Source organism: Garra rufa, chromosome 6, assembly GCF_049309525.1.
Source record: "Garra rufa chromosome 6, GarRuf1.0, whole genome shotgun sequence".
NCBI classification, from domain to species: Eukaryota; Metazoa; Chordata; class Actinopteri; order Cypriniformes; family Cyprinidae; genus Garra; species Garra rufa.
Genome location: NC_133366.1, coordinates 48,231,834 through 48,303,922, shown reverse-complemented (window position 1 = coordinate 48,303,922; position 72,089 = coordinate 48,231,834). Strand labels below are relative to the sequence as shown.

General features: G+C 35.2%; 3 protein-coding genes and 1 pseudogene across 3 annotated transcripts in view; all 4 read left to right on the top strand.

The window, feature by feature from the left end:
- Positions 1-25,970: 25,970 nt before the first annotated feature.
- Positions 25,971-29,020, top strand: LOC141336966 (zinc-binding protein A33-like; annotated as a pseudogene).
- Positions 29,021-30,070: 1,050 nt separating this feature from the next.
- LOC141337194 (putative methyltransferase DDB_G0268948) lies at positions 30,071-33,715 on the top strand. The gene is made up of 6 exons (XM_073842969.1): positions 30,071-30,227; positions 31,120-31,280; positions 32,351-32,564; positions 32,724-32,827; positions 33,097-33,234; positions 33,514-33,715. The coding sequence occupies exons 1-6, from the start codon at positions 30,117-30,119 to the stop codon at positions 33,608-33,610; spliced, it is 825 nt and encodes a 274-aa protein (XP_073699070.1). The 5' UTR covers positions 30,071-30,116; the 3' UTR covers positions 33,611-33,715.
- A 137-nt stretch (positions 33,716-33,852) lies between these two features.
- Positions 33,853-46,470, top strand: ube2f (ubiquitin-conjugating enzyme E2F (putative)). Its single transcript, XM_073842970.1, has 10 exons — positions 33,853-34,076; positions 36,033-36,182; positions 36,955-36,984; positions 40,459-40,524; positions 40,941-41,008; positions 41,557-41,627; positions 42,770-42,827; positions 43,325-43,357; positions 43,448-43,510; positions 44,533-46,470. The coding sequence occupies exons 2-10, from the start codon at positions 36,065-36,067 to the stop codon at positions 44,581-44,583; spliced, it is 558 nt and encodes a 185-aa protein (XP_073699071.1). The 5' UTR covers positions 33,853-34,076; positions 36,033-36,064; the 3' UTR covers positions 44,584-46,470.
- A 1,693-nt stretch (positions 46,471-48,163) lies between these two features.
- erbb4a (erb-b2 receptor tyrosine kinase 4a) overlaps positions 48,164-72,089 on the top strand; it is a 188,636-nt gene continuing 164,710 nt past the window's right edge. Inside the window, exon 1 of the mRNA XM_073843370.1 lies at positions 48,164-48,448. Within this exon, the coding sequence (XP_073699471.1) occupies positions 48,349-48,448 (100 nt within the window). The 5' untranslated portion in view covers positions 48,164-48,348. The remainder of the gene's footprint in view (positions 48,449-72,089) is intronic.

Below are 72,089 nucleotides of genomic sequence, written 5' to 3'. Positions count from 1 at the left end.
CAGCCTGTGGTCGTCGGACGCTCCTTTGTCTCCTCCAATTCCCATTACGCTTTGCTGGCACTGACCTAATTTCATCGCCACCCGCTCGGCTTCCAACTCGGAGCCCACCGCTGTCACCGGCTGAACTGCCCCACAGGGACCCATTCGCAAACTGATGGGCAGTTTTATAGCCCGCCGTTTTATAGCTATTTTTTTATTCCGAATTGTTTCAGTCAGCTAGCTCGGCTCATCTTTCGCTTCTAACCCCCAGGGGTGCGGCAGTGCAGGGAGTTCGAGAATCAAACGAATCTCGCCGTATTTACCGCCTCCATAAAAAATACGCCGCAACAGTTTGTCAACTTTGCACCCGCAGAGGCATTTGCGGCGCACCGACCGAGGCCATAATCTCCTAAAGATGTGAGGTGATTAGTTTGGAAATAACACTGCTGCTTCAGGGACCCTAGTTTTATGGGCCGAAGCTCGAACAGACGTATGGAAATACAACTTCTGAGACGATTTTCTTGAGGTGGTCTCTCCGCTCCCATTTCCAATCTGATAAATGTCTGTTCCTGCCAAGCATATTCCAGTCGCGAGTCACTTGTGTGTTGTTGCGCTGCTAGCGTTGCCATCCTCGTCCAAGCATAACTTTCCTGGCGGTGCTTCCGAGAAGGCTCTGAAAAGCTTCTTTCAGCCCTTGTTTCAATAGATCCATTCGGGTTCGACTCGTTCGCGGATTATCTGCCCTGCTCTCTGTTTCTTTTCACTCCATCACCTATCTGCGGACTTAATGGAAAATCTGTCCGGCCTCTATTAGCATGAAACATGCCCATTCAGCTTTCGCTTTTGACCCGGGCCGCGATGCTAATAGGTCCGCAGGAGTAGCCGGGGAACCTCGTGGTGGGGGGATCCCGAGGGTGCGGCCTCTATCGCCTCGACGTATCTTAATGCACGTCTTCCAGAACAAATTGGCCTGTTTACTTAAGAATTGGCAGTTGCCCATGAATATTTGATAGCGAGCGACTGTTGACGGCCGCGTACAATGACTCCCTTATCTTATTTAGCCAGCCTGGCAGGCTCACGCCTCCCAACACTTCCCCTGAGAGACGGACGCCGCTGAAAGGGTTTGCAATCCAATACGGCAGCTGCACACCAAAGCCAGCGGTTATCATTGAGAGCGCAGGGCCGTCTAAGCCTTTCCCCCCTTTCCCCAACCGTCAGGAATACAGGATATTAGCTCGAACCTCTCATATCACCTTTGCCGCAACTGCTAATAATACAGCAGGCTGGGAATCAATGAAGCTGCCCTATATTTCGGCTCGCCGCTCTCCATAAAGGGATCTAGAGGGCAGCGAGGTTTTCGTTTTCTCCCCGTTTCTCTCTTTTCTCTTATTATAGGGGAAGAAAAATGGGTGACCGGGACTCGGAGATCATTTCTCCCGCTCTGAAAGTGCTAGCTGCTCTCTCCAGGGAGGTGAGTGTTTCACTGGGGTTTATACTTTGCTATGACAGTGGCTGTCTCTCTTCATTAGAACACAGGCCTTTGCTCCCTCAGATGGTAATTCAGCAGCCCGGGATTGTGCTGAGTGCGCAGAGGAGGATTCTGGGTGGGCTGATAGAGACGAGAACGGAGCGAGAGAGATGCGATGAGATCGGGTTTCGCTCTCCAGGCCAGTGGTGGGCAACCTCATTCGCAAAAGACCCCTGAGGTTTTGTGTTTTTGCTCTAAACGCACCTGCCTCAACAAATGGAAAGCTCAGTTTAATGACAGCGGATGAGCTAAATATTAGCTAAAAATACAGTATGTCTTGAAGTTAATTAAGTGGCATGCAGAATATTCAAATGTTTGTATTGCATTTTAATTGATTGCATTTTATTTTTTAAATAGTGTTTCATCTGAATCAAAGCTTAGTGTAGCTTAGTTTTCTTTTGCATTGTCACATATCAAAAAGAAAATCTGTTGGTTGTTGATTGGATTGGAGATGTGGGCATGCACTCAAAAATGAATGCATGTGGGGTTTAAGCGGACTAAATGATTGGGGAAAACAGGAGAGAAGTCTGTCGTTTCACCAGAAAAACAAGATATGCACAGATTAATAATTTAAAATGAGATCAATAATATGTATTTTAATCATCAAGGTTTGCAGGATCTGTTCATTGTTATTTATTAATCAGATCAACTTACCAACATGCTTCTAGTCATTCAGAGCTAAATAGAGAGTCACAAGTAAGTAGCAAGTCATTTAGCCATGGTTTTGTCCAAATATTCAAAATGTTTGTATTGCATTTTAATTGATTGCGTTTTATTTTTTTAAAGAGTGTTTCACCTGAATCAAAGCTTAGTGTAGTCAAACTCAAGGATGTGATAACTATGACAAATACTGTAACTATAAAATTTTAATAATAGTTCTAATTCTAACTAGGAAGAGCACACTACAAATATAATGATAATGACACAGAGAAACAATATTGTTCGGAACGCTTTTTTAAATATTTTATTCCAGCTAATGAATGATAAAAACATTAACAGCCAATCGGAATCCACCAGCCCCAAAGTGATTGCGCATTTGAAGTGGCAGACAACAAAACAGTAGCACACATTTATAATTAACAGAATGTTATCATTTGTTCATGTGGAATAGTTATTGTTATAGTCATAATGTAGTTATTGTTTCTGGTGTGAATGGGTCTTCTGAGAAATGTGTAGTTTTTCCACAAAACTCTTTTATTTTTTGTTGATAATGAAAGTAGTTATTTTTAGTTATGTCTTTTCTTTTTTTCATACAGTGAAAGCACATGATGGTGAGGAAATGATGACAGAATTTTCATTTTAAAGATAGTTCACTCAAAAAAGAAAATTTTGTCATTAGTTACTCGCCCTAATCAAACATGTAAGACCTTCGTTCATCTTCGTAGCACAAATTCAGATATTTTGGATTGAATACGAGAGTGAATACTTTTTGTGCACAAAGAAAACAAAAATAATGCATGTAGTGGTTCTCTCATGAATGCATATTAAAGACAGAAGAGAAGAAATTTTGAATAAAGTTGTTGTTTTTGTTTTGGTTCAAAATTTAGGTAGAACCACTAATGTCACATGGATTTTAACGATGTCCTTACTCCCTTTCTGGGTCTCGAACGTAGTAGTTACATTGCTGTCTATGCAGGGTCAGAAAGCTCTCGGATTTCATCAAAAATATCTTAAGTTGTGTTCCGAAGATAAACAAAGGTCTTATGGGCTTGAAACAACATCAGGGTGAGTAATTAATGACAGAATTTGCTGCAATTTGCAAAAAAAAGCTGCAATTAAATGGAAGTAGTAATAGATCTTTTGTTTTGTATTGTCACATATCAAAAAGAAAATTAAAAATACATTTGTTGGTTGTTAATTGGATTTTGAGATGTGGGCATGTACTCAAAAATTAAGGCAGACTTGCAGTCAATTGTAGAGAGACGGGGTTTGAGCAGACTAAACAATTGGAGAAAACCAGAGAGAAGTCTGTTGTTTCACCAGAAAAACAAGATATGCACAGATGAATAATTTAAAATAAGATCAATAATTTGTATTTTAATCATCAAGGTTTGCAGGATCTGTTCATTGTTATTTATTGATCAGATCTTTTATCAACTTACCAACACGCTTCTAGTCATTCAGAGCTAAATAGAGAGTCACAAGTAAGTAGCAAGTCATTTAGCCATGGTTTTGTCCAAAGCTGCTTAAAGTGCTCATGTTACATGGACAATCCCCTCGGAACAACCTGGGGTTAAGCGACTTACTTAAGGCCACAATGGTGATGGGTCATGGTTTACTCCTTACAGGGCTTGAACCTGCAACCTTCTGATTGCCAGCCCTAAACTATATTGTGATGTAGTGGGGAAACATTATAGGCCATCCAATAGACCTTTTTCCTGAGTAAACGATGAGCGCCGCCCTTACGAATTCTAACGTCAGATTGAATGCTTTTCTGTTCCGGTTTCCATAGGAACCCATTCAAATAGCGTCCATCTGTTTTTAATGTATCTACCTTCCGCTGCTTCGTGTCATCTACACACTCATTAAAGTGAGGCACTGACAAATGACGCTCATTGCGACATTGCCAAGTGATGGCGCTATGGAGCCATGTGCTTTTTAAAAACATTTTAGTAGGTTTAACATTAGTTTATTAGCTCGGAATATACCCTAATTTGACTAGAAACAATCCAGACCGGAAATGCAAAGCATTCTTTCAGTTAAGAGTCGGACTTACTTCCGTGTTCAGGAAAAAGGTCTATAACAACATCAAAAATGCTTGAATAGTCACCCTGTGCCTTTAAGCTAAACACACGCAAAAGATTATTTACACAGTTTTTGAACATTTTGCCACAACATATAAAAAGTTATCTTTTTTTAACTGAACAGTGGAAATCCCAGCCTGTTTTGAAATTTTTGAAAAAATATTTTGAAATTATATATATATATTACACACACATATGTGTGTATGTGTGTCTCTAGTCATATTACGTGCAATATGATAATATAAGAATCTGTCATAACATTTCATAACTCAGATTAATAATCATCAGCCTACTATAAATGCCCACTATAAAGGGTTAAATAGAAGATAAAATGAAAAGACAAATCAAAACTTAGTGAATAATAAAAATACTAAAATTTATTTAAAATACATTTATTTCATGCTAAGTATACTACTAATATTACATATTATGCACTTAATAAAACTACCCTGCAATTGTACTTTTAGTATACTAAACTAATATACTTAAAGTCTGCTAAATTGGAACAACTGGATCTATTGAAAGTACACTTCAGGTACACTTTAAATATTTTGCATTTAAAGACCGATATTATCAAGATCATACAATCCTCCTCAATAGTGACATTAAAACATATTTTAAGCTTATTATTTGGAAATGTGCATTGCGCACAAGTAGTATTCCAAATAAAGTTTAAATGCAATTTAAATCGATTACTTTTTTACTGGGGAATTCAGTGTGAAAATATTACAATGGCATCATTCCAGCATTTTGAATGCAGAACACACTCAACTTAATGTATATTTCTCTTAGAGAGGTAATGGCTAACTTTAGCTCATTATTTCCACCCTGTTCGTTTTCTTGCCATTGTGCCAATAATCCAATTAATAATTAATACACTTTAAGTGTCTAAGCTTGGCATGCCTTTCTTTAAAAAATACACCCTTAAATGAAACCACAAGCAAGTTACAGAGTCCACAAAGGTACTTTTGACTCTACGCTGTTTTTAAAATGCAGACTCATACTAGAATGTAAATGGATGTAGTTAGTGAAAAGAATAGCACACTTAAACTGCTTTCCCTCATTTCTGAAAAATCTACTCGCGCTGAATACTGAAGAGCTGTGTTTTGTCAGTGAACATTAGGTCATCAGGTTAAAGTGACAACGGTGCCGTCATTCCCCCATCAACAGTCTCTTTCATCTGCTTATTGTGAATCTAAATCTACGTTATTGGCTTACGACATAAGAGCGGCCAAGGCCAAAACTGAATATAAGGGCTGATTAAAGTGGAATCAACTATTTTCCCTCCCTTTTTCTAACACTTTTCCAAGCACTTCAGATAGACTGCATGACGACTGCTGAAATATTTAGACACATGCTCTTCAGATCTCACTGTTCTACTCATTGAATAGAAGCTCATCTGATGCCAGAATCGATCTACATGCTTTCTTTACACAGTCATCTGGTTTTCATCTCCATGCTTATGTGCTTAGAGGAACCTTCCTTTTTAAACTCTCAGTTATACAAGGTTATTTAATCAGATAATGGCAGTTTGTTTTACAAAGCCTTCTGGTCTTTTTTTATAGACCCCTTCTGCGTATTTTATTTGCTGTGATGTAAGATTTGGCATTTGCTGATATAAATCAGACTACTGCTTCCTAACTGTCTTTGAAAGGACACACAGCATCAATGCTAAACCGGAATTGAGGTTTGTACTGGATTGTATACTGGTTCATACTGGATTTAGCATTAGTCATCTACACAAATAGACTTTTTTTTCTCAAAAAAAAAAAAAAAATCTTTAATAAATAAACAAATACTCCCAATTATTCCAAAGTTTTGACTGGTTCTGTAAGACCAGGCCTCTTTTTGATTTCATGTTTACTTTAAATGGAAAAATGTTTTAGTGCCCCTTTAAACTTTGTCAGCAGCTCAACTGAACAGGATGGATAATGAGTGGTTTTCAAGGCAATATTTGCATGCAATAGCAAAAGTCACACTTGGCCTTGATTACAAAAGCATTGATTAAACTGGAGCAGAGAGAGCTACTCATGGTCCGTCCACACGGCTCCTCTGAAGCATGCAGTGCAGGAGTTAAACAGAGAACACGTGTCTCAGGAACCCTGTGGCCTTCGTCAGCGGCTAATTAAATCCCAGCCTATTCATTCTGTTTAATGTGGTTTTAATTCAATTACAGGCAGGGTCAGGGAAGGGTTCTCTGAAGCAGTGGAAAGAGAGAGATAGAGGGACGTTGTTGACACTGGACATAGATGACGTGAGCAATAACTGCATTAGACTCCTGGATGAGGAGAGGGCCAGAAGCAGATAGGAACGAGTGATGTATTACGGTTTCCTTTAAATGACATTGCATGTTTTAGTTTGCATTGAATCATATCAGGCTACTTTCTTTGGCATGTTCATGGGAGTTCAAGAAAGAAGTAGTGATGTCTGATTCATGGATCTTTCTAATTACATCTTTTTAGATGGATCTTTCAGTTAAGCGAATGATTAAAATCACAGTCTGAGTCTCATTCTCTTGAGTTGGATCTTTTCAATGAATTAAATGATTCAGATCCCTGTCTGATCCTAAAACCAGTCTTCTTTTTAATTCTGTCTCTTGAGTTTAATCTTTCCAATGAATCAAATGATTCAAAATCAGCCCCATTCTCTTGAGGTGAATCTTTTTAATGAATCAAATTATTAAGATCCCAGTCTGATTCCAAACTAGCCTTCTTTTTAATTCATTGTCTTGACTTGAGTGTTTTCAGTGAATCAAATAATTCAGGTCCCAGTCTGATCCCAAAACAAGACCTATTCTTTTGAGTTGGATCTTTTCAAGGAATCAAATGATTCAGATCCCAGTCTGATTCCAAAACTGGCCTTCTTTTCAATTTATTCTCTTGAGTTGGATCTTTTCAACGAACCAAATAATTCAGATCCCAGTCTGATTCCCAAACCAACCCCATTCTCTTGAGCTGGATCTTTTCAATGAATCAAATGATTAAAATCCCAGTCTGATCCCTAAACCAGCCTTCTTTTTTTTTTTTTTTACATTTGTTATCTTGAGTTGAATCTTTTCAATGAATCACATGATTCAAATTCCAGTTTGAGCCCCAAACCAGCCTCCTTTCTAATTCATTCGCTTGAGTTGAATCTTTTCAATAAATCAAATGATTCAGACCCCAATCTGATCCCAAAACCAGCCTTCTTTCTTATTATTTCTCTTTTTTTTTTTTTAGATCTTTTCAATAAATCAAACGATTCAGATACCAGTCAGATCCCAAAACCAGTCTTCTTTCCGAATCAATTCTCCTTTGTTGGATCTTTTCAATGAATCAAATGATTCAAATCCCAATTTGAGCCCCAAATCAGCCTTTTTTTCTAATTCATTCTCTTGAGTTGGATCTTTTCAATGAATCAAATGATTCAGATCCCAATCTGATCCCAAAACCAGCCTTCTTTCTAATTCATTTTCTTGATTTAAATCTTTTTAATGAATCAAATGGTGCAGATCCCAGTTTGAATGATTTGTTCAAAAACCAAACTCATCTGGATCTCAACTCTAGTTGCAGTGGCATTTAGTGAATAATAACTAATAATAAATTTCAGCCTGTTCTCCACATAGATTTGTCATATAAGTTCAGTACACTTGGATATAGCAAATGATTTATACTGACTACCTTTATGAAGCTATATATATATCACTTAGTGACTGTCTGGCTTTGTGAGACTAACATTTTTAAAACAGCCAATGATTGCAGTCAACCAGTCTTTCACTGTAGATTGAAATCTGGCATTGGAAATCTGTAGACCTTCAGTATTATGTGTGCTTAAGGACTAATGCATCATGAAGGACTGTCAGTGTGGAGAAGAATCCACCTGTCTGACCTATTGAATGCAGATCATCTTCAGATCAATAGCCAATGTCAGGAAGAAATCCACTGATAGGTGATAAATACTAATATAGTAATACATTATATTACAGTTATATATAGAATTACTGTATTATCTGTCTTTCAATCTGTTTAATTAGGTATAATGCTAAAAATAATGTGACATAAATAAATTTTTAATTCATTATTTGGTCTAAGCTAGTCATTGGCTGACCGACTAGCAACTAGCTTGAAAACTTTTTTGTTGCGGGTCCAGGTTGGTATATCAGCTTATAACCAGCGTTACCAGTTCCCCAAACAGCTTCCGGCATGCACTGAATTTTCCTTGAGGGTTTTGTATATTTAGTAGCTATAAAATCATGCATAATCATAATGCTTTGTTGTTATTCTGCCATGTTTTCTTGTGCGGCAAATAAATTCTCTGCTGTCACTCTCAGAGTTTATACGCAAGTGTTGACATTTTATATCAGTACTGAATGTTGATATTGCTATCTGTGCGTCCCGTGTGAACGTGTTTGATGGAGATCATAAACTCTATTTAGAGAGAGTCAGTTTGGCTTTGTTGTTGTTTGCTTTTAAGCGTGATGTCTCGGGGAAAAAACTCCCACAAATCCTGGCGAGAGCTAAGTACAAAGCAAATAATGAAAAGAGAAGCAACAGACCATTAACTTTTTTGCCTTGTTGTGACATAGTGCACAGAAATATTGGGCTATAAGAAAGCAAACAAGGATATAAAGCTATTACTGGACGAGATTAATTGATCTCAAATCCTATAATGGTTTAATTGACTGGAAAATAGCAGATGGTTTGATAGCAGCGTCGTAAAAGAAGCTTGTCAGCAGAGCCTTAATAGCCTCTCTGTCCAATTTCAAATATTTCGCCACACATTTTATTTCCGCCGTCCTGCTCTACCGTTCTCTTCCTTTTAAAGAGAAAAGAAAACACTGCTATAATTTCCCTACACAGAACTATAGAGGGTTCATATGTTTTATTTTTCCCTTCTGTTCATCATATCTGTCAGTTCAGCTGGAAAATGTTTCTCTTTCTTTGGCTGCATTTTGAAGGTGGAAAGCAACATAAAAGTGACAAATAGGATGTTTTCAAAAATGTACCATATTAGCTGTTGTTATTTTTATTGAATTCAAAATAAATGAACAATTATAAATTTTTTTTCATTTTCTGAGAGTGCTTGATTGCCAGGGCTTGCTATGCAGTTGCTAAAATGTTCTAAGTTGTAGTGAAATGTGGATATTAGGGCATTCTGTGTGGTTGCTAGGGCGTTGCTAAGTAGTTCCCTAGGAATTCTGAATGTATTTAGCATGTTATTATGTGGCTTCTATGATGTTCTCTACAATGTGTGGTTGCTAGGGTCTTGCTTGGTAATTGTTTGACAAATCCAAATGTTTTCAGCATGTTGCTATGCAGCTTCTAGGGTGTTCCTGCTTTTAGGATGTTTCTAGGGTGTTGCTACTGTAGGTGGTTGTTTGACAATTCTCAATGTTTTCAGCATGTTCCTATGTGGCTTCTACTGTGTTCGTAGTTTCTAGGATGTTGCTAGGTTGCCGTTTTAAAATTCTAAATGTTTTCAGCATGTTGCTATGCAGCTTCTTGGATGTTCTTTGTGGTTTCTAGGGTGTTGCTATGTAATTCTTCGACAATTCCGAATGTTTTCAGCATGTTGCTATGTGGTGTGGCTTCTAGTGTGTTTGTGGTTTCTAGGGTGTTGCTAGGTGGTTTTTAGCATGTTTCTATGCAGCTTCTAGGGTGTTTGCGGTTTTGTAGGTTGTTGCTAGGTGGTTGTTTGAGAATTCTAAGTGTTTTCAGAATGTTGCAATGCAACTTCTAAGGTATTTGTGGTTTCTAGGGTGTTGCTAGGTGATTCTTCGACAATTCCGAATGTTTTCAGCATGTTTCTATACAGCTTCTAGGGTGTTGCTAGGTGGTTGTTTGACAATTCCAAATGTTTTCAGCATGTTGCTATGCAGCTTGTTGGGTGTTCTGTGTGGTTTCTATGGTGTTGCTTGGTAGTTTTTAGCATGTTTCTATGCAGCTTCTAGGGTGTTTGCGGTTTGTAGGTTGTTGCTAGGTGGTTGTTTGAGAATTCTAAGTGTTTTCAGAATGTTGCAATGCAACTTCTAAGGTATTTGTGGTTTCTAGGGTGTTGCTAGGTGATTCTTCGACAATTCCGAATGTTTTCAGCATGTTTCTATACAGCTTCTAGGGTGTTGCTAGGTGGTTGTTTGACAATTCCAAATGTTTTCAGCATGTTGCTATGCAGCTTGTTGGGTGTTCTGTGTGGTTTCTACGGTGTTGCTTGGTAGTTTTTAGCATGTTTCTATGCAGCTTCTAGGGTGTTTGCGGTTTGTAGGTTGTTGATAGGTGGTTGTTTGAGAATTCTAAGTGTTTTCAGAATGTTGCAATGCAACTTCTAAGGTATTTGTGGTTTCTAGGGTGTTGCTAGGTGTTTGTTTGAGAATTCTGAATGTTTTTAGCCTGTTGCTATGCTGCTTCTAGGGTGTTTGTGGTTTCTGGAGTGTTCCTAGGTGGTTGTTTGAGACTTTTGAATGTTTTCAGCATGTTTCTAATCTGGCTTCTGAAGTGTTCGTGGTTTCTAGGGTGTTGCTAGGTGGTTGCTTGAGAGTTCTGAACGTTTTCAGCATGTTGCTATGCAGCTTCTAGTGTGTTTTGCAGCATTTTTCTAATGTGGCTTCTAGGGTGTTTGTGGCTTCTAGGGTGTTGCTAGGTGGTTGTTTGAGAGTTCAAATTTTTTAAAGCATGTTTCTAATCTGGCTTCTGGGGTGTTTGTGGTTTCTAGGGTGTTGCTAGGTGGTTGTTTGAGAATTGTACATTTTTTCAGCATGTTTCTAATCTGGCTTCTGGGTGTTTGTGGTTTCTAGGGTGTTGCTAGGTGGCTGTTTGAGAATTGTAAATGTTTTCAGCATATTTTTAATGATGCTTCTGGGGTGTTCATGGTTTCTAGGGTGTTGCTAGGTGGATGTTTGAGAATTGTAAATTATTTCAGCATGTTTCCAATCTAGCTTCTGAAGTGTTCATGTGATGCTCTAGGTTGTTCTATTGCATTTCTAGGGTAATTTGTGTGATTGTTAGATGGTTGCTTTGTTTTTAAATATTATAAACAATAATATGTCGTATATATGTAGTATATGTTTTGTAGGATGTGTACTTACTAGGTTGTCTGTGATTTTTAGGGTGTTGCTTGGTAGTTAAAGTGTTCTGAGTGAACATACTATGCTGTTTATTTACTAGGGCATTGTAGGTGAAAATGATGGTTTTAAACAATATGCAGTGTTCTGAGTGGTTACTAAAATGTAGCTAGGCAGTTTCTACCAGAATACCATAATTACATCATCAGTTAACACTATAAAATCATTATAGTTTAATATAATGTCTATCAGGAAGTGTAAGAAGCTGTCAGAAGAGTTAGGTTAGTCGTTAGTAATTTAGGTTAGTAATTAATCTATTTTTAATTATAAGCATTGCCATTTTTTGTTAAGGGGCTGGTTATAGTAGTCATCTTAGTATCTTTTTTTTCAGTCAAATGCAAATCTAATCAATATATAATAAATCCTAGACTATGCAACCATATTGAATAGGGTAGAATGGGGGAAGAGTTTAAACAAAGGAAAAACGTCTTCCACAAAGGCAAAAGTGCCCTAGCAAATAAGCAAACACCCACTCATCAACACGTGCTAAGCACCTGCAGCATCCTGGCCTCTGTTGCACTGAAAAAAAAGGGCTGAGCCATCGTTTTTTGTTTTTAAGTGCTGGTGGGTGTGTGCAAAGGAGGAAGGAGGGTGGATGCAATGTGGCAGCCATTAAAAATTAATTCAGGCCCCTGAGGTCCCAGACCACCCATCAATCTCCCAATGACCATGGCTGCATCTTACTCCGTGACAGATGCCCTGGAAATGGACAGGTTGCGTGTGACTTGAATAATCTCCAGGAAAACTGGAGCACGGTCAGAATGTGGAAGAGAGGAGAGGCGGCCAACGGGCCCTTGTCTCGGTTAATCCTGAAGAATGGCCGGTAAGGAACGTGTCTCGAGTGAGTCTAGACTGGATGTAGCAAATGCTGAGCGGGCAGAGCTTTAATTGATGAGTGTGCATCTGTCACAGTTTTCTGAAAGGCTTTTGTATTGCCAATGCGAATAAAGAGAGTGCTCGTAAGCAGATCTCATGGCAACAGTTACTTGAACAGAATGCCTTTGCCAAAGTGCAAAAGCATGTGTGGATGTCTTACAACACAAGCTTTAAGAGATGCTTCACCAGAAAATGACAAATTTTGCCATTGCCAGCTGACAATCTTTTACAAGTGTTTTTGTATAGGATTTAGTATTTAGTCTATACCTTTTATTTGAGTGGCATTAAAGAGTATGACAAGAGTCATAAATTAAATCATTAATGACATGGAAACTTTTTATTCCATTGGAATCAGAAATGATTAATTTCCATCCCTAGAAAAGACAGAAATTTTCAATCATTATTCTCTCAAATATTTGTCTTCCTTCCTACCTGAGTATCATTCATTTTTGAGTGAACTATCCTTTCAAAATCAAATTTTCAAGTGTGTGTGTTTTAGTTATGCTTAGTCAAATTAGATTTGACTAAACTAACTTTATGAAGGCAGACCTGCTTTTGGATTTGACTCTATTTATCCTCTCACATTCAGTGTCTTTTGTGCATAGGAGTCATCACACCTCTCACCGCACAGCAATAACTCCCTCAGGCAAACTCTATCCACACTGTAAGCCTGAAAGCTCCATTCACTCTGGGTCTCCATTTTCCTCCAGTTGCAGGTTATGTAACGGAGGAGCGGTCGTCATGGCAACCCCTCCACTTCGGTGCCCCGGCGGATGGTTTGATGAGCTGCCAGCAGTAGGGTCACAACTAATGGCATTCCAGCTGTCTGCCATCAGCGATATGCACCCAGCATGTTCCGTCAGCACTGATCCAGGACCAGACGGCAAATTCCAAACCCCTTAACAAGATCATACTCCTAGATGGAGCAGAATTCTGCTCTCAGATCAACATGCTCTCCTGATTTGACCAAAATAAGAAGCTGTTAGAGATTCGACTGGAGGAAGCCCCCACCTCCACCGGGGATTTACCCAGATGCTTATTAAAGAGTTTGAAGAAAGCAAAGGCAGGAAATACCCATAGGAAATCAAAAAGGAGGTATTTTGTAATGTTCTACACCAGTGGTTCTCAACTCAGCACTGCACAATTTTTATCTCTCCCTTTTCTGACAGGCTGGAGTTCGAGTCTTACATTTATTTGATAATGAGTTGCTGATTCAAACCGGGTGTTTAAAGATGGGAACCATACGAAATGTGCAGATGAGATAGTGTGGAGACTTTTACTGATATCTTCAGCTTTTCAGTTGTTTTATCCTATGAAAAAACCCTTATAATCTCACATGTGTCTCCTTACTGAGATTTTCTTTTCTTTTTTTGCATTTTGCTGATAGGACAGTGGAGCTCTGACAGAGGAAGCAAGTGAGAGAAGAGGGACAGGATCGGGAAGGGTCCACGAGATGGGATTCGAACTTGGGACATCTGCTTCTCAGATGTTTCTCCTAGTCTCACATTTCTCCTTAATGAGATTTTCTGCTTCTCAGATGTTTCTCCTATGCAAAAGACCTCCATAATGTTATGTGTGTCACCGTACTGAGATGTTCTGCTTCTCAAATGTTTCTCCTACGAAAAGACCCTCATAATCTCACACACGTCTCCTTACTGAGATTTTCTGCTTTTTAGATATTTTAACTAGTCTTACGTTTCTCCTTACTGAGATTTTCTGCTTCTCAAATGTCTCTCCTCTTCAAAATTCCTCCATAATCTCATGTGTTTCTCCTATACGACAGACCATCATAATCTCACACGTCTCCTTACTAAGATCTTCTGTATCTCAGATGTTTTATACTATAAAAAAGACACCCATAATCTCACATGTGTCTCCTTATTGAGATTTTCTGCTTCTCAGATGTTTCTCCTATTCAAAAGACCTCCATAATGTTACGTGTGTCACCATACTGAGATCTTGTTTCTCAGATGTTTCTCTTATGAAAAAGACCCACATAATCTCATGTGTGTCACTTTACTGAGATCTTCTGCTTCTCAGATGTTTCTCCTACTCAAAAGACCTCCATAATCTCACACATGTCCCCTAACTGTGATCTTCTGTTTCTCAGATGTTTTATCATATAAAAAGGCCCTCATAATCTCACTTGTGTCTGTTTACTGGGATCTGCTTCTCACCTCCATAATGTTACATGTGTCACCTTACTGAGATCTTCTGCTTCTAAGATGTTTCTCTTATGAAAAAGGCCCTCATAATCTCATGTGTGACACCTTACTGAGATCTTTTACTTATCAGATGTTTTATGCTATGAAAAAGACCCCAATAATCTTACTTGTGACTCCTTACTGAGATTTTCTGCTTCTCAGATGTTTTACATTATGAAAAAGACCTTCATAATCTCATTTGTGTTTCCTTACTGAGATCTTCTGCTTTTCTGATGTTTCTCCTACAAAAAAGACCCTCATAATCTCACACGTGACTCTTACTGACATTTTCTGCTTCTCAGATATTTCTCCTAGTCTTCTTTTCTCTTAACAGAGATTTTTTGCTTCTAAAAAGTTTCTCCTACACAAAAGACCTCCATAATGTTACATGTGTCACCTAACTGAGATCTTCTACTTCTCAGATGTTTTATCATATAAAAAAGTTTCTCATAATCTCACTTGTGTCTGCTGACTGAGATTTACTGCTTCTCAGATGTTTTGTGCTAAGAAAAAGACCCCAATAATCTTACGTCTCCTTACTAAGATGATGAGAAGATGCCTGTCTGCAACTAAAAGTCAGATCTCAATATAAACTGAAACATTTCAAGCTCTCCATAATCAGATAATCACAGCTTAAATTGCAGTCGGTAACCTCTTGTAGGAAAGAAATCTTAAATATCTAATTTTATTTCCTATGAATCAGTGGACAACAAATAGAGACTTATGTTTCTCAAATATTTCTCTTGACACAAGATTTCCTTTTTAGAGTTTCAGATTCTCTTTTAGAGTCTCAGCAACATCTCAAACTATGCTTCAATTTTCCAATCAAAATCAAAAGTCAGAAATTTCCATACGAACTCTAAGGTTCTTGTAAGGAATATTAGGAAAAACATCTGCGACAAAGCTCATGTTAAAATTAAACAAATCTTCTGGGTTGGGAAACCTTAGCATAATTAATGACAATCTTTTGAAAGGCGACAGATGTAAGATTACTGGTGTCTTTTTCTCTGGTTAGGAGCTCATTAAATATTGATGATCGCCTAAACTTTGAGGTGGCGATACATCAATAGGAGTGACGTATGTTGGAAGAGTGGAAAAAAAAAATCAATGAAATTAGTATGCTATTTTGATTGAATTCCAAAAGCAAGCATTTTAAAGGAATTCAACCATGTCACTTAAAGAGGCATGTCAAGGACATCATGTCTGCATCTACAGTCATTGATAATGCAGAGCAAGGAGATATGAGAGTTATTCTATGTTTCAAAACTAACCAAAAATGTATCCCTTGCTCAACACATCCTTTTGCTTTTCTCTTTGCAGCACAACAGCAGTGATCAAAGGTTTTCATTAAGGAAGTGATGACAAAGGAGCACAGGCACAGGTCAGTGCTTTTGAAAAATATATGTTTAACCTCGTTACCATCACCGTGGTTGTGAATGCATTAAACATTAGGGCTGATTTATTAGGCACCTGCTTCTGCTGAAGGGAAAGATCCGCCTCCTCCACACACGACCAGAATGAACTAAAAAGAATGAGTTCAAATCAATGCAAAATCAATTTATCTTATTTCACACACGGCTGCCTCTTACGGATTAGACGCCAGAAACTAAATAGATCAACATTAGCAAAAGGAAACTATTTTTTTTTATGACACAATGCTTGCAAATAATGAGACCTGAAAAAGATGACACTGAAAATGTATCCATAATGCAGCTGGTGCATGTTTAAGAATGCCATTGCAAGATTATGATGTTACAGATGAGCAACATTCACAATCGAAGAATAGGCTTTCTTGCAGAGGGTGAATTTGAATGGAATTGGCCACGCTCCACAAAATGTGAAGAATTGAAAAGAATTTGAACTAAATCTGAGTGACAGAAGCGGGGAATTATTCAAAGATACTGTGATTCAAAGAAATTCAACATAATCACAGAACCGTTTAAGGTTTCCTTCTTGTAAACTCTGCTTGATTTTGCTAGGCAGACGATGTGGTGCTAAATATATAATTTATTCAAGTTATACAAGTAATTTCACTCTAACACCATGCTGTTTTGTAATATGTACTTCTGTTGTTAGCTATGCACATTAGGGTGTCGAATGTTACATTCTATGTTCATTTAATATTTATTTTGTCTTCTGTTTGTACATGTTCATTATTGTTAATGGCCATACAGTTAAAGTCCAAAGTTTACATACACTTTGCAGAATCTGCAAAATTATTTTACCAAAATACAAGGGATCATACAAAATGCATGTTATTTTTTATTAAGTACCGACCTGAATAAGATATTTCACATAAAAGACATATAGTCCACAAAAGAAAATAGTTGAATTTATAAAAATTACTCTGTTTAAAAGTTAACATATGCTTGATTCTTAATACTGTGTTGTTACCTGAATGATCCACAGCTGTTTTTCTTTTTCTTTTTTACTGATAGTTCATGAGTCCCTTGTTTGTCCTGAACAGTTTTGATATCTATCTTTTCACACTGAGGACAACTGATACTTCAGAAGAAAACAAAATACATTTAGAGCCAGGGACTCTTGAACTTATTTTGGTCTTCTGGGAAACATGTAAGTATCTTCTGTAGCTTCTGAAGGGCAGTACAAAATGAAAAAAAAAAAAAAAAAAAATGATATTTAGGCCAAAATAAGAAAAATTAATATATCTTCATTCTGTTCAAAAGTTTTCACCCCCGGCTTTTAATGCATCATGTTTTCTTCTGAAGCATCAGTGAGAGTTTGAACCTTCTGTAATAGTTGCATATGAGTCCCTCAGTTGTCCTCATTGTGAAAAGATGGATCTCAAAATCATACAGTCATTATTGGAAAGGGTTCAAATACACAAAAATGCTGAAAAACCAAGAACAGCAGGCAGTTTAACTGTTCAGGACAAACAAGGGACTCATGAATAATTATCAAAAAAACAAACAAACAAAAAAACACAGCTGTGGATCATTTAGGTAACATAAGGCATTATTTTCTCTTGTAGATTATGTGTAAACGTTGTTTATATTAAATTTCTTCAAAAAATAACATTTTTTGAATCTCTCTTTGATCTCTCTTATTTTGCTAAATTTAATATTTTGCAGATACTGCAAGGTTTACACAATCTTTTGACTTCAACTGTATATTCAATATTGATGAACTTTAATCCATCAAGTGGAATGCTAGTTTACCACTTGTATTTTCTTATCAGTATATTTTGATGTTACAAAGCAGATTTCAGTAGCTCAACATGAACTGAATTTTCTTTGCATTTAATTGCTCTTTCATGCCATTGTCCTTGGTAGTGCTCATCAGTTTAAAAATGTCCAAAATTTGTTTGGATTCTGTCAATCAAAATCTCAATATGATTGAATGAACATTCAGGCTTTTCAATCAAAGAACGACTCACAAAGATCTCTCTTTCCCCCATTCCTCAATGACTTTGATATATGCCTTTGCCACTGAATCTCATCTAATTGTCATTATGGGGTGTTGGGCAGTAATTAAAAGGGGGCTTAAATGTTGCAGCACACTATTTTCTTTCGCCAGACACGCGCACACGTACGTCTCTAGAGTAGGTCATGCTAACAAGGTCAGATTTAGGGGTCGGTCAGACGCTGGGCTTTGAGGTGACGGTAAATGAGAATCAGGAGGAATTTGCAGCAACGCTTAAATCAGAACATAATGGTTTGGATGACAGCAGAGAGACGGGCATTGACAAACCCACATTAATCAAAGCAACCACATCTGCACTCTAATCGTTATCCTCATTTACCTGCAAATGGCTGGTTCAGGATTTATATTTTTAACCCAAACAAATTTTAATCGCATTTCGCTTTAATCAATTGCATTTAAAGACATGATGAGTAATTTGTTTAATAATCTAGCACCCGTAATTATTGTTGGTTATTACAAAGTTAAACTGCCCAACATTAACACACAACACAGAATGCCCTTCTTTGAGTTTCTTTATTCTGTAGAACACAATGAAGATATTTTGAAGAATGTTGGTAACCAAATAATATCTGGTCACCACTGACATACACAGTTTTACAGTTAAGGTCAAAAGTTTACATACACCTTGCAGAATCTGCAAAATGTTAAAAAACATTTTGCAGATTCTGCGAGGTGTATGTAAACTTTTGACCTTAACTGTAAAACTGTGTATGTCAGTGGTGACCAGATATTATTTGGTTACAAAATAAGAGGGATCATACAAAATGCATGTTATTTTGTATTGAGTACTGACCTGAATAAGATACTTCACATAAAAGATGTTTACATATAGTCCACAAGTCAAAATAATAGTTGAATTTATGAAAAATTACCCCTTTCAAAAGTTTACATACGCATTGTTACGATTTTGAGGGATTCATTTGCAACTAGTACAGAAGGTTCAAATCCTCACTGATGCTCCAGAAGGAAAAACAATGCATTAAGAGCCAGGGGGTGAAAACTTTTGAACATAATGAAGATGTGTAAATTTTTCTTATTTTGCCTGAATATCATATTTTCATTTAGTACTGCCCTTCAGCAGAAGACAAAATAAGTTAAATCTACCCTGATCTTCAAATCCAAAAAAGTTTTACCCCACCAGCTCTTAATGCATTATTTTTCCTTCTGAAGCATCAGTGAGTCCCTCAGTTTTCTTCAGTGTGAAAAGATGGTTCTCAGAATCATACAGTCGTTGGAAAGGGTTCAAATACACAAAAATGCTGAAAAACCAAAGAATTTGTAGGACCTGAAGGACTTTTCTGAAAAACTGTGGGCAGTTTAGGTGTTCAGGACAAACAAGGGACTCATGAACAACTATCGCTAAACAAAAAACACAGCTGTGGATCAATCAGGTAACAACACAGTATTAAGAATCAAGTGTATGAATGAACGGGGTCATTTTTATAAATTCAACTATTATTTTCAGTTGTGGGCTATATGTAAACCTTTTTTATGTGAAATGTCCTATTCTAAATAAAAATAACATGCATTTTGTATAATCCCTCTTATTTTGCTAAAATAAGTAGCATTTAGCAGATTCTGCAATGTGTATGTAAACTTTTGACCTCAACTGTGTACTAAAGTAGCATAGTATCCATCCTATAGAAGTCAGTGAGAACCAGAGAGTTTTTTACGCATGTAATTCATACACATTTGGAAAAACTTATGGGTGTGCATTCAGGGTCAATGAAATACATCTATAGTTTAGTATTTTACCTGTTTTAATGTGTGCCAGATGAAAATCATAATTCACTGATTCTTGAAAATTTGGCAAAAACATGTCCCAACAAGAAAAGTGCTCATTCTGTTGGAAATGAAGAACATTTTCATAAATCAAAAGAATCAAGATTATAATCAGAGGGTCAGTTGCACATATGTAAGGTTCTTTTATAGTTTTCTTTTAATTTTGTATTAATTTAATTATCAAATCTGGCCCATTGCCTACAAAATCACTTGTCCTCAGATAGGAGATAATCATTTCAACTTGATTAAAAAAGCAAAAAGTAATCATTTAATTGAATAATAATTTTACTATATGAAAGAGTACATTGTAATATGTATCACAAATTACAAACACTGTGTTTGAATAATATTTACAATTATTTTTGGTTGCACAAAATGTGTCCCACATATGCGTCACCACCGTCAGATATTTATAAAAAAGCAATAAAATCAGGCAACTACAAGGTCAACTGCATTCCTGAGGACCACATTATCAAATCTTCAGCTCTACTGTATGCTTCAAGATCAGCCAAGCTCCTGTAAATTTGCTATTTTCTCTTAAAATTGTTCATATTTTTGGACACTGCTACTGTGGCAACCATAACATGTCAACACCGTCTCTTTTGTATAAATAATATTAGATTTGATTATGACATAAATGTATACTTTTTAAAAACAAGTCTGAAGTAGCTAGCAACAGAGTGAAAACAAGATGGCTATTGTGAACAACTAATGCATATCATGGGAAATAGTAGGTTTTTGTCACCACCGTCAGATGTCACCACCGTCAGGTTTTCTGTTTGACGATGTTGAAATATTTGAAAAATGTTTTATCAGAGTGCTCAGGATTGTTATTTGTTGGACCAAATAGTTAAATAAAGATGTTAAACAAGAAGCCATTGACTTTAGTGGTATACATTTTGGAATTTTATGTTGTAATGAGGCCACTGTCACCACCGTCAGATTAGTGTCACCACCGTCAGAGGGAGTTTTAATTTTTTTTAAATAAATATGCATAGGGGCCTACAATATATTTTGTCAGTGCTGCTGAGTTAATAAAGTAATAGTCTCTTTTAATACAAAAATACATTTGTTAAATAAAAAACATTTTTTGTTTGATTTAAGCAAAAAGTAAATGTTGTAAAACACTAAAAAGTAAAACGCCTATTTTATGAAAAAAATACAAAATGGGGAGGTGACACCAGTACATTGCTGAAAAGCTAAGACCTTGGTCTATAATAATATACATTCAGATGGTGTAATTAAACACTTTTTTTTTTTGAAAATTAAAACCTGTTTTATCCAAATTCTCAAGAATCACTGAATTCTGATCCCAAAGCATCTAGTGAGAGCATGTTCATTAGAAAGACGTTTTCCTCTTCCCGCTCTATTGCCTTTTTAGAGCGTGTATGTACAGATATGAATGTTGCAGTAGTAATAACCAGAGGAACATCAGGATATTGGCCATTAGTTTTGATGTTAATGTATTCATAAAACTGGCCGTTGAGAAAGTTATTAGGAAAATAGCTCTTTATGTGCGTAAGACTGAATTTTTTTGTTGTAAAAGTTATCGTTCTGTTTCGATGCTCTAAAAAGTGGCATCATTCAAGAATACATAAAAAAGCCTAAGCGAAAATGACCTTTTTCTCTGTACAGAGTTTATTAGTGAAACTGTTTTGTGTGGTGATGCTAAAATCATTGTCTAACCTCTTTTGGATTTCATTGTGAAAGAATCTGGCATCTTTACACGAGGTCTGATGATTCATGCATTTCTAAATCTTACAAAGCAAAAGAACGCTTTGTTATTTGAAGGTCTGTGAGCCTACGTTTATAAGTAAAAGGGTTTATTAAAGTATATAACAAAGTGTGCGAGTGTGTTTGAAACGTCACACCGCTCGCTTACAACGGAACATAGCCTACGCATCAAATGCAAAAAGCCTTACAGATACAAAGGCACCACATTCTTCTGATTTCTCTGGCAAACAACATTAATGGACAAGTTAGTTAAAGCTAGTTTAAATGTTGACATGATGTTTATACCTACAGTATACCTTGCAGACATTTGAAAGTAACTTTATCGACTCCTTGATTATGAAACTTTGCTAACGTCACCCGTATCCCAAGAATAAATGTTCATACTGTATAGTGGGCATTTGTGGCAGTGTTTACGTACTTGTGTAGAGTAAAGTGATTTTTCTTTTTTAAACTGACAGTGACATTCTGAACTAAACAATGCAAAATATGTCTACAGTATATTACTTTTTTGTAAATAAACTGAGAAATCAGAATAATTAATTTGCTACAAAATCACTAAAGGTGCACTAAGATTAACCATGTTCTACAATTTTTTTCAGATATATTTGTATTATATTTGATATATAAAATATACTGTATCTTTAGCTGACGAAACAGAGAATATAACTTTAAGTCTTTCCCTCACAGCTTCGTTTTTTTATAATGACATGTATGTCTCTTACTGAAATAAAACCCATGAAAGATTTATGTTATTAAAAAAATGCACATAGTTTTATACATATTTTGGACTATGCGGGGCGCCATTATAACGTGAAATGGTTGCACTCTGTGAGCTACTGGTACTACCTGTTACAATTTTTACCGCAACACAATTCAGAAAAGAAAACACTGATACAATGACCACAGCTTACAGGTGGCAATGGATGCAAGTGTAGGCTTAAACCAAATGTCATACCATCGATTTTCTCCACAAAGAGTCTAAATGCCCTGGATATCGAGTGAAATCTGCGCTGAGAAACTTCCTTCAGTGGCTGCAGTAGCTCACTGAGTGCAGCCATTTCACATAATTGAAATAATGGTGCTCCCATAGTCCAAAATATAAATAAAATGATGCATTTTTAAAAAATAACTATAGTTATTATAGGATAGTTCAAGATGTAGGTGACTTTTTTTCTTCAGTAGAACACAAACGAAGATTTTTAACTAGGGCCGGGACTCGATTAAAAAAATTAATCTAATTAATTAGAGGCTTTGTAATTAATTAATCGAAATTAATCGCATTTTAATCGCATATAAATATTTGACCTGAGAACAGTGAGAAGTAAGTTTTTTTATATGGATTTTTAGTATACCATTGAATAATGACTGAATACATAAGCTTAAGCAACAAAATACTGTTTATTTTTGTTCAACCAAGTCCAACAGACCAGTGCAATATTGCCATTAAGTGTAGCAATAGGCTTGATGTGCTACGGTGATATGTGAATTCCTTGTTGCATAGCTTGCACACAACCATGCTCTTATCGACGCTTCCATCCATTCGTTTTTTATAACAAAATTTCCCATCCACAGGGCCAACCAAAGCGGTCCCATCAGCTTTTTTGTCCATGTTCACTGTGGTTTGTTTTGCTGCGTCCCAATTCGCCTACTTATACTATAGCCTATAAGTATGTACTCTTTTTGTGAAGAAAAGTACATACTTTTGAGTATGTAGCAGAATAGTAGGCAAGCTTTGGGACATACTACTTCGTCATAACTGCTTCTTTAAGGGACCCTCTGTTGCTTAGTTACCTGAATCCTGTCACTGTTTAAACTGCCCTGTCAATCATCACAATCATTAACATTATCTACATTTCGATTAATTTAATTTCCTACCGTATTAGAGAGAAATAAAGAGGCACATTCTTTAAAGAGTCTTTCATGCCGAGAACTCTGCTCTTGTGTTCGCTTAATTATGCATTTAAACGTTAATGACCAAACCTATCATTATAAATGTTGCTGCACATGAAATATAACGCGGATAACATTTTAAAATATTTTTTATCAGGTTACACACTGATTATTTATCACTCAAACCCCTTTCTCTACCTGTCCGTTGGTCGCGCATATCCTCCATGTTTGTAGTTTTTTAACACTTTTTATGCGTGTTTGTAGTTCTAATCGAATCCTCGTTCACGGCGCAGTGTGTTGTGGGCAATATTAGAGTGTGCATTGATCAAGTAGTAGACCCTCTGGGAGTCTTTGGAATACTTTTTTAACCATACTACGATTTGGGACAAACGGACGCAGCTTGTCTGAACGCTAGTTGGTGCTCCAGTATAATCGGTCCGCCGAATCTCATCCAGTGAGAAACGTTCCGCAGTGCAAAACTAAGTGCGATTAAAATGCGTTAAAAATGTTTAACGCGTTATTTTTGTGTAATTAATTAATCTAAATTAACGCGTTAAAGTCCCGGCCCTATTTTTAACTCAAACCGTTGCAGTCTGTCAGTCATATAATGGCAGTCAATAGGCACCAAATCTTTGAGCGTAAAAAAACATACGCAAACAAAACCAAATTAAACCCTGCGGCTTGTGACTATACTTTGGGAAAGGAAAAGGAAGGAAAGGAGGTGAAGTGAGGCCAAGTATGGTGACCCATACTAGGAATTTGTGCTCTGCATTTAACCCATCCAAGTGCACACACACAGTAGTGAACACACACACACCGTGAACACACACCCGGAGCAGTGGGCAGCCATTGCTGCGGCGCCCGGGGAGCAATTGGGGGTATGGTGCCTTGCTCAAGGGACTCACCTCAGTCGTGGTATTGAGGGTGGAGAGAGTGCTGGTTATTCACCTTCCCCACTGACAACCCCTGCCGGACCTGAGACTCGAACCCGCAACCTTTGGATTACAAGTTACAAGTATTTATCTGTCATTCACCGCAATGTTCAACTGTCCTGAGCACGTTCACAATAGCCAGCGCGTGACTGCCATTATATGACTGACAGACTGCAACCATTTGAGTTAAAAATCTTTGTTTGTGTTCTACTGAAGAAACAAAGTCACCTACATTTTGGATGCCCTGGGGGTAAGCAGATAAACATCAAATTTTCATTTTTGGGTGAACTATTCCTTAAGTCTTTCATGGGTTTTCTGCTAAATATTTCAGTAAGAGACATCATTCATTTTAGTTATATTGAGTCATACAAGTTTAAATACTTGGGGTTGCCTTTAAATTCAATATGGTGTCTAAACAGACATATGTTATTCCATGGCAGAATAAGCTTCTGTACTTCTGGGGCGATACTCAAATGAATAACATTGATTCATTGAAATGAACCGTTCAAAAACCGGTCAAAAAGTGCATCTTCTTTTTGAGTATGCTCTGTGTGTTTGTTTCTGTCTGACAGGTGAAGCGGTGGATGCAAAGACTGATGTGATCAGCAGTGATTGATTTTATCTGCAGGGTTGAGCAGTGCTGAGGTCCATGGGTCCAGGCCTCTCTGCCCTGACACCTATAAACCCATCCAAACACAGGCTGGTCTGATTGATTCATGTATGGACCAGACGTGTGACCAATGAATAATTAAAACCCTTAAACCCGTGCGGCTTAGGGAATTGGCTGCCTGATGACCAGCTTTCTGACTTATTGACGGTCTAGCAGCTGTCACGTCAAGAGCACAGGTGATTTGACAGCCAAACACAAGTCATCAGAGGCTTAGTAAGTAGGTGGAGCTGATGATATTATTCAGCCAATCAGCATGCGTGAAATTTAATATAGTGCAACCATTGTTACCCTGGACAGATTGTTTGTGACACTCATGATTTGGTGAGTTTCTCTCTCTCTCTCTCTTTAGAAGGACAGTTATTAAATCTGAAAAATCAGAAGATATATTTTGCAACAAATTATGTATAATAATGTTATTTTATAATAAAATATCAAAAACTGTGTTTTCTCAGGGTGATGTATTGTGCTGCCATATTTGAGGAGGGTTAAAAAAACACCAAACAGAAACGTATTTGGTTGGATATTATTAATAATTGATATCAAATATTAATATCAAAATGTAATGAGAGTCCGTGTATGTGTTAAAATCACAATGCATGAAAATGTATTTATTAGTGCGCTGCTACAGTGCCAGAATTAACATGTTCTGCTGTCTGATAGCGCCCCCTGCTGCTCATTGCATGATTGTGGTAACACTTTACAAAGTTATAGTTAACATTGGTTAATGTATTGACAATAAGTAAAACTGTGTTACAGTATTTATTATCAGTGTTAACATTAGTTAAATCATTGACATTAATACATTGTTAGTTCATGTTAGCTCAGCTCCATTAAATAATTTTAACAGATACAACTTTGGATTTTAATAAATTATTAATAAATATAGTAAATAATATTAACTAAGGTTAATAAATGTTTCAGAAGTATATTTCATTGCTAGTACACAACAAATAATTTGCCTTGTGTGAAAAATTGAATGTCCTAATTTTAGTTTTTTTTTTTTAATCCCAACACTGAGATTAAACAATTCTGTTTGTTCGGTGTAACATTTATTTTATATTATTTTATTATTGTATTGTAGAGAAAGAGATATGGCAGAATCTTCCAAACCAACATCACCAAAACAACAAAGGTCCAAAAGATGGAGTATGGAGAAGCCTATAGGTCAGTAAACCAAAGACTGAATTAGTCAGTGAAATAACTACAAAATATAATAATAATAATAATAATAATAATAATAATAATAATAATAATAATAATAATAACATTGCTGTTATTATCGTTATTGTTGTGTTAATGTGTGGTCATGTACAGTAAAAATGTATAGTCCAAAACTGAAGGTGATATTTTCATTGTTTTTCTTTCTTTTCAGCATTTGCATCCTCAAGAGATCTTTTTTCTGAGGAACTTCAATGTACTGTATGTCTGGACGTGTTTACTGATCCAGTCATCATCCCATGTGGACATATCTTTTGTAAGAGCTGCATAAACCAGTGTTGGAACTGCAGTCATAACTGCTCCTGTCCACTCTGTAAAGAAAGCTTCAGTGAAAGACCCAATCTTAATATCTACAGAGCACTTAGTGAGGTTGCACAACTCTTTAAGGAAAAGCCCAGCGATAGTGAATCTGAAGTTCTGTGTGACATCTGTGATGATGACAGAAAGCTAAAAGCACTGAAGACCTGTCTGATGTGTCAGAATTCTTATTGTGAAACTGAACTTAAAGAAACATAAACTGATTGACCCGGTAGACAATATAAAGGATTACATATGCCAGAAACATGAGAGGCCTCTGGAGCTGTTCTGTAGAGATGATCAGACGTGTATTTGTGTGTTTTGTACTGAAGGAGACCACAGGAACCACAACACTGGTCTTCTAGAGGAGAAGAAGGCACTAACAACAATAAAACATACTTTGAAAAATTAATTTTTCATAGTTCATTAACAAGACCTTTTGTTTATCAAATGTTGAATGATAAAATATTTCTGTCTGTAGACTCAGCTGATGAAGACACAAATAGACATGCAGCAGATGGATTGAGGACAGATTCACAAAGATTCAAGACATCAAAAATTCAGCCAGACTCAGAAAAGTGAGGTGATGTTAAATAAGATAATGATTTTAATGTTTTGATTTTCTTTTTAAATAAACATTTTGATTTTCAAAAAAACAAACAAAAAAACAGCAAGTGAAAGCAGCTTGTGTTGAGTTGTTGAGTGCGGAGATGATGGAGAAGCAGCAGGATGAAGATCACATTCAAGAGCTGTATCAGGAGATTGCAGAGCTAAAGATGAGAAGCACTGAGCTGGAGCAGCTATCACACACTAAAGACCACTAAAGACTACTAAAGATCACATCATTAGCTGATCTAGAATAAATCTTCAATACTTAAATAAGTGCAGGTCATGGTTCTATTACAAGATATAATTGCATAAAAATAAATTGTAATTTCAACAGTAAAATACTCTACACTGTAAAAAGTTTTCACCAGTTTCAACTTAAAAACTTAAGTTTAGCAGCTGCCTTAAGATTTTAAGTTAAATCAACTTAAGTCATTTAAACTCACAAGTTATATCAACTAATTTTTATTGTAATAAGTTAAAATAACTTGTAGTTTTAAGCTGATTTAACTTAAAAACTTAAGGCAGCTGCTAAACTTAAGTTTTTAAGTTGAAACTGGTGAAAACTTTTTACAGTGTAAAATGGCCATGGTAAAACCCTGATAATTGTTTAATGATAAGTTCCCTTGCTACAATATGGTTATAAACATCTGTACAGTAATAAAAGTAACAAGACATTTCATGGAATTTTACAGTAAAATACTGCTACAATTTGTGAATTTACTTTTTTTGAGAGTGTAAAATAGAAAGCCATCTTATAAGTAACAGTGAAATAAACATTTACTTTTTACTGTAAATAAAAGTTCAGTTCAGTCTGTAAAACGTAAAATGTTGCTTTAAAACTTAGTGTAAAGTAAGATAAAATTGTTTTTACATAAACTTACGGTTTTATTTTTATTTATCTCTACAGTGATGCAGAGGATGCAGCAATATGCAGGTACAATGTGTGATCTGTTTTCTTACATTCACAAGAACTAATAGTTTAAATGTGTATATAATCCTCTAGCAAACATTGGATTCATTATATAAATATTTTATTTTTCTTGATTTAATTAATATTCTCTGATGTCTCCATCAGTGGATGTGACTCTGGATCCTGATACAGCTCATCCTTCACTCACCCTGTCTGATGATGGAAAACAAGTGACACATGGTGCCACTAATCCTCACTTCCTAGACAACCCAAAAAGGTTTAATCACTGTGCCTGTGTCCTGGGAAAGGAGGGATTCTCCTCAGGAAGATTTTACTTTGAGGTGGATGTGAGGGGAAGTAGTGAGTGGGACTTAGGAGTGGTCAGAGAATCCATTAACAGGAAGGGAAGGACTGTAACAACTGACAATGGATGCTACGCAGTGGCTCTGATGAATGAGAATGAATACTGTGCATTGGCTGATACTCTTGTCTCTCTGTCACTGAGAGTAAATCCACAGATAGTGGGGGTGTTTGTGGATTATGAGGAGGATCTGGTCTCCTTTTATGATGCGAAGTCTAGGTGTCAGATCTATTCTTTCACTGGTCAGTCTTTCACTGAGAAACTCTATCCATATTTTTGCCCAGCCTTGCAAACCGAAGGCAAAACATCGGTTCCACTAACCATCTTACCTGTTAATCTCGTCTGAATGAAAAAAAGAAGAAAAGCAAATACTTGGTTGGTTGGCACAATTTGCAATTTATTGTTAAAAAACAATGGTCGAAGAAAAAGAGAACACAAGGTGCAACTAAAAGCTTAAATGCCTCATCAGTTGTTTCACTGTATATATTAGAAAAATTTACAATCAACCATTTAACAGGTTTTTAGAGTCATTTTTTACAGTGTACATATGTTACTAGTTACTCTACATTTTAAATTGAATTTCTTATGATTTTACATTAATTTTCTTGACAAAATTCATGTATCACTATGTTAAACAGTAAAGGCTACAGCTTTTTAAAGGCTGAATTCTTTTCTTTTGATAAAATTCCACAATTTACATATATTGAAATGTTAACGCAGTGTAAACTGCTGTTCAAACTGTCTCTTTTAAGGATCAAATTATGGAATGATAATTTAAAAGTTATGTATTTTTGCATGATTTAAATGAAGCCTGTTCTTTTTATTTATTTATCTTTTAATTGAGTAACATTATAGCACACAATAAATACAACAAATTGTATATTGACATTGGTGTTCGGTCATTTATTGCATCAACTGCAATCACACTTCAGTTACAATTGTACAGTCTGGGTGTTATTTTATTTAAATATAATTCTTCATAAATTTCCAGTTTAGTCTGAATTAGGGTCAGAAATTAACAAGGGCTTGTGGCAAAAAATGCCACCAAAATGAACAAAAATGCTCCATAAATTCAAGAAAAACAGACAATGCCCCAGCAAAATTAAACAATGTTTTATGGCTGTCGCGATTATAATGAAATGCCAAAATGAATGAAAGGTGTAAATTTGTGGAACTACATTTAGATTTGCTCAGACTGCATCAGTTTGTTGTAACACGCTGTTGTGCAGTGTTGAGCCTTAAAACCAATCAAACGCTTTTCTCTTGAATTCAGGAATGCATTGCATTTGTCTATGAAGCCAGAAAGTGATGTGGCCAAAACAAAAAACAAAAAAACATTTTATATTGTTTTATATTGATATTAATAATCAATATTACAATAACAGTCTATTGTTCTGGACAACAGTTTAAAATATTGATTAAAGTAACTGGGTAACTTTAAGTATTTTATGACATTAAACACAACATATGGTTTCTAATAATACGGTGATTATAAAAATTGCCCTCACAAATGTAAAAATTGCCCTGGGAAATCAATTCCATCCATTAATCCGTTAATTTTCTTTATTTTTAAATCAGCACTGGATTGTGACATAAAATATTGTCATTAAATATTGTGACTGTTAATTTAATATTTAATTATTTTTTTTAACAATGTTTAATGAGTAATTCATTACTTTGAAGCCAGTAACAACAACTACAAAAAACTAAAATAAAATAAAAATTGTAATTCAAATCTAGTATTCTAGATTTTCCAGGAAGTACAGAGGCTAAAGTCAAACCCAGTGAAGGTAATAGCCAAACTAGTCACAGGTTGGTCTGTTGCGGCTCTAGAAGAGGCAAATGGCTCAGAGGCATTTTGAGGCAAAAGAACATGCTGAATCTTACCATCGGTACCGTGTGTCTCCTCCTCAGGAACTCATAGATGAAGTGCTGAACTTCCTTCGAAAAAGAGTATGTGAGACGTGTGTTTGGAAAAACTTTTGTAAGAATGACTCAGCAGTTTATGTATAGGCTATGACAGTGTTTCATTTGTCTTTACTGAGGCTAAAAGAATCAAAAACCTGTGAGTCAAGGCAGTATCATTGTTTAAATTTTGAAACATTGACGTGTTGCAGACATCACTCTCTCTATGAAGGTCCGAGTGTCTCCCGCATATTGATGGTGGCTTCCTGACGCCCGCAAATTATATACCCCGGAAATCGAGCGTGAGAGAGTTAGAAACCTGGTTTCCACTTGGTATTAAGAAAAGCTATGTTTACGTGATCCAAACATAAATGGTCAGTCAAGACACATTATCGTTTATCATGCGTCTCCTGTGACCACTTGGCCGCTCGGATTTCCTATTATTTCGTCACACTACAATAAATCACATTTGGCTGAAGAATAGGAATGAACTCATGTTATGTGGCTTACACGAAAAAAATATAGACTTAATATAAATTATTATTTATTCACATTTAAGATTTCATTTACTGCATTAATGAAACTGGACTTCGTTTGAGTTATGTAAAAAAGATTTAGAACAAAATGAGGGTAAATCAGTGATGACAGAATTTTAAGTATCCTTTTAAGTCTTCAAGCAATTCAGACTACAGGCTTTTTGCTCAAATAATTTTATAACCAACTTTTCATCATGGATAAACTATGGAAAATACAATATAATGTATAATAGCTTAATGAAGAATTTGTGTGCAAGTGAATATTTTTTCATGGATCCATTTTTAAAAAGCAAGCTTGTACCTTTTTTCAGGCTCTTTAATGCTTTTTCTGAAGATTTCAAATGGTGATGTTGAAGTCATCTTTTTAAAACGGACCACAACTTTTTGTTTACCTCTGTGAACAGATCCAGGACTATCTTGATCTGGCAGTGGATGTGGGCTGTGGATCTGGACAGGGCACTGAGCTACTCGCCCCTCACTTTCTCACTGTGGTTGGGATAGATGTCAGTCCAGCTCAACTGGAGATAGCTAACTCCAAAGATCATGCACCAAATGTGTGTTACAGGTATACAAAAATTATATATATTACATATAATAACATAAGAAAATATAGGCATGAAGAACAAGTCTTCATTTCATTATTCTTAAAAAAATATAACATACCTTACTGTGGTATATTTTACAGTTTGGTTATTTTTAGTCAGTAAATGTTCTGGATTATCCTCCATGAAAGTGTGTTCAGGTCACATTCAATCTGACATGAATGCATGAATATATCTATAAATTTAAAGGACTGTTAAGATTATTTTAATTTAAAATCAATTTAACCTAGTAGAGTTAATATATAAATCTATAAACTCTCACAAAAATAAATAAAAATATAAAAATAAATTATTTTTAAATAAATAAAAAAGTAAAATAAATTTTCATGTTTTTCTTAAATGCATTTTTTTTAAACTTTTATTCACATTTGAGGTTGCATTCTGCAGGCTGCATTAATGAAATATATACATAAAAATATATATTTTTATTTATTTTTTAGCTGAACAAAATCTATAAACTCTCACAAAAATAAATTAAGTAAAATAAATTTAAATTGATTATTTTATTATTATTTTTTTCATGTTGGGTTGATTGTGACATTGACACAATTTTATAAGGTTTAATACTGTACATTAATATACTCACACTATATATAAGTATGTTTAGCCTATACCAAAATAATTTATAAAAAATCTATTTTACTTAATTGACTTAATATATTGTACATAAGTTTGTTAAAAAAAACTCTCTAAATAAATGAACTAACAAACAAATAAATAAATACATGAAAATTAATTGTCATTAAATTATCAGAAAAAACTGGCTTTCTTGTGCATGTTGGTTTGAATGTGATCTGGACACACTTTTAATCCTGAACATTTACTTAAAAAAAAAAAAAAAAAAAAAAAAAAAAATATATATATATATATATATATAATCCATTGAATATTTTTTATTATTAATATACATTTTTTGTATGTTTTTATGTACTTTTATCTTTTTATTAAAAAAAAAAATGTTCTTATCTTATTTTGTTTCCCAGTGCAGCTTATGCTCAGACTATTTATAACTCTGTTTATCTCGCTCCATTAGAGAGAGCCCTGCTGAGGAGTTGCCCTTTGAGGACGATATAGCTGACTTGGTTACATCCATGTCAGCCGCTCACTGGTTTGACCATCCTCGCTTCCTGCGGGAAGCAGACAGGATTCTGAGGCCAGGAGGCTGCCTCGCTCTGCTCAGCTACACCATGGATTTTGAGCTGGAATATGAAGAAAGCACCTCCAAACTCAATGAAATCTGTCAAGAGGTTAATAAACAAAATGTATCATGACTGGTTGTTCAGGAAACCTGCATTATAAATAATTGACATGAGACAACCAGTGTGTGACCTGTGATGCTTCATTTGAATCGAATGCTATCCTTGCACTAGAGATATATAGTGTAAATTATATTTTTTGATTCACAGTTCTATGCAACCCTGCACCCTTTTCGGAAAACTTATATAGGATCCAGTTCTCAAGAGGTCTACAAGAAGATCTATGACTCTGTGTTATATGATGATAAAGAGTGGTAAGTGTGAGGCTTATTATATGCTATTACATGCTTTTATTGCATATAAGTACCTTTGCAATAATCCTGTAAAACTTTATTTTATTTTATTTTTGCATAAGGTAAATAAAAAAGTCTTCAAATAAATAAATCTTGTTATTCTGTAGTAATTATAATTACTTGCATGCACCTTTAGGAGGAAAAATACTTAATAGTATAAACACTTGATTTTCGTCATGCAAAATATATTTTATAGATCCACATTTGAATGTCTGTGTTTGTTTTCACAGGCATGAATGTAAGCGGTGTCGGATAATTATGTCACTGTCAGAGTTTATTGGCTTGGTTGAAACCTTCGCTACCTATCAAGGTTTCCTGGAGAAACATCCTGTTGAGGCCAAGAGACTGTCTCAGACCATCACAGACCGGTAAAACAAATAGTCTCAGCTCATAAATTGCCTTTAGGCAAAATCATGGTTTGAAAGAAGCAATAGCCCATGGATTTGCTCCAGTGTAATGCATTAAATTAAATCTACATACTAAAATAGACTGAGAGTGAAGTGAAAATCTAAATAACCAAGTCAACAAAGATCATTTTTATTTTTTTTGTAATTAATTTAGGTATTTCTGAAATGTTAATATATACTATTAAAAAAATAATTTATAAAATTATGTCAATTTAATTTTTATTGTTCTACTTTTCTTAGGTTGTTGGAAGCAATGGGGGCCTCATCAACTGATACAGCAGTAACAGTGGTAGTTAAATATTTTTATTTATTAGCCTCTAAACCACAGAAATCCTAAAATGATTGATCAAACACTCAGAACCCTTTCTGTTTTAAAAACAGTAAAGCATTTGTGTTGTATTCCTGTTCTGAACCGTTCAAACAATAAACACTTAACATCAAACTTGGGTTTGTTCTGTAACGAGTTTAATGCTTCTGTGAACACGATAAAAGAATTAGCTATAGTGCTCTTATCTCATTTAGCTTTGCACAAAAAGGGCGGAAATCTTATTTGTGGCGTTTGATTCCATACGGACGTCTTATTGAATGAACGGAATAACTTCCGGTTTCCAAACCGCTCAGGCAGCGGAAATCATTAAACTAAGCGGAACTAATCTGCGCAGCATTCCACTCAATTCTAGTTCTTTTAACGAAATTTAGCGTCTTTTATATGGAAGTTGTTTAGGGGGAAACGGTGTGAAATTCAGTTTGAGTATCCCGATTATGGTGTAAACGGGGCAGTTCAGTGACTCTGACAGCGGCAGGTGAGTGCAGTATCGATCGCAGCCGAGTTATTTGACATTTAAGAGTTGTATTATGAATGTATAAATCTTTTAACCCCTATATTTCAGTATGTAACAACATATCCACCTCAGTTCCGATATAAATAATGCACTGTGTAATGGGAATCAATGTGTAGCTGCTAATGAACATGTTAGCACAATAACGACTCAAACCAAACCGGTAACTGATGATTATGAAAGTTATTATTGTTTTTTTTCTATACATCTGTGTCTGATACGCTCATTGTAGTCTCTACAATATAGAAATTGTTTAAGAGTTTTAATATCCTCGTGCAGAAAGTGCAGTAGCGGTACCAGGGTATAGTAACAGATGGTAATACCATGGTACTTTGATTTATATAGTTGTACAGACAGATTACCCTATTGCTGTACCATGGTATTTACATGGTGTTCCAAGGTACTTAAAAAAATACCATGATGTTGACACAGTACATGTTTAGGAAACATGGTATTGCCGTTGTACATGTCCACAAAATGATAGTGTTTGTGATTCATAATAGTGACATGCTATTACTATGTAACCAAAACATGGTAATACCATGGTACTTAATTCGTTCACAGTAGAGCTGTTGGTCCTTTATGTGCAATTAAGTTTATGGGAATGTAGTAAAATACTTAGCAAGTCTGCTTTCGTTTTTTTATTTTTTATTAAGTACTTCATAATGTGAGTCAATGCAAAATAGCTGTCATATGCTTTATGTGAACTTCAGTGTGTTTTGCAATTGGTATAAAAGCAGTCTGTTCCAAATCAATTATTTATAAAAATCACTTTATTAATGCATTGTTTCTAATACAGTTGTTACTTGTTTCAGAATGCAAAAACCGAAAAGTGAACTTGAATAAATTATAATTGATGTACATACTTCAGAATTCACTCCTGTTATTTTTTATTTATGGCTTGTTAAATTGTATTTTTCTGAAGTGTATTCTTGCTGTATTCAGTTTGGCCCCAAACAGAAAAGACAAAATATTATTCTGAAAAGTTCATTCCTACTTTATGATACAACACCAGAGGATTACAGCTTCAATAATACATGCCCATTGAGTTTAAGGAACCTATTAAAAGAATAATAAACCAGTGTTATTTCCGCATTAATGAGATACTATTAAAGTTTTTATTAATAGGTAAATATTGAATTAGTTTTTATTTATATATTTTCCATTTTAGTTTGAATGTTTTATTGTTGTTGTGCTTTTGTCACTTTTATTAGTTTTTTTATATGTCTATATGTGACCCTGAACCACGAAACTGTTATAAGTGGCACGTGTATATTTGTAGCAATAGACCACAAAACATTGTATGGAGCAAAATAATCGATTTTTCTTTTATGGCTAAAACCATTAGGAAATTAAGTAAAGATAATGTTCCATGAAGATATTTTTGTACATTTATTACAGTAAACATATCAAAATTTAATTTTGGTTAGTAATATGCATTGCTAAGAACTTCATATGAACAACTATAAAGGTGATTTTCTCAATATTTAGATTTTTTTTATTTTTTTTTGCACCCTCAGATTACATATTTTCAAATAGTTGTATCTCGGCCAGAAATTGTCTTATAACAAACAATACATCAATGGAAAGCTTATTTATTTAACTTTCAGATGATGTATAAATCTCAATTTAAAAAATTGACCCTTTTGACTGGTTTTGTCACCTACAGTTTTTATACATTTTTGCATTAGTTTTAGTTATTTATTGTACATCAATTTAAATTAAAAGAAAACGATAAGTGTCTTCTTAGCAATTTGCTGAAATAAAATTATTATTTTTTATTAATGACTTAATGAATTTGTTTATTTATCAATTTTTTTATTTAACATTTATTTTATTTCAAGTAAATAAAGGGTAAATTTAGGCAAGTATAATAACCATGGTGTTCACTATCGTCATGTGTGTTTGTGTGCCTCACAGGTGTGTGAGAGTGTGTATGTTGGTCTGCTGGTATGCTGACGTTAGCCAGTAAGCTGAAGAGGGAGGAGGGCATGAGGGCTGGCCGGACCCCTGCAGGCTCCAACGATGCCTCTCATAGAGTGTCCATAAGAGATCGACTGCTCATCAAAGGTACCAATCACTGACCAAACACTCCTCCTGCCTGCTGGGATCATGACACTAGAGCAGTGGTTTGGGGCTGGTGATTCACATCCAATCTTTATGTCTGCTCTGATATATCGGTCTACTATTCTATCATTCTGTGATCTATCTATCTATCTATCTATCTATCTATCTATCTATCTATCTATCTATCTATCTATCTATCTATCTATCTATCTATCTGTAGTTATGTGATCTGTTTGTCTAGCTATTATGATTCAACACATTGTAATTAGATGATTAATCACACAAACTCGTTTTAAAGAGTGGGGCAGGTCTGAATCTGAAAGCGTGATGAGTTGTGTTGTGCAGTGACTGTCTGCAGGGAGTTGTGGTGCCAGTAAACTGGTGTAGGGTGATGTGATGCAGGCCAGATCAGGAGAGCAGTAGACTCTATTTATAACAGACTGAGAGGAGGAGTCTGTATGCCATTACCAGCAGCTTAAAAGCAGTTCCCATCCACAGTCAAATGCTCAGGCTATTTTCTGAATCAGTGAGGCTACTGGATTCACCCCAATGCAACTTTTAGAGTTGGTATCGTGAGAATGCAGGTGGCCATATATAGCTAGATAGAGTTGTGTCTTGTATCTGTTTCATAGACCATAATTCCAAAAATAAACCAATTCACAAAATAATAAAAGAGTGTGCCATTCTAAAAGAAATAGCTGGTTAATAAAAGCTGGTTTTATAAATCATTGTTACCCTTCAGTACTGAACACTCATGCTTGAACTTCATTTACAGAGGTTGCAGAACTTGAGGCCAACCTTCCAAGTGAGTATATTCAGGTCATTTTTTTCAAATGGTACCATTTATTAAAGAATTTATTTTCAGTTTTAGAGTATCATTTGTCTGTATTTTGTAAAGATTAACGAATAAAGGACAGTAAAAATCTAAATAAGTAAAGATATACAGTGAGGTCAATATGTATTTGATCACCCTGTGATTTTGCAAGTTCTCTTACTTAGAAATCATGGAGGGGTCTACAATTTTCAGCATAGGTGCATTTCCACTGTGAGAGACAGAATCTAAAAATAAAAATCCGGATTGTATGGTTTTTTTTTAACAATTTATTTGTGAATTACTGTGTCAAATATTTATTTGATCACTTGAGTCAAAAAAATTTAATATTTGGTACAGAAGCCTTTGTTAACAATTACAGAGGTCAAAAGGTTCCTGTAGTTCTTCACCAGGTTTGCACACACTGCAGGAGGGATTTTGGCCCACTCCTCCATACAGATCTTCTCTAGATCTGTCAGGTTTCGGGGCTGTCGCTGAGCAACACAGAGTTTCAGCTCCCTCCAAAGATTTTCTATTGGATTTAGGTCTGGAGACTGGCTAGGCCACTACAGAGCCTTGATATGCTTCTTACGGAGCCACTCCTTGGTTTTCCTGGCTGTGTGCTTTGGGTCATTGTCATGTTGGAAGACCCAGCCACGACCCATCTTTAATGCTCTGACTGAGGGAAGGAGGTTTTTGCCCAATATGTCACAACACATGGCCCCGTTCATCCTCTCCTTAATACAGTGCAGTTGTCCTGTCCCCTGTGCAGAAAAACACCCCCAGAGCATGATGCTTCCAGCCCTATGCTTCACTGTAGGTATGGTATTATTGGGATGATACTCATCATTCTTCTTCCTCCAAACACGGCGAATGGAGTTAAGACCAAAAAGTTCTACTTTGCTCTCATCTGACCACAGGACTTTCTCCAATGACTCCTCTGGATCATCCAGATGGTCCCTGGCAAACTTCAGACGGGCCTGGACATGGGCTGACTTAAGCAGGGGAACCTTCCGTGCGATGCAAGATTTTAAACCATGACATCTTATATAGTGTATTACTGAGAGTAGCCTTGGAAACGATGGTCCCAGCTCTCTTCACAGTATTGACCAGCTCCTCCCGTGTAGTTCTGGGCTGATTCTTCACCATTCTTAGCATCATTGATACCCCACGAGGAGAGATCTTCCGTGGGGCCCCAGTCCGAGGGACATTGACAGTCATCATTAGCCTCTTCCATTTTCTGACAATTGCTCCAACAGTTGTTCTTTTTTCACCAAGCTGCTTGGCAATTGCCCTGTAGCCCTTTCCAGCTTTATGAAGGTCTACAATTTTGTCTCTTGTGTCTCTTGACAGCTCTTTGGTTTTGCCCATGTTGCTACTTAGACTTTGGCTGATTGTGGGGTGCACAGGTGTCTTTATGACAGCTAACGACCTCAAACAGGTGCTACTAATTTAGAATCATGAGCAGAGTGTAGCTGGACTATTTAAAAGCAAAATAACAGGGCTGTATCCGAAATCGCCCCCTATACCCTATTCACTATTCCCTACATTAGTCCACTCGTACAGTTCACTTGAAGGAGTGAATGAAAACGAGTGAGTGAATTCGGACACTAAGTGCACCGGAAGGACTGCCACTTTTAAATAGTTTTGCTTACTGTTTAACAATCATTTAAAACGGACAGTTCCAGTAGTAAGATTAAAGGATTTATCTCGAACTATGTCAAGGAATTTACGTATAAACCCTGGTTAAACAATTTAATAATCAATTTACAACGAATTTGTACCTGTGTTGTACGCTGTATTACGCAGTGGATGAGCGTGTTGTAAAATTAACTGATGGATGATTCAGCTGCGGGCGCCATCGTCTGGCGAGACGCGGGAATTCAGTCGGCGCGCGACTCTCACAGTGCATTATGGGTTATCTCTAGCTGTTGAGCTTACATCGGTTGTACACTCGTTTTTGCGGTGCATTGTGGGATTGAATGAGTGCACTCGGGAACGTCCACTATGGTTTCGAACACCACTTAAAATGGCTGTCCCCTCAAATAGTGCACTATTTGAGGGTATAGGGGGCGATTTCGGATACAGCCCAGGTCTTTGAGGGTCAGAAATCTGGCTGATAAGCAAGTGATCAAATACTTATTTGACACAGTAATTCACAAATAAATTGTTAAAAAAATCATACAATGTGATTTCCGGATTGTTTTTTTTAGATTCTGTCTCTCACAGTGGAAATGCACCTATGCTGAAAATTGTAGACCCCTCCATGATTTCTAAGTAAGAGAACTTGCAAAATCACAGGGTGATCAAATACGTATTGACTTATTTACTTTTTGACATTTACTGTCATTTGTTTTTAAAAAAAAAAAAATTAATAGTTTGATAACTTTTAAACAATCGTTAGCAAATCTTAAAATAAATATGCATTTTCACACTGTGCATTATAGTGATGTGATGTCTAAATTCTCATTCACTTCCAGTCAAAAGTTTTTGAGCAGTAAGATTTTAAATGTTTTTTTAAAGAAGACTTTTTTGCTCACAAAGCCTGCATTTATTTGATCCAAACTACAGCAAAAACTGTTACATTTTTAAAATATTTTTACTATTTAAAATAACTGTTTTCTATTTAAATATATTGAAATGTAATTTATTCTTGTGATTTCAAAGCTGAATTTTTAGCATTATTACTCCAGTCACATGATCCTTCAGAAAGCATTCCAACATTCTGATTTGCTGATTAAAAAAAACAAAACAAAAAACATTTATTATTATGTTAAAATCAGCTGAGTAGATTTTTTTTCAGGTTTCTTTGGTGAATAGAAAATTCAGAAGAACAGCATTTATCTTAAATAGAAATCTTTTGATGTTTAGAATTTCCTATTCATCAAATAATCCTGAAAAAACTCCACTGTTTTAAATATTAATAGTTATAATAGTAATAAATGTTTCTTAAACAGAAAATCTGCATATTAGAAGGATTTCTGAAGGATCATGAAACACTGAAGACTGGAGTAATGACGCAAAAAAATTCAACTTGAAATCACAGGAATAAATTACATTTTAAAATATATGAAAATAAAAATAGTTATTTTAAATAGCAAAACTATTTCAACAGTTTTTGTTGTACTTTGGATTAAATAAATGCAGGCTTGCTGAGCAAAAGAAACATTGAAAATATTGCTGAATTTCAAAAACTTTTGACCGGTAGTGTAGCATTTAAAATTATTATTATTATTATTATTATTATTATTATTATTATTATGTATTTTTTTAGGTGATTCTTTTTTATGACAACATGAAAATAATTATTGGCTTATCAATATTGCCTTGGTTTTGTACGGTGCATCCGTAACATTTTTATCTCATACATCTACAAACCTGTCTGGATGTGTCATTTGAAATGCTTGTTAATTTCTAGTTTTTGTGATTTATGAACTCTTATACTAAACATCATTTGTCTTTCTGCAGATACCTGTAAAGTAACTTTTCCTGATGAAAACAAACTCTGTCACTTCCAGTTGGCCATTTCACCAGGTAATTCTGACCTCTTTTATAAAAGGTTAAATTATAAACGTTGATTAAATACAGATGCTGTTGAACAGTGTAAAAAAGTTTAGCTGACCTATTCATACCCATATCACTATAAAAATCGTATACAAATAGTATAGCCTGTTTGCACAGATCACAAGTATTTAAAATAAATAGCTCATGAACCAAAAAGATATTATCTTTTGGTAATATTTTCTATTGTCTTTTGGATTATGTGTCCTGAACCAGCAGGACGAACAAACAAAAATCATTTGCAATTTCATATTATATTGTTTCTTCAGATTGCTCTGTGTGAATAGGCCTTTGCTTGTCTTTTTTTTTTACATTGCAAGTGTCTGTCAAATGTTTTCTATTTTGCAAGTGAAAATATAACCTTGCGTTTCTGCAAAACATCTCATCAGATGAAGGCTATTACCTTGGTGGGAAGTTTCAGTTTGAGATTGAAGTTCCTGAAGCCTATAATATGGTGGTAAGTGCCTGTAACATATCATGAAGTAATGAGGTAATGCCACACTTATTCACTCGCAGTGCTACGATGATTTTATTAGTCCATTTGTAAGCAGGGCTGTTAAATAGATGTTTACGGGCATTACTGATGCTCTGCAGTGTCTGAATTCAATAAAACAGCTGCCTGAGCGTGCCCACACAAATGCACACATAAATACACAACCCATCCTTGACCTCAGAGCACTTGTAATAGCCCAGTAAAGGCTGTGCAGAGATCCAGACATGGACCCTCAAACCTGGTATACAAGTTTAGAGCAAAACCATGAAACATTATTAAAGAATTAAGTATAGAAATATACAGTGATTATAGCTGAAGTATGTAATTATAGATTAAATTAAACCTACAGTTAATCTTATAAACTACTTCTATTGTACTTTTATGGTGCATTTAATCTTGTTAATTTTTTATTTTAAATGTGCCGGAACTTAGTTTGCAGAATGTCTTATTTTAGAATGTAAACTTATAAACCACACACAAATTCTTTTCATTTTCTTTTCTGTTTTCCACAGCCTCCCAGAGTCAAGTGCTTGACTCGAATATGGCATCCAAACATTGCAGAAACTGGGGAGATCTGTCTGAGGTATGTATCTGTATTTGTCATTTATTCATGACTTAAAGGGATAGTTCACCCAAAAATGAAAATTTGATGTTTATCTGCTTACCCCCAGGACATCCAAGATGTAGGTGACTTTGTTTCCTCAGTAGAACACAAACGAAGATTTTTTAACTCAAACCGCTGCAGTCTGTTCGTGATTTAATGGCAGTGGATGGGTACCAAACCTTTGAAAGTAAAGAAAAACATGCACAGACAAATCCAAATTACACCCTGCGGCTCGTGACGATACATTGATGTCCTAAGACATGAAACGATCGGTTTTCGTGTGAAACTGAACAGTATTTGTCATTTTTTACCTTTGATATACAGCCATGTCCAACAACTGTCCCAAGCGCTTGCTCAGCATCCGGCTCGTTACATGTGTACGCGCTCTGGCGTAGTATACGCAAACTCCGGAAGCGATCTGTCGTGTGTGTACCACACTTATTGTTTACACAGTGCACAGAGATTGTGGGTATAGAGGCTATTCAAAATGGTAATTACTTGCACTTATCCTGACTGTTCAAACCTATTTAAAGCTAAAAGATTATGTTTACTTGTGCGAACTCATCCAGGTCTGTTGACATTTTACCGATTTCCCCTTCCGGCGTTTGTGTATACTACGCCAGAGCGCGTACACAGGTAACGCGGCGGATGCTGAGCTGAGTTGGACATTGCTGTATATCAAAGGTAAAAAATGATATAAATACTCTTCAGTTTCTCACAAAAACCTCCGACGATTTAATCGTCACCAGCCGCAGGGTGTAATTTGGATTTGTCTGTGCATGTTTTTTTTTTTTTGTTTTTTTTTACTTTCAAAGGTTTGGTGCCTATCCACTGCCATTAAATCACTAACAGACTGCAGCGGTTTGTGTTTGTGTTCTACTGAGGAAACAAAGTCATGCCTTGGGGGTAAGCAGATAAACATCAAATTTTCATTTTTGGGTGAACTATCCCTTTAAAGGGGACCATTGACCATTGAGAAATTTTAACCAAAGTATGTTGCAGACATTTCATTAAGACTAAACAACGAGCATCCAATGTTCCCTTTAATGCATCAGACAGCTGTATTTGTGTACTTTAAATGATATTGTATTTATGCTAAAATCTCTCCTATTTATTGCAAGTTTATTGCGAGAGCATTCAATTGACGGTACTGGATGGGCACCCACTCGTACTCTAAAGGTAATTTGTGTTTTTGTAATGCAACTTTGGGAAATTCATTACAGTATTTACTAGGCAGAACTTTTTCTTTCTTGCTTTCTTTCTTTTATATGCCCTTTCATTTTTTAATATTTGGGTTAACAGCCTTTTTACCCATCATTTTATATTTTTGGTGCCATTCCAGCCTTAATATTTTCTTTAGAAAACTCAAATTATCATATTAAAAGGTAAATATTAAAATAAGTAAATATGTCTAATTTAAATTTGTGATTTATTACAAAAAATTGTTTTTGTGTGTGTGTGTGTAATGGGCCATTCAGAACTCAGAACTCACATAGAACCCTGCTTTTTTCATTGTCTTTCTATGTAAATGTGCAAGACCGACATGTTTGAGGACTATGCTCACGTCTTGCATTTTTTGCAGCATCTTCTGTATGACACTTTATTCTAAAAACACAGAGCTCAAGTCAAATGTAATGGCTAATCTGTATTTTTCCACCCATTTTTTTTGTCTCTAGGATGTAGTATGGGGACTGAATTCACTCTTCACTGTAAGTACACATGAAACGATCTTGGATAATCAAAATTTTATGTTTCGTCATCCTCGATCGGGAAGAGTATATATGCGTTTTCTTTTACAGGATCTTCTTAACTTTGATGACCCACTAAATATAGATGCAGCGGAACATCATTTACGGGATAAGGTAGAGCACCAGCACACATCGAAACTCGTTTACAAACAAGTCATCCTGATCTTATGTACAGTTGAAGTCAAAATGTTACATACACCTTGCGGAATCTTCAAAATGTTAATCATTTTACCAAAATAAGAGGGATCATACAAAATACATGTTATTTGAACTCTTTTCTTTTGAGGTCCATCTTTTCACACTCAGGACAACTAAGGGACTCATATGCAACTATTACAGAAGGTTCTTTTGAGGTCCATCTTTTCACACTCAGGACAACTAAGGGACTCATATGCAACTATTACAGAAGGTTCAAACTGATGCTTCAGAAGAAAAAACAATGCATTACGAGTCAGGGAAGAAAACTTTTTTAATTTGAAGATCAGGTTAAATTTGACTTACTTTGTCTTTTGGGGAACATGTAAGTATCTCCTGTAGCTTCTGAAGGGCAGTACTAAATGGAAAATCATAAAAATATGATATTTAGGCAAAATAAGAAAAATGTACACATTTTATTCCGTTCAAAAGTTTACACCCCTGGCTCGTAATGCATAATTTTTCCTTCTAAAACATCAGTGAGCATTTGAACCTTCTGTAATAGTTGCATATGAGCCCCACAGTTTTCCTCATTGTGAAAAGATCTATCTCAAAATCATACAGTCATTGTTGGAAAGGGTTCAAATACACAAAAATGCTGAAAATCCAAAGAATCTGTGGGACCTGAATGACTTCTGAAGAACAGCAGTTTAAGTGGGACAAACAAAAAAAAAATCAAATAAAAAAAGCTGTCTTTTCTGTAAAATATCTTATTCAGGTCAGTACTAAATAAAAAATAACATGCATTTTGTATGATCCCTCTTATTTTGGTAAAATAATTAACATTTTGCAGATTCTGCTAGGTGTATGTAAACTTTTGACTTCAACTGTACAAAATATTGAAATGGTCATAAATGCTCAATATATTGCTCAGCCCAATGTGCAAAGCATTTGTGGGTATATGTTTTATCCAAATCTATCCTTAATGCTTCCCGTTTTAGGAGGATTTCAGGAACAAAGTTCAGGACTTCATCAAAAACTATGCAAGATGATGTCTCTGTTGAGCCACTCTCACATGCATGTGACTTTGCAGATGTACGTCGATCCAGACTGCAACAGAGACAAAATCTCAAACTATTAAAACATACTTGGGAAAAGACGAAAGATAAAAAAGCATAATGAATGACACCGAGTCCCTGATCAAGATTTGGGAGGGGGGGGTGTGGGCCTTACTGTCCATTTCCGATGGCTTTTTTTGTTTTTTGAAACGGACACTCATGCAGGTTCTTCTCAATCAAGTTTGCTTTTACCTCCCCCCACAAAAAAAAAGAAAAGAAAAAAAGAAGTACAAAGATGGTGATCATGAAAACGAGGATGTGTAACCTCTCTGATGTCACCTCCTATGCTAGTGCCTCTGTGTTTTTTGCCACATATAACTGGACATACGTTGTAAGCCAACTTCTGCAGCCTGCTTCTTCTCAAAACTTGAACACTGAGATTTATTTGTTCATAAGTGATGTCATAGAAATCCCAAAGTTCCATTGGTTCATTCGCTCGGGGGGAGGAGTCCACCAATGAGGAATCGCAAAAACATATAGCACTGATGTCCCGCAGAATACGTCGGTGGATTCTGTAAAGCCATTTCTTGTAACTCTGCACCTCCCTTCATGTAAAATCACTGCAGTTATCAGACTACTCCGTATCACACGTGCACATGCGCAAATATCTGAGTATCTGTGGGTGCCTATGAATGAGTTACAAAACTGTTTCAGTTCAAATATGTGAGGTGTTTGCAGGTGAATCTCACGAATATCCGGGCCATGTTTTTATGGAAGCCTGTTTCCACCACAGAATAAAAAATAATGTAATTGTGACCTTTAATCTAATGATTCTAACTTGATCGTGAAAAATCATACACTTCGAATGTGTTTTCAGAACGAAAATGTCAGAATTCTGAGGGCAAAAAGTCAGTATTATGAGATATAATCTCAGAATTGTGAAAAATTTAAGGGGAAAAAGTCAGAAATAAGATATAAAGTCAGAAATCTAACTTTCTCACAATTCTGAGTTTATATCTCACAATTCTGAGTTTTTCTCAGAATTCCAAGTTTATATTTCGCAATTCTATTTATTTATTCTTTTTTTTTTTTTTTTTTTGCCTTGGAAGATAATTGGTAATTAGAGAAGGTAATCTCATAATTTAGAGTTTTAATGTCAGAATTGTGAGTTTCTATCTCGCAATTGCAAGTAAACATCTCGTAATTCTGACCTTTCTTAAAATTGCGAGATGTTAAAAACATAAGAATTGTAAGAGATAAATTTTGAATTGTGTGATTTAAAAGGTCACAGTTTCGTTATTATTATTTTTATTTTTTACCCAAAAATCAAAGGGGAAAAACAAGAAACTACTTTGCATATAATGAAGTTGAGTTGAGACATAATTTTTTGTGATAAATTAAGCATGTTTTTTTCTAAAATAAAAAAATATATATATAATTTTTCCTGCATTGCGGCAGTTAGTATTTTGTCAAAATGATGCTTAATTATCATTAAATAATACTAAAAAAGTGTAATACAATATTTTTGTGGTGAAATATGACCTGGACATGATCTGGATGGGTTTCGTGAGATTCACTCTTGCTCTCGTATGCATTTTCGTCAGTGTATACACGTTCAGCTTTACCGATGTGTGCATGTACACAAAAATACCTGTATGCTTGTATTGTGTTTGTGTGAAAGTGAGCGTGTGTTTGAGCAGGAGAGACTGGGATTTTAATACATGTCTGATTTGGTAGCATGCACTGGGCTACTGAACTGCTCAGCCATAAAGCCTGTTCAATTAGTGAGGATTTACTTTATTTAATTTGATTTCTTTTCCTCCTTAGAGGTGTATATCCATTTGTAAAGTATATTAAAGAGGAATTCTACCACTAAGTAAAGATTTTGAGCAATTTGTGCATTAACTTTTAGAGTTCGCTTTTAGAATTTGTACTTTTTAGAGCTTTGTGCATATGCTGTCATTGACTTTGCATACCTAGACAGCATTTTTAGACATTGTATAATGTAAATTTGCATTATACATATATAGTCTGTTTATTAAGGCTATGCTTGGTAAATAGTACAAAACTTTGAGCTTTGGCTATGTATGTGTTTGTTAATGTTGGCTACGTCTCAACTAAGTGAGCTTCCTACTGAAACACATTCAGGATCATATAATATGAACTACCTTGGTAGGCAGCTCCCTATAGCTCGTTTTGGAATATAATGCTTGCATATTGACTAATTAGAGCTATTTGTGAGTCTTTTGTCATTGGAAGATTCTTAAAACCTAATGAGCTTCCTATCTGGATGTCATTTTTAGACATAATTTAATGCAAGTTCACCTGAAATAAATGACATGACTTTTGTTCAGATTTGCAGTCTGGATGTAAAATGTAAATGTTAAAAATAAATGTCCATCATATTACAGTATTGTATACATTTAATGCATACAATGCAGAGTTGGTTTGCAATATGTGACCCTGGACCACAAAACCAGTCATAAGGGTCAAAATTGAGATTTATACGTCATCTCAAAGCTGAATAATAAGCTTTCCGTTGATGTATGGTTTGTTAGGATAGGACAATATTTGGCTGAGATACAACTATTTGAAAATCTGGAATCTGAGGGTGCAAAAAGAATAAAATATTGAGAATATCGCCTATAAAGTTGTCCAAATGAAGTTCTTAGCCATGCATATTACTAATCAAAAATTAAGTTTTTATATATTTGCGGCTTAATATCCTAATGATTTTTGGCATTAAAAATATTAATAATTTTGACCCATGCAATGTATTTTTGGCTATTCCTACAAATATACCCATGCTACTTAAGACTGGTTTTGTGGTCCAGGGTCACATACAGGGTGATTACAGGTATATTGCAATCCAGAATTCACCCTGTTTCAAAATTAGTATGAATAGTATGCTATTCCAAACGAATATTTTAAACACAACCATTGTGTGTTTTTATCTTTGCACCAGATGGCGCTATTGTTTCAAAAGTGGTTGTGCGTATTTGTCTGGCTTGTACATGAGTAGAACATGTTGAAGGAATACTTACACATGTTAAAATTTGTATTACAAATCTTTATTTTAAAGCTAAAATAGATACGATAAACCTCAGCTCTTACAAACCATGGTAATGTAGTAATACCATGGTACTGAATGATTACTGTATTCTCATGCCAAGATATATAGATCGTTAGGTTATTGTTATTGTACATGTTCAAGAAGCATTGTATTATGGTGGGTACTAAGTCTAAAAAGCATTAAGACTTGCAAAGTTGACGCAATTATCAAAAATCATCTCATATTAGAACTTTTCTACATATAAATTGTAGTCTTGAAGATTAAAGGAATTCAATATTCATTCTATATTATGACTCAGAATTCTGTAGTATACGAAGTAAAATCCCCACATCATAACAGATATGTGTTTGTGGGCGTGTTTTACTTTAATTAAGTCACTCTTCTATCCAATCAGTGCTTAGATGGGCGGTGTTCAAGCGCTCAAGGCGCGCGCCCGGGCACGGAGACCGTAACTCGGTCCGGAATTCAGCGCAGAGTGATGACAGTCCCAACGCAGTCACATTTAGACAAGGAATAACTCACTTTCACCTCTGTCATTGAATCAACCGATCCAGTTTTACTCGCAGACATAAACCCAGGCGCAACTTCAGACCATGCGCTCTATGTGAACAGCTGCGCAAAGACGCACAAGTTGAAAGACATTTTGACAGCTCGCCAACGGGACATTGGAGTGGACATGTGAAGAAATGGATATGCAGCCTCTTCATATGATCAAAATGCGATCTGACATCATCCTCGTCCTCATCCTCACTGCTGTGATTGTTCCCCTGTGCACCTCGCAGTCAGGTGAGCATCCAACTCCCGTGCGTAAAAGTGCTTATCCGTCCTTCATATCAGTCTTGTTGTGTTCTGGTATACGATTTAATTTAATGTACGGACACATGTCAGTGCATTCAACATTTTCAAACCCGTGAAGTCGCGGTGATCGTGTATTCTCACTCAGGCAGTGCAAATACTTGTGTGCCAAACTCCAAGTGCCCAAATCACATCCGTGCGCATTTCATGATGTAATTCAGTTTTGTATATGTGCTAAATGAGCATTACTAATCAAAGGGTGTCAAAACATTCATCGGAGATTTATAATGAGCGGAAACTGACATCGAGAAATCCACTAGTAATGACAAATCAGTTTGCACCGCCATTGCGCGTTTGCGCACACTGTTACGTCCCAGAATACAGATATGTTTTAGTCTGTCTCTTTTGAAACGATGTTGTTTCTTGACGGATTCTTGTTTTTTAAAGTGTGAATGAGCAGTTTAAGTTATTTCGTTTCCTCTCCACACGATGGTGGCAGTCAACCGAGAAACATCAGGGCAGATGAAGCGCGGAGCCGTGCGTTTTTACGCATCTTTTCTCATGATGTGTAATGACTGCGGAAGCGCTCTGAACCTTTACGAATGAACTCGTTAGGCATTCCTAGAAATTTTCACGCTCTGATTTTTTTAAAGAACACGCTACGTTTTTCTTACTATTTTTAAGAAGTTTAATATATTTCGCAACATATGTTTATATATATATATATATATATATATATATATATATATATATATATATATATATATATATCAATTCTAATGATCTAATTATTTATTATAAAATAATCTTAATATATTTCATGCAAACCTGAGTTGATTTGTCTGTTTTGATTTCCAGACATGTTGCTATCACGTTTTTTCGCATAGAGAATAAATGTAGTTTCTGCTCTTTTGGAGTAAATCTACTTAACTGCTAGAATGGAATAATGAACTGATGAAAATGATGTTAGATGTCTATTGGCTGCCTCTGCTCAAGGTTACTGCACCTGCAAAATATCAGGACATTGAATATTTATTAGCTAATTTAGGTGTTGTTCTAATCAATTTGAGCTATGCTGACTGTAGTGCATATTGTTTTATTAACACTCTGCTGTGGTTTGAACTCATTTCAAAAAGTTGTGCATGTAAATTTGTTCTACATTAATTTTTCATTGTTTCATAGGCCTGCTTTGGTGGAAAATCACATTTTAAAGCATGTCCTTTAAATGCTTCTCATTTATTCATCAGCTCACACCTCTGTCGAGAACCATATGGCACCGCATTTGACCCAGGCTTCCATCTGACATTTAAGTTTGATAGAAAATTACTGCTGGTCGACCTGAGAATATGATCAAATTATTAATCATCTTCAACCCAAATTAAGTTTGGTTGGAGAGTTCATGCGAGCTGAGGGAGTGAGAATATTTCCTGTTAATTAACGTCGTCATTGCTCTGATGTCTAGACGTGAACTTTCTTGAGAACGGAAGAAGTTTCTTTCTTGGTGGAATATTCCAAAACTGGGACATTTTAATGTTTATAACAGGCTGTAATTGGATAAAATGGGTGCTTTTCTAACACAGTTATTATTCACACATACACTGCTACTCTTAATGCAGGAACATTGCATTGAAAGGGACAGTTTATTCAAAACCTCTGGGAGTTTGTTTCTTTCTTTGGTGGATCACAAAAGCAGATGTTTGGGACTGACAACCTCAGTCACCTTTGCATCCATAGACTTTATCGAAAGGACCGGATGCAGAATTCAATACAAGATAAGCTCTGTTACCACAATCAATGTATTTGACATGTTACTCAATTTTTTAAAACAACCAAATACTGCTTGTGCAGTAATGCACTTACAATGAAAGTCTGTGTGTCAAGCAAAAATGTGAAGCTCATATTATTGTTTCCAAGATTTTTTATGCATTTTTCCATAGAATGTGTAGTGTTGTGTATTTGGGTCATAGATCATCCTTTTCGCAGTTAGATTTACATTTTTAGTGGATAAACAATTTGTGTGGACTTTTCTTGATGCAAGAAGTTATTTTATGCTTGGTTATATGTTTATTAAGTGATTTGATCAAACTAGCCATTTAAAAGTTTGTGGTAGGAAAGATTAATTATTGTTTCTGAAGTCTCACCAAGGCTGCATTTATTGGATCAAAATGCAGTAAAATGGCAAAATTGTGAAATATTATTATGATTTCAAAGAGCATTTTTCTATTTGAGTATATTTGAAAATGTAATTTATTTTTGTGAACGCATGTTGAATTTTCAGCAGCCATTACTCAAATTTTCAGTGTCATGTTTCTTATTACATTCTTAAAATTAAAGGTGCTTAATGAAGCGATGCCATAGATGAACCATTTTTGGTTCCACAAAGAACCATTTCTTGCTTATAATCTGAAGAACCTTATTTTCCACAAAGAACCTTTTGTGAAACAGAAAGGTTCTTCAGATGTTAAAGGTTCTTTTGGGAACCTTTTAGACAAAAAGGTTCTTCTATGGCATCGTGAAGCACCTCTATTTTTAAGTGTGTATAATCAGTGTTGAAAATAGTTGTACTGCTTAATATTTTTTGTGGAAACCACAATACATTTTACTCTTTACAACACTCTAGAAAGTTCAGAAGAACAGCATTTGAGAAGGGAATCTTTTGATACAGTATAAATGTCTTTGCTGTCATTTTTGAGCAGTTTAATGCATCCTTGCGTTTAATTCCTATCAAACTTTTGAGCAGTAGTGTATAATGTCAAAGACTTGGGACTGTGCCCTCAAAACAAAGTGTTTTCAATGTTTTTCTGTGCACTGCATTGCATTAGACATTTAAAGTCTGTTAACAAGATGATCCACTGTATTCTGTATCTGTTGATTGTTTGTTTCTTTTTTCATTAGTATTTGACAGTCGTGTCATTTTGGCCCTTGACCCATGTGTCCAAAACAGTGAAAAAACTTCTTTCTCTATTCAATTGAGTTCATGCTGAGCTCAGAGTCTCAGCCAAAGCAAACGCTTGTTTTCAGCATCCTCTTATTGTCCCTGGCGCTTAAGAGGGAATGACATCTTCAATTTCCCGATTCTCGGTACGAAGTAAACCAATAAAGCCTGTTGTAATCCACAGCCTCCCGCTTTTTTAAGAATGGCAGAAAGGCAAAAAAGCAGAGAGGATTTTCTTTTCAGTGGCTGTAGGGTTTGTTTCTCCTCCACTTGTAATTCCTCTCAGAAAACAAATGCCTGCGGGCCTCTTTCTGTAGGACAGGGCTGCCAATACCCCCCTCCTCACTCTACGAGTCTTTCAGGCTCGCTTTCACCCTCCCTATCCGTTTCTCTTTCACCATCTTCTCCGTGCTGCCTGGCTCTGTGCCCTCGCAGTCAGCTGTAATGCTAGTCTTCTCATCCTGTGTGTGATGCAGCCCTGCATTTCTTATTGAGCTTTAGCGATTGTTGGTTTGTACAGGTGTTTAAGCCCAATAAGCAGGTTCATCATTGTCTTTCCGAGCGTCAGGCATTGGAAAGACCTTTGGGAATTTCTAAACAGAGATAAATGGTGTACTGTCAGCCCTGCGGCGTCATGCCTCTGCAACAACTGACGTTTTTTTTGCAAAATAATTACTTAGAAGAGTTATAGTTTGCCTTAATGACATGCAAACTTTGCTTTGAATTGTTCTTTTTGTGACAACAGACCTTGTGTCATCATGATGTAATGTGGGTGGTTGCCAAAGGTGTTGTTAGAGGTTTCTATAGTGTAAAAAAACTGAGGTTATTACCGTTTTCTTAATGTTTTTAAAAGATGTATCTTATGCTCACCAAGGCTGCATTTATTTAATCAAAAATACAATAAAAATGAAAAAAATTCTGAAATATTATTTGATTTCAACATAAATATTTTCTATCTTAATATATTTCAAAATATAATTTATATGTGTGATGCAAATCTGAATTTCAGCATCATTACACTCTTAAAAAATAAAGGTGCTTCACGATGCCATAGAAGAACCTTTTTTTTGTCTAAATGGTTCCATAGAGAACCCTTAACATCTGAAGAACCTTTCTGTTTCACAAAAGGTTCTTTGTGGTGAAAGAAGGTTCTTCAGATTATAAAAAAAGTAAAAAAGCGATGGTTCTTTAAAGAACCTTTGACTGAATGGTTCTCTGTGGAACTAAAAATGGTTCTTTTATGGCATCGCTGTGAAGAACCTTTTAAAGCACCTTTGTTTTTAAGAGTGTACTCTAGTTTTCTCTACTCAGGAAGCATTTATTATTACTATAAATGTTGAAAATGGTTGTGCTGTTTAATATTTTTGTTTAATATTATCTTTTCAGGATTTACTGATGATTGAAAGTTCTAAGAAAAGTTACTTTCTGGTCCAAGTTTTCAATCTGTTTGTGATTTTCAACTGGTCTCAAAGCCAGATCAATTGAAAAGTGACCAAAAACCCTTTAAATCCAGCCATCAGATCGTTCTGACCAGGATGAGGAGGTTTCTAAGCAGGCTAGGTTTTCGGGTTTATTAGGATTCAGATCACTAATGAATAAAGCTAAGGAAATCATCACCAATTCATGAGCATATGTTTGAATCGCGAGAGACACAGCAGTAGTGTGGAGGAAAATATGGTTTTAGGTGAAGCGTAAACTATATTTCTTGTCCCAGTTGGCTGGGTTGGTTAATTTTCGACAGTGTTTTTGTGTTTTTCAGTCTTTATGGTCTTAGTTTGGTCTGCCATGTAGGTAGTTTGCTGTTATCCTGACCTTGCCGTTATGTCTGGACTTTATGTTTTCAGCCGAGGGCTGACGTACATCTCCACTGATCCATCACTCGTTCCTGCAGTAAACATCGCACTCTAATTCAAGATGAGTGTGACTATAATTTAAAGCGACAGCGTCTTAGCCGAGAACAATAAAGCAAGACAAAAGCAGACGTCGGTAATTTTAATTTGATAAGCAGAGACCATCGGTTCTGGTTGTGTTCAGATAATTATTAGGCTCAAGTCATCAATTAAAAGTTTTCCAAGAGCCTGTCATGCTATGTCTGACTTTATTTTAAAATGGCTAATAATGATAGTCTAATATACATGTATGCTACCGTTCAGAAATTTGAGTTAGTACATTTTTCGCTCTTAAAAGTCTCTTATAACTGCATTTATTTGATCAAAAATACAGTTAAAAGCAGCATCATTGTGAAATATTATTACAATTTGAAAGAAATGATTTCCATTCAAATATATTTTAAAATGAAATTTATTTATGTGACGCAAAGCTGAATTTTCAGCATCATTACTCCAGTCTTTAGTGTCACATGATCCTTCAGAAATCATTCAAAAATGCTAATTTGAAAGTCAGAAACATTTATTGTTATCCATATTGAAAACAGTTGTGCTGCATAACACTTTTGTTATTTTTCTCGGGATTCTTTAATCCTGAGAACTTTTTTAAAACATTATGAATGTCTTTACTGTCACTTTTGATTAAGTCACTGCAAAAAATGTTTTTCTTACTTCGATTTTTTTGTCTTGTTTCCAGCCAAAACATCTAAAAATTCTTAAATTAAGAAGGATTTTCAAGACAAGTAAGAATTTTTGTCTTGTTTTCAGAAATAATCAGTCAAAATTAATGAGTTTTTTGCTTAAAACAAGCAAAATAATCTTGTTTCAAGCAGAAAACTGACTATGTGCAGTCAGTCATGGCAGCCTATAATTTTAAACATGTTGTTCAGTAAAGTTAATTTTTCTGTCTAAAACTAAAGGGAAAAATTGGAGTGCACTATAAAACTTTAGTTGCGTTGTATTGCATATGCATTTTGTATGTTAGAAGTTAGCATGCTGTTCATTCAGATTTGTGATAGAATCCAACAATAACTGGCTCTTGGAATTCTTCGAAACGAGGTTAAAAACTGCCATCGTGAGACATTTTAGTCGTGCACCAAGAAAGGAGCACTAGAGCAATGTTTCCATTGTGAAACTGGCTGGGTAGTGCATATTCTCACACACTTAACTCTCTCTCTCTCTCTCTCTCTCTCTCTCTCTCTCTCTCTCTCTCTCTCTCTCTCTCTCTCTCTCTCTCTCTCTCTCTATCACACACACACACACACACACACACACACACACACACACACACACACACACACACACACACACACACACATACTGCTGAAGGAATCAAAGGTTTGTCACAGCTGTGTTGTGGCTTTGCAGGTTGTCTGAGCTCATGGATTCCCCAGGCAAAGATCCTAAATAAAGACATCCTGCCGACTGCCTCTAACTTTTGGCAGAGTCGCTATAGAAAACCTTTTATTATAGCATCTGTCCATAGGTGCATTCAGTGTGTTGGCTGAAACCCATCATCAAGTCTCAGCTGGGTGACAGCGCTCTCTGCATCTCACTCAGAGACACCGAGAATTGGTCCTCTTCTTCTGTTCACTGTCAGTCTCAACCTATTTTCAGGGCATGAAACATGTTATCTTTTTCTACTGCTGCAAATGACAGTGACTAAATCAGACAGATAGGACATTTGCTAGATTACTGCTGAAATCTTGCATACTAGAGTATAGTGCACCAGTGACCACCCACTTCATCATCTGCCTTGTTTCAGCTTGGAAGTATTTTTTTCCGTAAGCATTTAAAAATAGTTGGGTAAAGATTTCTAAGTCAAAAGTTAACATACACCTTGCAGAATCTGCAAACTGTTAATTATTTTACCAAAATTAGAGGGATCATATGTTATAGCATGTTATGTTTTATTCAGTAGTGACCTGAATAAGATATTTCACATAAAAGACATTTACATATTTATAAAAAATTACCCTGTTCAATAGTTTACATACACTTGATTCTTAATACTGTGTTGTTACCTGAATGATCCACAGCTGTGTTATTTTGTTTAGTGATAGTTGTTCATGAGTCCCTTGTTTGTCCTGAACAGTTAAACTGCCTGCTGTTTTTCAGAAAAATCCTTCAGGTCCCACAAATTCTTTGGCTTTTTAAGCATTTTTGTGTATTTGAACCCTTTCCAACAATGACTGTATGATTTTGAGATCCGTCTTTTCAAACTGAGGATGACTGAGAGACTCATATGCAACTACTTACAGAAGGTTAAAACGCTCAATGATGCTTTAAAATGAAAAAACGATGCATTAAGAGCCGGGGGTGAAAACTTTTAAACACCATGAAGATGTGTACATTTTTCTAAATATGCCTAAATATCATATTTTTTATTTAGTACTGCCCTTTAAAAAGCTACAAAAGATACTTACATGTTTCCCAGAAGACAAATTAAGTTAAATTTTATCCTGATCAAAAGCAAAAAACAAATGTGGATTCAGATAACAACACAGTAGAATCAAGTGTATGTAAACTTTTGAATGTGGCCATTTTTATAAATTCAACTATTATTTTCTCTTGTGTACTACATGTAAATGTCTTTTATGTCTTGTTCTTATCCATGTCACTACTAAATAAAAATAACATTTTGTAGCATTTTGTATGATCCCTTTTATTTTAGTAAAATAATTAACATTTTGCAGATTCTGCAAGGTGTAAGTAAACTTTTGACTTCAACTGTTGCACTACTAAAATGTAGTGTGGTTGCAGCTCTACTTGTATTATTACTTTCGATCAGTTTCTTACTTGGGTTCTTATTTTAAGCCATTTGGAATGAATGAATATGCTAAATGGTTACATATAAGTGAAAGCTCTCTCTGATCGAGTCAGGCATCTGAAAGCATAATACTAATATTGTATCTAATAGAGTATTCCTACAGCCTAGATGCCACATATAATTCCTGTCGTCCCTCTTCCGAGAAATTGCGTGTGCCGTCGTGGATAAAAACAGCCATGCTATTGCGTGTCATATTAATAGGCCACGGAATGGTTTACTCTTACATCTCCATGGCTGCCCACCAGCACAAGATAAAACTGAAATAAACCACTAAGGCTAAAATCAAGTCATAGGTTGATGTGAGGACAAAGAACTGAAGTCTTGTAAATATCTTAATGATTCAGTGACTGACTCATCATTGATCCAATCATTTATTTTCACAATCATGCAAGCAGTATCGATGTGTAGCCCTGTTCTTCAAAAGTGAATCCTACGCACTGGAAAGTCACTTGCCCTCTAGCCACACGAGTGTCAAGTTGAAAGAAAGTCAAATAAGGCTGGACTTATTAGGTCGTAAGATCTGATCAAAATCCAGCTTCTATTTGAACTCCTACATAGTTCTCAGATCGCCGGATAAAATGGCCTTGGTTTTTGCATATACGTCCATTGCTTGGAAATGAAGCTGTTTTTTATGTGCATACTTTAGGGTTTCTTCAAATCTGGCACCGTTTCTTCTACAGATACATACTACCATTTAAAGTTTGGGGTCAGTAAGATTTTGTATGCATGCCAAAGCTGCATTTGTTTAGTTAAAAATACAGTAAAAACAGTAAAATTGTTGAATAATTTGAACATTTAAAATAACAGTTTTCTATTTGAATATATTTTAAAATGTAATTTATTCCTGTGATGTAAAGCTGTCTTCAGTGTCACATGATCCTTCAGAAATCATTATCATATGCTGATTTGCTGCTTAAGTAACATTTATTTTGGAAATCATATGTTTTTCAGAATTCTTAAATGAAAGGAAAGTAAAAAAAAAAAACCCAGCATTTATTTTAAATAGAACTTTCGTAACAATGTAAAAGTCTTTACTGTTACTTTTGATCACACCTAGTATACTCTACCACAATGACACCAACTTTTGTTCAGGGGAATCTTATTTTTCTTCAGAAAAATGCAAAGATTATGAGTTATGAGTCATTCGAAAAATAGGGTTTCTAATCTATTCTCGCGCTCTTTCTTTTTTTGCACTTATTCACTGATGTACACACACGAACCCAGCATGTCCTCAGAGACAAGGTGATTAATTGGCCTGACTAGGGCTTGTGAAATTTGCGATGGTGGCGCTGTACTCGAGGGGAACCAACCATTGCCCTGTCAGCTCAAGCACTCAGACACCATATTCCTCGTCTCCTGAACCTGACAGCTAAAATTAGTCTTTGAGCTTTCTCTCTCCCTCCACTTCTCCTTTGTAACCGATCCGCCATTGTTTCACCTCGCCCCGAGGGATAGTTTTTCATCCCTGCATGAGTTATTAAAATAAGAAGAGCATGATTTGATTTAATGTGCGTGATTATGAGAGCAGTTTGAGTGTTTGTTTCCTCTTGAAAAGCTTGTGATTTTTCATTAAAATTCTGTTAAATGTAGCGCCTGAAGATCTAAAGATAAGCAACGAATTCTCTAAAACAGCCATGTTTTTCAAGATAAAATGTTGGTAGAATTATGACACTGTTTGGTATGCTTATCTGTAATGTGAAACAAAATAGGGCTTTCTATGAATTTTTATATTTTTATTTACACTACCAGTCAAACGTTTTTAAACAAAACAGTTTTTAATGTTTTTTTTTTTGTTTTTTGTTTTAAGAAATGTCTTCTGCTCACCAAGCCTACATTTATTTGATCCAAAGTACAGCAAAAACTGTAAAATTGTTAAATATTTTTACTATTTAAAATAACTGTTTTCTATTTGAATGTATTTTAAAATGTAATTAATTCCTGTGTTTTCAAAGCTGATTTTTTTTGCATAATTACTCCAGGTACTCAACTGTTTTAAGTATTGATAATAATAATAAAAATGTAAAATATATTCAAATAAAATGCAGTTATTTTAAATATTACAATAATATTACAATATTGCTGTTTTGTATTTTGAATCAAATAAATACAGGCTTGGTGAGCAGAAGTGACTTCTTTAAAACATTAAAAATCAATATACACTATTGAATTAAAATTATACACAACCAGTAAAAAGTTGTGTTCTAATATTATAGTTCAAGTCACTGTATCATTCTAATATCACTGTTTATCATAGATTTCAGGGCAGGCACCAAAATCAACAGCAGAAGAAAATTTACTGTGTATATACTGTAAAAAAGCAGTTGCTGCTTTAAATTTTTAAGTACAATCAACATACCTGTTTCAGTCATTTCAATTTAAATTACAATTAATTAAATTAGTTGAACCATGCACAACTTGTAAATATTAAAGTTAAAATTATTTTGATGAGTTAAAGTAAAAACACATTGTCAAAACATATTGGTCATACGGGTAGCAGTGTACTTTTTTGGATTCTTGGCCCATATATGCAGTCCACTACACTCTGTGAGACTTTGTTTAATGTGGTGGAGGTATTTTTTTTTATAGATTCAGGCTTTTCTCTTCTTTCTTTAGCACATCCACAGTACTTAGCCTGTTTAGCTTCATTTAAAGAGGCCTAAGATTTAAACCCTTAACCAGGGATGCTGGGATATTCACAGTAATGGTTCTGCTCAAGAGCTTCTCCGGGTCATTTATCAGGTCTAGCAGGGCAGGATCAAATGAATCACAAGCGCTCCAGACACTTTCATGGAGGTGGTCTTCTCTGCGACACGAGAATGAACTGAGCAGCTGAGCTTGACGGAGGAAGGTCGTGAAATAGTTTAATGCCCCATCACACCAGACAACCTCCAATGCTTAAGGTCATTAATCACATTAATATTAATCGTTTAATTAGATTGTAATTACACAAGCCATTCTCAGTGTATTTCAGCCTAAGTCTCATGAAAAACATGTCCGGGTCACAGAAATGAAATGCTTAAGGGCCACCTATTATGCAAAATCCAGTTTTACATAGTGTTTGGACATAAATGTGTGTTAGCAGTGTGTGAACCACTCTACAATGATAAAAGTCCACCCACTCCTTATTTTTTAATCTCTATTAAACCAAGTCAATCTTATTAGACATGCAGTTTTGAGCTTTAAAACAATATGATGTCACATTGTTTATGCCCCGCCCACGGCCGCTGAATGACAGTCCTGTCTTACAGTTTCTACCCTTAGCGAGTTTTGTTTGTTTGTACGCAGTCCTTCATTTTCTTTATGCTCGAGCAGCTTTAACGTCACCAATGTCTCGTAAACAGACTAAACATAAGAGCCATCATTTTCTCCCAACATCTGAGCCACTGAGGACGCAGTGGATTACTATTATTTTTTAAAAGGGGCATAACAGTTTCACCTAATCTTATGTAAATCTTGAACATAGAGTAGTACTGCATCCTTCATACCTCAAAAAAGTCTTTAGTTTTATCATATTTACAAAAGAAAGATACAGCTTTACGATTCTCTCCAAAAACTGCAGAGATCTTGGAGGCGTGCCATGGGCGGAGCTAAAGATTGACGAGAAATTGCACGGCGATTGCCAACAAAACACAGACATTTGATACTGTTTCACTTACCATCTGCAGTTCTGAATCATGACGGGATCTTTTATAGCTGGGACCGCTCCATTTTTCAGTATCAAACAATGTGCAAATCCAGCTTCAAACTGGGTCTTGTTTAAATGTTCATCAACAAACACACTTGCAAAATGCAGTTTCTGCCCCGGAAAAACAAACTGCATCATCCACTGTTCACATAATGCTGGGTTCTTCGGAAAGCTGAGGAAGGTTATCTTTGCCTTACAACCAAAACCACACTTCTTTAGAGACATTCTTTCCGAGTGAGTCCCGTGCAGCAGTGCAGCCGAATGAAGCACGTTGATGGGCTCTTGCTCTGGTCAATGTGTGCACGCTCTTCCGGGAGAAATGCCCATACAAGGAGTTCCACCCTTCAGGACATCTTGAAGAGCCATGATCGAAAAAAACATTCCGAAACTTGTAAGAAACCCAGAAGTGTGTGTTCAGCAGAGAAATACTGTTATATATCCAAATCATTTTTTGAAACTTTGGCCATGTTTAGCATGAGAATCCAACTCTTTAACAGTATAAATAACTTAACATGTATGAGACAGCATTGGACCCCCCTTTAAAGGGATATGAAAATTTGATGCTTATCTGCTTGCCCCCAGGGCATCCAAGATGTAGGTGACTTTGTGTCTTCAGTAGAACACAATGCAGTCAGTCATAAAATGGCAGTCAATGGTTACCAAATCTTTAAGAGTAAAAAAACATACACAGACAAAACCGAATTAAACCCTGCGGCTTATGACAATACATTAAGGTCTTAAAGGAGTAGTTCACTTTCAGAACAAAAATTTACAGATAATGTACTCACTTTCTTTTCATCCAAGATGTTCATGTCTTTCTTTCTTCAGTTGTAAAGCAATTGTGTTTTTTTGAGAAAAACATTTCAGGATTTCTCTCCATATAATGGACTACTATGGTGCCCCCGAGGTTGAACTTCCAAAAAGCAGTCTAAATGCAGCTTCAAAGGTCTCTAAATGATCCCAGCTGAGGAAGAAGGGTCTTATCTAGTGAAATGATCTGTTTTTTTTTTTTCAAAAAACATTTACAATTTATATATTTTTAATCTCAAATGCTCATCTTGCCAAGCTAGACAAGACGTGCATTTCAGGTTAAAAAGTATATAAATTGTATTTAAAATAAATAAATAAATAAAATAACCCATTGTTTTGCTAGATAAGACCATTCTTTCCTTGGCTGTGATCGTTTAGATCCCTTTAAAGCTGCATTTTGAAAGTTCAAACTCGGGGGCACCATAGAAGTCCATTATATTTAGAGAAATCTGAAATGTTTTACTCAAAAAACATAATTTCCTTACAACTGAAGAAAGAAAGACATGAACATCTTGACAAGGGGGTGAGTACATTATCTGTAAATTTTTGTTCTGAAAGTGAACTCTTTTAAGACACAAAATGCAAATATTTTTAAAATATTGACAATAATAATAATAATAATAATAATAATAAAATGTTTCTTACTGAAGTAATGATGCTGAAAATTTAGCTTTGATCACAGGAATAAATTAAATTTTAAAATATTTTCAAATAAAAGACAGTTATTTAAATTAGTCAAAAATATAAAAAAATACTGTTTTTGCTGTACTTTAGATCAAATAAATGCAGGTTTGGTGAGCAGAAGAGACTTCTTAGAAAAAACATAAAAAATCTCACTGTTCAAAATGTTTTGACTGGTATTATTTGGAAAGAATTAAACTGAATCTGACAGAACCTTCCTGGATATCCTATATTGAAAAAATAGTAGATTTTAATGTACTAGATTTGAATTCTTTTAATATTGTAAAAGTTTCTATTAGCAGTGGGGGTTGTCTAGTAATTGTATTTAACTTTGTATTAAAACAATAAAAGTCAATATTATTTCTCTATTTAGCTAAGTATACATGCGTGTGTTTGTGTGTGTGTGTTTAGGATTGAAGGAAACTGGGCAAATCAGGTCTGACACAGCAGCAACTAAAATCCAACAGAGAATTTAATTACATTCTTAATTAAGCTGTAATTCAAAGGCATCCTGTGTGTGTGTTTGTGTAGGAAACACAGCGCATGTTTGATGTGCCCACAAACTATTTGTGTTTCCTTATCAGCGCAGGTTTCATATGCACGGCCTGAACCGCCGGCGACAGAGATGCGGTGTACGGCGGGGTGAACGCAGCTGGGCTTTGCGGCTTTCATATAGCAGCATAAAACCGGCCAGTCAACATGAGCAATATGTCAGATAAGCCTCATATTGTTAATACCACCTATAATGAACCAGCGCGCTGCCACCAGCGAGAATCGTCATGCCACATAAGACCGTCTACTTATTGTTCTCTGCTGTTCTCGGGTAATTCACCTAACTAATTAGAGAAATTCGTTTCCCTTTTGTTTTTGTATTTCCCCTTAAGAAATGCACATTCTGTTATGCACTACACAAACAGTGCACATTAGGAAGACACATTATTTGTACATTAAAGACAAATACCTTGAAGAATATTTCTCTAAATTATATTAGCAGAGCCTCATGGAGAAACATTGCTGTAGTGACGTTTGTCACTGCAAGGTATTGCTCAGTATTTTTTATTTTTTTCCTGAAAGAAATGGATGAATTAAACATATCAAAAGTGAAACACGTTTACATTGTTATTAAAAATAAGTAATAAGAAGAAATGTTTCTTGAGCAGCAAATAAGCATATTAGAATGATTTCTGTGACTGAAGACTAAAGTAATAATGCTGAAAATTCAGCTTTGGATCACAGGAATAAATTACATTTTAAAATATATTCAAATGCGAAACATTTTTTTTTAAATGCTAATAATATTTAACCATTTTTACTGTATCTAATAACAAGAAAACATGCATTTTGCACCTATAATTCTTAAAAAACCATCTGGGGACACAGAAGCGTTCTGTATTTTGGAAAGAGGCTTCTAGGTATATTTGACATCATTTCATGATGTTTTTAGTATAGGTGATGTTTGTTTTTGCTGTATCGAATCCCTTAAACACGTACGCTTGCAGCATATTTTAAATATTTATGCTTGCATTTTGAATGTTCATGCAAATCAGTTCTATCAGGCTCCAGTTCCTGCGCAAACATCTTAAGCTGGAGCTGCATTGATCTTTACTTTTTAATCTGCTGCCCAGCGTGAAACACCAAGTTCTTCAAAAGTGCTCTGATTTTTGCACAGCATGAGACAAACAAGCTGATAGTCAACTGCGGTTCTTTTTAACTCATTTATTTTTGTGCATTTTGCTTGATTGTCCTATCAAAAACATTTAGTATTTCTTAAGCTTACTGAAGCTGAAATGGTTTTATACTATTGGCACTCTATGACTAGTGTTGAAGTACTGCTCACACAATTTTAACAAATCCAATGATCAATTGAAGGTGTTCGGAAGAATGAGGGACACACAAGGAGAAAGATGACATGTATGACCTATCAGTCTTACACCCTCAGTCAGAAAGTTTTTTTTTCCTTTTCATTTATCCATTTGACAGAAAGGAGTCTTTCAGAATAATGCAGTGTCATTTGAACTGGGCTTAACTGATTTGACATGTTTTATTAGGTAAAAACAGTGTTGAAATGTACTGTAAGTGATTTGATAAATGATTCTTAGTATTTTATGTCTTATACGCAGCTCAGTATAAACTCAAAATGTCGAAAAACAAGCTGAAAAAAGAGCTCTGTTCATCTCACAGTAACAGTTTTTGTTGGCATGAAGTGTCAAGTGGGTTTTATCACAGACTGATTTTCACTGAACACATGCAGCTTTTAAAGCTGTCTTATTTTATTTGCTAATATTATTGCTTTAACAGGTTTTGAGATTATTATTATTTTTATTTTTTGCTGTATGAGTTAGACTTGATGGCTATGTACCAGAAAATGCCAAATTGGTAGGTTTTTTATTTTATTTTGTTTTATTATTATTATTTTTTTATGTAATTTTATTTCTTTAACGGATTTTGAGATTTATGCAAAAAGGTTTTTGCTGTTTGAGTTGGACTTGATGGCTATGTTGTACCAGAAAATGCTAAATCGGTAGGTTTTTTAATTTAATTTTAATTTAATTTAATTTAATTTAATTTAATTTAATTTAATTTAATTTAATTTAATTTAATTTAATTTAATTTTATTTAATTTTATTTTAAATCTGTAGGTTTATTTTTATTTTATTTTATTTTTATATGTAATTTTATTTCTTTAACAGGTTTCGAGGTTTTTGCTATTTGAGTTGGCCTTAATGTTATACCAGAAAATGCTCTATCGGTAGTTTTTTTTTTATTTTAATTTTAATGTAATTTTATTTCTTTAACACGTTTTGAGATTTATGCAAAAAGGTTTCTGCTGTTTGAGGTGGACTTGATGACTATGTTGTACCAGAAAATGCTAAATCGTTAGTTTTTTTAATTTTATTTTATTTTATTTTATTTTATTTTATTTTATTTTATGTCATTTTATGTCATTTTATGTCATTTTATGTCATTTTATTTCTTTAACACGTTTTGAGATTTATGTAAAAAGGTTTTTGCTGTTTGTTTTTTTTTTAATTTTAATTTAATTTTATTTTATTTAATTTTTTATTTTATTTTATTTCATTTTTTATGTCATTTTATTTCTTTAACACGTTTTGAGATTTATGCAAAAAGTTTTTTTTCTGTTTGAGTGGACTTGATGGCTAAGTTGTACCAGAAAATGCTAAATCGGTAGGTTTTTTATTTTATTTTTATTTTTTTATTTCATTGTATTTTTTTGTAATGTAATTATATTTCTTTAACACGTTTTGAGATTTATGCAAAAAGTTTTTTTTCTGTTTGAGTGGACTTGATGCCTAATTCGTACCAGAAAATGCTAAATCGGTAGGTTTTTTATTTTATTTTTATTTTTTTATTTCATTGTATTTTTTTGTAATGTAATTTTATTTCTTTAACACGTTTTGAGATTTATGCAAAAAGGTTTTTGCTGTTTAAGGTGGACTTGGTGGCTATGTTTTACCAGAAAATGTTAAATCAGTAGGTTTTTTATTTTATTTTATTTTATTTTATTTTATTTTTTAATGTAATTTAATTTCTTTAACCGGTTTTGTGATTTATGCAAAAAAAAAAAAAAAAAATGCTTTTTTGCTTGTTTGAGTTGGATGCTAAATCAGGAGTTTTTTTATTATTTCATGTTATTTCGTTTTATTTCATTTAAACAGGTTTTGAGGTTTTGGGTTTTTGACTGTTTGAGTTGGACGTTTTACCAGATATGGTGCTGTTCTTTCCCATTTGAACATATCCAATGTCTCATTCACTAACAAATTGTTCATTTAAACCTCTTCCTTTAAATGATTAATTGATTAAAACTGATTTGCAAAGAACTTATGAATCACTTAATTGTAAGGAAGCACTATAACTGTGCTTCTTGTTATAGGAAGGGGAGATAGTGGAATTATAAACAAACAAACAAAAAAAAAAACACTTAAAGTGTTGTTCAGGGTCTTCTAGGAACACTTGAGTCATGATTCAAATGAATTCGACTAAATTAATTGACGCAAACCATCTAAGCAAACCAGTCTGCTAAAATGAAAGAGACTTTGCAAAGAGCAAACATCCAGCTTGCTTTGTGCCGTATCATCAGTTCTCTGTGTTTTCTTTATATTTTGACCCTGGAGGTTTTCTCTTACTGTGTATTAGTTTTATGCTACCTGGTTGGAGGTCTAAAATCAGCGTGTGCGAGTTGAGCCCCAGCAGATTTTATCTCCATTCTGCTTAATTGGAAGTTTGTGAGTCCAGAGGGGAGTTATTGATTGTGTACCGACCTGCAGGGAGAAGATTAGAGGCTTTTGTGATTTTCCCTCATTACTACTAAACCAGAGGAGGTTTCTATGTTTAACTAGATTTCTTAAACCAGCCAGTCTTGCCTTAAACAAACAATTATATAGCATTAGAAATGTCTTAATTGCATATACGACTATATTGTTATATAATGATCACTGCTTCATGGGTATTCATAGTTAATTGTCCTTATATCTGATTTTTGAATAGTACTGAATTCTACTAATGCATCTTTACATTTCCTTCTAAGGGAGAATTAGATTAATGTTTCTAATTCTTCTTGATTTGTACTTGTCATCTGGATTAGAAATGATTATGCTCATTTTTGGCACATTTTATCATGTTATAACACTATACGTACATATAAGTCTCTAGGTGTCCAATTCCCTATAATGGACTTTTTCATCGCTTTCATTTTGGCTGCACTGCTGATAATATTTATTTGAAATTTAAAAACTCCTAAAGGAATGGACAACACATGTTGTTGCAAATCCATATGACTTTATGTCTTGTGTTAAACACAAAAGGAGATTTGCACTTCTTGTTCTTTTCCAAGCAGTTAGTCTCTGTAGGGCTTTTAAAAAAGCTATAAAAAAGACGCAAAAGTATTGTTATAGTGGTTCATACAACTTGTGCCATATTTTAGAAGTCAAATTCCAAAGTCATCTAATAAATATGTAAACAGCAGACTAAAATATGCAAAAACTGTCCATTGCAACTTGAACTGAATCAGTCTGATTCAATGCGGACCATTCAGACTGGTGTTGTAAAATGAATCAAGTGATTCACTAAAGAGATTTTGCTTACAAGTCCAATGCAATAACAAATCAGACATTGGTACTTCTATGAAATAATTACTTAAAGTTCAGTCTGTTACTCACACAAAGCTCTATTTATGTAATTATTTATGTAATTCTAATTTATGCAAAAATAAAGCCTGCAAAAATACTACCTGTGGAAAAAATAGAATTTGGCAGTATTTTTTTTTTTGTATTTTACAATACAATTACTGTCAAATTCATGGTTTTTGCAAATTGAAAACTACAAATTACCATATAATTAATGGTAAAAAATAGTAAAATTACATGTCCATAAGACCTTGAGTTAGAAAATCCCATATGTGACCCTGGACCACAAAGCCAAATATTAAAATCGAGATTTATACAGATTTAAAATCGAGATTTATTAAGTTGAATAAATACGATTTCCATTGATGTATGGTTTGTTAGGATAGGACAATATTTGGCAGAGATAAAACTTTTTGAAAATTTGGAATCTAAAATTGCAAAAAAATCTAAATACTGAGAAAATCACATTTAAAGTCCAAATGAAGTTCTTAGCAATGCATATTACTAATCAAAAATTAAGTTTTGATATATTTACAGTAGGAAATTTACAAAATGTCTTCATGAAACATGTTCTTTACTTAATATCCTAATGATTTTTGGCATAAAAGAAAAATTGATAACTGTGACCCATGCAATGTATTGTTGGCTATTGCTACAAATATTATATCACTTAATGAAATATGCATTTATAATTTTTATTTTGTAAAATATACAATGGCTTATGGCTTCAAAATACTTGGGAAAATAGTGCATGCATCACACAGAATACTTTTACTATACTTTTAAGGTGCTTTTACTACCTTTTCGAAGCTTGAAAGTTCCAAATTATTGTAATTGCATGGAAAATGTGTCCAGGTATTTTTCCTTTTGTGTTCCACAGAAGAAATTGTAAGTACATTTTTAATTTTGGGGTAAGCATTTATTCATTCCTTCATTCAGGTTTTTGATGCATTTCAAAAAGCATCAACATTATTTTTGAGGTGCATCAAAACTGCATTAGCAGAAAGCACAGATATTTATCTAACAATGCGTACATTTTAGAAGGCTAAATATCATGTTATGCCACTGCAGTATCATTACATTTTGATGTATGTACATCCAAGAGAAGAATGCATCATCCGGAAAGCGTTGCGCCCTATTTTTATGTGCCGCTTCCGGCAGTGTACTTATTAACACCATATAGCAGAGGTGTGCTATGGAGGATTTGCAATACAATATGTCTTAAAATACACATGCTGAAGACATGCACAATGTTCCTATTTCATACAAATTTCCTGATGCTAATTTTAGCACTAGCACATACCCAAACTCCAGCACACTCTTTTCTAGTGTCTTTTATTCTCTAGTGCCCCACTAGGACGCTTGTTCTTAGAGCCAGCGTATCAGAGAAGCTCAATGCTGTTAGCGTTAAACAGGCTCCTAATTGGACCTGTGTCGGCTAATTGTGTTCGTGACGTACGGTCCCCTGGGCGGCAGGGCTGCTAATTTCAATAGGGGTAAACAAGCACTAGGTCTTTACTGACGGCTACGTTTTAATTAGAGGCAGGACCAACAAATGTGCTGACATAGTGCTGCAGAGAGGGACAGGAAATCAACATTGTTAGCATGCTATCTGTTTCTGCCAAGCAGTCACAAGAGTCGTCCTATCCCCCTTTATCATGTCATTTCAAAGCCGCGCCGTCTATTGAGCGAAACGGTGCCGTTTCAATTTCGCCCGCGCTGTTTGTCTAGCGTCCTCATGGGGCTGCATTGCACTTTAAAAAGGGCAGCTAAACAGAACACGCTCTCTATCATTGTGATACATTGCTAACGGGAGCAGAATGAAGTATAACAGGATCTACGTTTGGGTGAATCTCGCGGAAACACATACGGGGCGTATTTAACCTCAAATCAAATGAGGGAAAACAAAAACTGGTTCGTGTACAGAGAATTAAGCCTGTTTTTAGCAGCATCAGATTTCCTTTCTAATGTCTTTTGAAACCTAATTTATGACCTGTATGCTTCTTCATGAGATTTACCCAACGTTTATATAAAAGATTGATGTGATTGTGGGTTCAAATAAGGTTGGGGTCACGTAGAAGTTTATGGCAAAATCTAATCTCAGCTGGGTTAGCTCTCATTATTAGCATTTTACACACTTGCCTCTGTATTGTGCCTTTTTTATGAAGAGATGTTTTCACAGTGTGGCTGTGTAGGTTAAATCTCAGTGTTGTAATCCAGCACCCGCTGTCATTTAATCAAGCCAGGCTCATTGGAGAAACATGCCTGTGGCGACATTATAATATGTTGCTTCTTGTACATTTAGTGACATTTTCAAAGTGAAATGTCCAGTGAATGACGCTTAAAGCACGTTCAGTTTAATCTGAAACTGATTAATGTGAATCTCACAACGTTTTATTACTGTGTCCGTATCATGGCAGTTTGGAAATGAAATGTCCGGTGAGTGGCGCTGAAAGGTTAATGCTCTATCGGCCTTGAAAATAACATACTGCCCACACTAAACCCTACCCTAGAAAGCAAATGTGAGATAAAAACTAAAGCAACCATGCTATTTTAGCTTGTAATGACTTGTGACATATGTTTCATGGGACTCATAGTGCAATGCTGTACCAGGTGGACTACCGAGCAAGTTCACTTAATCAGAAAAGCAGTACATATTGAGCTGTATATGTGATGCAAAAGTCATGCACTATGGTAAAAGTGTTTTGAGGTCATATCATATTGTTGAGCAAGGAAACACATTAAAATAAGTCTTCATTAACCTTTTCATTAATTGAAAGGCTAATGCTTTTTCGCTCTTGAAAAATAACTTTCCGCCTACACTAACCCCTACCCTACAAAGCAAATACAAATAAACTGAAGCAATCATGCTATTTTAGCTTGCTTCTACAAGTTTTTGAGCTATTTTGTAGAATGACTTGTGACTCTTCTTTCAAGGGACTCGTAATGCAATGCTGTACCGGGTGGACTACCAAGCAAGTTTACTTAATCAGAAAAGCAATACATATTGAGCTGTGTATGTGATGCAAAAATCATGCACTATGGTTAAATTGTTTTGAGGTCATATCATATTGTTGAGCAAGGAAACATAAAAATAAGTCTTTATTAATCTTTTCATTAATTGAACGGTTAATGCTTTATCACGCTTGAAAATAACTTTCCGCCTACACTTACCCCTACCCTAAAAAGCAAATACAACTAAACTAAAGCAATCATACTATTTTAGCTTGCTTCTACAAGTTTTTGAGCTATTTTGTGGAATGACTTGTGACTCATCTTTCAAGGGACTCATAGTACAATGCAAGTTTACTCAGAAATCAGAAAAGCCATATGTATGGAGCTGGATATGTGATGCAGAAGTGAAATGCATTAGCTTTCAAATCATGCAAAATGGTGGAAGTGTTTTGAGGTCATAACATATTGATTGATAAATAAATCTTAATTAATTAACAATCTCCTGTAATCCTGTAGTCCTATATTCAAAATTTGTGAGAAAAGGAATAGGTTGTTGGCGTTTTACTGCCCCTATGCGCCATTTCAGATGGAAACTGCAGATGGAAACATCAGTTTAATCCATCGAGTAATGCTAAAAGCATGTCCAGTTTAATTTGAAACTGATGAATCTGAATCTGCCAACATTTTATTACTGCGTTCATATTGTGGCAGTTTTGAAATGAAATGGCAGGTAAATGTGGCTAAAAGGTTAATTCTTTATTGCGCTTGAAAATAACATACCGCAAAAGCAACAAAAGCAAATGTGTGATCAAATCTAAAGTAACCATGCTACTGTATTTTAGTTTGCTTCTACAAGTCTTTGAGCTATTTTGTAGAATGACTTGTGTTTTATGGGATACTCGTAGTGCAATGCTGTACCGGGTGGGCTTCCAAGCAAGTTTGCTACATTAGAAACCATAAAAATAAGTTTTTATTAATTAACAATCAGTCCTGTTGAAACATCATTTGAAATGTGTTTAGTTTAATCTGAAACTGATAAATGTGAATCTGCCAACTTTTTATTACTGTGTCTGTATTGTGGACGTTTGGAAATGAAATGTTAGGTGAGTGGCGCTAAAAGGTTAATGCTTTATCATGTTTGAAATAACATACCGCCTACGTTAAACCCTACTCTAAAAAGCAAAAGTTGGATAAAAACTAAAGCAGCCATGCTATTTTAGCTTGCTTCTACAAGTTTTTGAGCTTTTTTGTGGAATGACTTGTGACATGTTTCATGGGATTTGTAGTGCAATTCTGTATCGGGTGGGCTACTGAGCAAGTTTACTTCATTAGAAAAGCCATACTGTACATATGGAGCTGGATATGTGATGCAAAAGTCATGCACTATAGTAAAAGTGTTTTGAGGTCATTGTGCAAGGAAAAACTAAAAAATAAGTCTTTATTAATTGTCCTGTAATCATAATTTATGAGAAAGGGAATAAAGGAATCAAGGTTGTTGGTGTTTTAACTGCCACTACGCTTCATTTCAGATGGAAACAGCCCAAAATTGTATGTACAGTATAGGTATGTTTTATGAGTTTCGCAGAAATGTAGACAGAGGCGCATTTTCTAATAAAGCTTGGTTGCATTTAATTAAAACTAGAGAGCAGCCTTCTTTTTTATTGTGCTTTGCCGCCGTTCAGTTCACCAGACGCTGAATTGGTCATTAACCACAGCGTTGATGACTTGGAGACTCATAAATCTCTGCAATGCTTCCCAAGGAGGTGCTTTTATCCCGTTTAAGATGAATGGAGTTGGGGGTGCCATTTCAGAAGTGGCCTTTGTGACCAGAATGCCCTCCCAAAATTGCAGTGTGAAGTTTAGGGAGCCAAATGTCGGTACAAATGGTTACTCTAGCGCTCAACAAAATAACGAACGGTCTCATATGTTCAGAGGAATATTGTACAGTTTTTTCCGATATTTTGAGGCTGTATTAAACACCTGAGCTCCACATGAAAAGAAAGCAGCACAATAAAAGCGAGCGCACGAATGTCCTCGCCACAGTGTGTTTGCGGATCCGGCTCAAGATTTATGGGCGTAATAATGGAGGCTCAGTGGGTTCATTGCAACACATCGACACACTCCCTCTGTCATCTGACATACTTTATGTGTCATAGCCGGAGAGGGAAGAGAAAGAGACTGTATGTGTGTGTTTACACCTACTGTGTCCTGTCACTTCATCCATCCATCAATATAACATTCTCTCAGTTTGTGTTTTGTTTCTGCTACGCCACGGTTAACGCTGCCTTTGCGTTGTCGCAACATTTGAGACAACATTTGAGACATCAAAGACCGTGTGATTCTGGTCAAAGAGAACGTTTGTTTTGTTCTGCTTGGCCTTAACTTGCCTTATTTGTGATTTTAATATCTTATTCTTTGTCACTTCATTATAAGGTGCACTAAGAAATTTTAAGTCATGAAAAGACACATTACCATTTTAAAATTTGAAAGAAATGAGTGCTTTTATTCAGCAAGAACACATTAAATCTGTTCTTTTGAATTTGGAGTAATTAAATAATCCTGAAAAACAATGTATCGCAGTTTCAGCGAAAATATTCTTCACTGATAATATTAAGAGATGTTTATTGAAAAGCAAATCAGCACATTAGACAGCTTTCCAGAGAATCATGTGACACTGAAGACTGAAGTAATGATGCTGGAAATTCA

Bases quoted from the DNA above. Each gene is read 5' to 3' on its own strand.
- ube2f (XM_073842970.1), top strand. From the start codon at position 36,065: ATGCTGACGTTAGCCAGTAAGCTGAAGAGGGAGGAGGGCATGAGGGCT. The intron at 40,525-40,940 runs GTAATTCTGACC...ACATCTCATCAG, and splicing joins CCAGTTGGCCATTTCACCAG to ATGAAGGCTATTACCTTGGT. The intron at 43,511-44,532 runs GTAGAGCACCAG...TTCCCGTTTTAG, and splicing joins AACATCATTTACGGGATAAG to GAGGATTTCAGGAACAAAGT.
- LOC141337194 (XM_073842969.1), top strand. From the start codon at position 30,117: ATGGCTCAGAGGCATTTTGAGGCAAAAGAACATGCTGAATCTTACCAT. The intron at 31,281-32,350 runs GTATACAAAAAT...TCGCTCCATTAG, and splicing joins GCACCAAATGTGTGTTACAG to AGAGAGCCCTGCTGAGGAGT. The intron at 32,828-33,096 runs GTAAGTGTGAGG...TTGTTTTCACAG, and splicing joins TTATATGATGATAAAGAGTG to GCATGAATGTAAGCGGTGTC.